This window comes from Syzygium oleosum, unplaced genomic scaffold, assembly GCF_021117445.2.
Source record: "Syzygium oleosum isolate NSW1041296 unplaced genomic scaffold, Sole_v2.1 Sole_v2.16, whole genome shotgun sequence".
Classification (NCBI taxonomy): domain Eukaryota; kingdom Viridiplantae; phylum Streptophyta; class Magnoliopsida; order Myrtales; family Myrtaceae; genus Syzygium; species Syzygium oleosum.
Window position 1 is genome coordinate 1976004 of NW_026607500.1, and position 70812 is coordinate 2046815.

Below are 70812 nucleotides of genomic sequence, written 5' to 3' on the forward strand. Positions count from 1 at the left end.
AATTGACCAATTGGGAGCTCAATGGTAATTGGTTCAATATGATGCTTTTCTTCCTCAAGTCTATTCACTTCATCAAGATCGATCAATAGTGGTGTAATCATGGACACCATGCCTTTGTCAGCTTTAATAGTATCCATTACACTCCAACTGTCAAGGACGATATTTTCTTCTTTGGATACCCATGAGAGTGGTGTATATTTGACACGGTAGTTATACCGGCCACTGTCTTGTCCCAGATAATCCACAATTTCGCCTTGTTTTCGTGCTTTGCGAACAAATTGCCTGTCTCCTTGGCGAGCCGTTTTCTTCATCTTTTCGTCTTGATCTTCTTTCTCCTCAAGACTTAATTTGTTAATTGGGATTTCATCCATGCCTCCCCATCCGTCGGGCACAATAGTTTCATTTTTGAAAGCCCAAGGTGGGAGTGTGTACTTAACACGGAAGTTGTATTTTCCACTGTCTTGACCAAGGAAGTCTACAGTGTCATCCTGCTCAAATGAAGTTTGGGTAAATCGCCTTTCACCCTGCCGAATCCTTTCTTTTTGCTCTTCAAATTGATCCTTTTCATCACAGGAAGGAATCTCTTCTTGTTTGATGAGCTCATTGTCCATACCGCCCCAACCATCGGGCACAATCACTTCACTTTTAAAAGCCCACGGTGGTGGAGTATACTTTACTTGGAAGTTGTATTTGCCGGAATCTTCTCCCAAGTTGTCTATGACTTCCCCTTTTAAGAATGCTTCGCGACGAAAGCGAACATCTCCTTGTTGGGCTGACTTTAATTTGGCCTCATATTCATCTTCTTCATCATGCCTTATTATTTCTCCCTCTGTGAGGACCATATTTACCACATTGTGCTTAGGAAGAGAGTTCTGATGCACATTTGGCTTTTGCTCTTGAAAACTTAATATCTTCTTGTCGAGGAGTTGCTGAACTTTGTATTTCAAGACTGTACAATTGTTCACATCGTGTCCTCTTTCTCCCATATGGTATGTGCAAGCCTTTGACTCATCGTACCAGGGGAACCTTGCAGGATTATCTCTTGGTATTTCTTTGGCCACCAAATGCCTTTCCAACAGCATCGGTAGTAATTTCGACAGAGGCCGTGACAACGGAGTAAATTGCTTTACGGGTCTTTTCTTTGGCTTAAACTATTTTGGATTTCTCCAAGGGACGTTTGACTGTTTTGGGAACGAAGCCTGATTAACATTGGGTCTAGACACCATAGCCACGTTACGCATAGGCTCTTTATCCTTCTTCTCAAGATAAGGTCTTTGCGTTGTCGTTTTTTGAGATTTCTCTTCTTTCAACGACCATTCAACTCTTTCACCGTCCTTCACCAACATGGTGAGCCTTTGAAGCTCATATCCTTGGCTTGCAAGGCACTCTTCAATTTTGACCAATCTTTTGGCCTCTTCTTCATCTTTAGATGTCTTTTTGACCCAAATGTCTTCTTTCAGATCCATTATTTCAAGTGCAGCTTTTGAATTTGAGACTGTAGGATAAGATCCCTTCGTAGCCCTAATGAAGGCCTTCATTTATGCTATGGTGGCAGCCATTTGCGTCATCTGGTTCTCGACTTTAGCTAATCGAGTGCGAGTTTCTTCCTCGGCCATTTTAATTTGCAAGCGAATTCGAGGTCTTCTACCTTCCGTTGCTAAACAACCTGTCTTACATAAAAACCAACAGGATATCAGAATTGGTGAAATGAATATGAAACCTACATTCTTTTAATTGTATGATTTCTTGTGATTTACAAGGATAAGAACTTTTACACAAGCCTTAGCCTTGCATAAATCTTCTCATCGATGCTTTTTTCTCAAGGAATCATACCATTCAAAGAATTATAATCCATGATAATTGTTTCTTTTATGCGAAATGTGCTTTAAAACATTCATCAAACAATCATGCATCAAGTAATTGTTTTAATTTTGAAGATTCATATTACAATGCTTTACATCAAAATGGGGGAACACTAGCTCAAACAAGTCTAGGCCTCTTGCTAGCTAAGGTAGCTTCAGCCTCTTTATATTCCTTGACTCGTGTCTCCCATTCTTCCACGTCAATTGTAACCTCCTCGGGAACGTATGGCTCGACACCTGGCGTGCTCGGCACAATGTATTCCGGGATGTATGGCTCATCAAGATGAGTAATAATACTCAAAGGTACATATGGTTCGACATCGATCGGTCTTTTAGCCTTCAACCATTCTATGTACTCTTTGGATGCCAAGAAGAGCTTCATTTCTCCTTGTAAATCTTCAGGCCATTGCACTATTTGCTTGGTTGATTTCTTCAAGGAATACATGATCTTCTGAACCTTTATTTGCAACTCCTTATTTTCTTTCTCCGATTGGGACTTTTGTGGTATATCAAATGTGAACTCCTCGGGATGCCAAGTAAGTGGAACTTGTTGAATCATTCCAAATTGTCGTACTACTCTTAGTGGGCAATAAGCGGCTCCACCATTCAATCCAAGCAATGGCACCAAGTTGCCTTCTTGACAAGTGATTTGAGCTGTCACTATCTTTGGCCATTGAATTCTCCATTGGAATTGGTCGAGAGTTAATGCTCTAATGAAGTTTGCCCACTCATGAAAAGAGTATTTTGGCAATTTGTCTTGGAGCTTCAAATACCTCTCAATAGGGTTGGTAGATGAGTCGATCTCTTTAATGCGCATATGACGTTCCCAAGGTCGGATATGGGAAATGAATCATACAGAAAGTAACCCGGCTGAGGCTTGAAGTACGCCTTTTTGGTGATGTTGGTACTTGTTCAAAGAAATGATGGTTTCCGCTAAAAGCATATTGGAGAAATCCCACTTTAGGCAAGCTTGCCTAGCAATCACTGCAACAAAAGGATTCAATCCGGTCCTTGATGTAGGGAATAAGACGAACCCGAAGAAAGCAAGGATGAAGACTCTTGCGGAAGTATTCCCAGTTTCCTTTGGCAATTTGGAGTAATTAGCCATCAAGTAGGATAAAGGAAACTTCCCGGTGTTTGACTTGATCAACCTTTCCACTTGAGGAGTCTTCAAGTTCAAAAATTCGGCTATGACACTCGTGGGTTTCAGTCCAATTGGGGGCTCAATGATTCTTGATTCGAAATCAATCCCAATGGTCGCCTTATACTCCTCTAATGTAGGTATCATCTCATGCTCGCCTAATTGGAATATGGCGGTGGTAACTTCCCAAAAATGGGATAACGCTTGAATCAAGCTCACTTGGTACTCTAGATTGATGAGTTTGAACAAATATCCCAATCTTTCCCTCAGTAGGCTTTGTTGTCTTTAGTCATGTTCATCCACCATGCCGAAAGCTCTTTCCTTGAAACCGGAATGACTTGTATGTCTAGTTTCCCCATTTCGATCTAATCATGCAAAAAAAAAAATTCATTATTAATCACCATGGATTAATTTTAAATGCCCCCATTTTAATTATATGTCCTTTTATGGATAAAATGGAGGTGAAGCACATTTGCATTCTTATGACGTAATACAAATGCCACTTCTAATCCATTTATGCCTTAAAAGAGCATTTACTTGAAAATGTGAATGAAACCAATGTTTAAAGCAAATGTCTTTTGACATGCTCCATTTTGACCATAAAGTCCTATCCTATGGTTTACAACTTCGAATACATCGAAAATAGACTTTCGGCAAATGGGATTGTATTTGTCACATCTTGAGCATTTAATCTATTTGAATTATATTGAAAATCATCATGGACCTATACATTCCATCTAGAAATGAAAAATGTGACCAAATGGAGCATGTCACCCTATTCATTCATTCTAGTACGAAAAGGCATTTTGTCCAAACATTGATTGTCATTTGGGCATTTTTAGCAAAATAGTGTCAATTAACTTGCATAATTGAAAAGATGAGAGAAGTGGAACGACACTTACTTACCGACACATTTTTGCTTGGTTTTAGGTATACCAACCACAAAGACAAGCATATGCAACGAGTGAGGTTTTGACACCTAAAAGGGTGGGGACATACTAAAGGCTCAAGGTCACCACCTTAATGACAAGGGATTCCATTCCAATAGGCGATCGGCCTAAAGTAATGGAATATTATTCCATCTCAGTGATCGGTATTGTATTTAAACGATCACATGAGCAATCGGCTCATAATTTCGCCTAAACACATACCTCCTAAGGGTGATCCTAAATGTAGCCGGGGTTGGGCCACGGGTAGTGTGTGCGAAAAGTGAAGTGCTAAAACAATTTAAAGGCAAGCATAACAATTTATAACCAAACAACACTTCTAAAAATTTGGTCAAAATCACATTCAATTCCAACACCACCCTGCAAAAAAAGATAAGCATAGACTACACCCCTTATACCTCCCACCTGCATCACCATTTAACACATGATTAGTGGAACGTACCTGGGATCCTTGCGATCACAAACACATGCATATCGTTCTATCTAGGCCTAAGTTCACTTAGAAATTTAAGATTCCCCAGTGGAGTCGCCAAGCCTGTCGCGCCATGCTCTCGCGTGCTTTCTGATGGAGGTATTTTTCTATACGGGCCTCTCCCAGACCATACCTCACGTGACAGCGGGGTTTATTTGATCTAAATTTAAACTTGGAGTCGCCACTAGTCATTTACGGTAAGTCGACTAGAAACCTAATTGAGGTACGGGAGAAGTACCGCAATCCTACGAACCAAAGATTCTGGGTAAGGGACTTGGTTACGTTAACGATCTCAAATTGAGACCATTAACGCCCTTTCGGTACCTAAGAACGATATGACATGTCTAGCGTATCCCACGGATCCCTAAGGTCACTTCACTAATCTAATCATAAACAGACAATTAAGCATCCAAGAATCAAATGCGCATCCAATGGCAAATAAATCATAGCAACCCTAATTTGGCCACTAGAAATGAAAATCTACCCAAACCCTAACAAAGCTCTAATAGCTTGTTCATTTCATTTTTTAGGGTTTAGGGTTTTTTAGGGGTTTTGGCCTTAAATTTGAAATTTTCCAAATTATGCCACTTTGGTATTTTGGAAAATCCAAATTTCACTTTTTATGACTGGCCACAATGATTTTTAATCATTCTGTGGATTTTCAAAATTTTTGATTTTTTTGGTTTATTTATTTATTTATTTATTTTTAAGTGCCATTTGGACACTTCAAAAATTCAAATTTCATTTTTTATGGCTGGCCACGATGATTTTGGACCTTTCTGTGAATTTTCAATTTTGTTGAATTTTTTGAATTTTTTTGATTTTTTTTTTCGGAAAATCTTCTTTAAACCGAGAAATGATCTTTTTATGATTTTCTGGAAATTTCTGTGAATTTTCCAATTTTTCAATTTTTTATTGATTTTTCAGAATTTTCAAATTTTTTATTTGTATTTTTCGAATTTTAGAAATTTTTATGGATTTTCTGAAAATTTTTGTATTTTTCTGGATTTTCTGTAATTTTTCTAATTTTTATGAATTTTCTGCAAAATTTTCTAATTTTCTAAGAAAATTTAATTTTTTATGATTTTTTTAATTTTTAATTTTTTTTAGAATTTTTTTCTAATTTTTGTTGATTTTTTTTTTGTTGATTTTGTTTTATTTTTTGATTTTTTGAATTTTCCCGCCGAGGAGAATGAACCGGACCGGACCGGTTCAGACCGGTTCGGCCGAGACCGAACCGGCCTTCGCCGGCGCTGGCGCCGATTAGCTTCTCCGGCGGGCACATGCCTAAAACGGCACCGTTTTGAGTGATTTTCATTTAGGCATTTTCACAAACAATTGGTGGGCATTATTCCATGTTTTGAGTTTTCAAGACTGCCGGTTTTAGCTCACCGTCGACGAGTCTCCGGCGACCTTCTGGTCATTTTGGTTGCACCACAACAGAGTCCATATATTCTACTTTCAATCTGACCTACTCGGCACGCCGGCGGATGTTCACCGGCCGGCAGAAACCGAGCCTAAAAATGCCAACTCAAAACTGCCATTTTCCACTTTTCTAACATTCACCCCTATTCCGATCGCCCTAGCCGTCTAGATCGAGTCTAACAACTAACCAAGCCAACAAACAAAGTTCAGAGATACTGACTTGAATGGCCTGAGGCCACGGTGATGCTCCGGCGAAGCTTCAAGTTTTCCGGCGAGGTGGGTTTAATGCATGGATCGACTCGGTTTATGCGATTTTAACCATTCAAAATGCAAACAAACCATAAAGATGGATTCATAACATGTTTTGAGCATCAAACATCGCAAAATACCGAAGAAATGCACAAGTTTGAACCAAAACACATTCTGGAAATTCTGGGAATCCGTGACCACGAAGGAGATTTATCTGCTTCGTTCGTCGTCTTAATGAAATTTCCGAAGTGATCTGAGCCCCGGAGATTGTTCCTTGACACTTTCTCTGCCTCCCGATGTGCTTGGATTCGCCGGAACAGGTTCGGACGCGCCGGCCGAGATTGATTTTCAGACCTTCGCGGTCAGCTTTCCGGCTTGGTACGGCGAGGGGAGGTCACGGCCAACTCGTGATTCGCCGGCGCTCCGCCGTCTAGGGCGGCGCCGATCACTCACGGGGGGACCTCTGACCCTCTCTCTCTCTAGTTTTCTCCCTTCGGTTTCCCCCCTTTCTCTCTCTTCTCTCTCTCGGGAAATTCGTTGAACCGCTCCCGTTTAATGTTCTTCAGTTTTTTTTCTATTTTTGATCCTTGATTTCCCGCTCAAAATTCGGTTGGAACCGAATTCTAATTAGTTTAGGTTATTGAATGATGCCAGTTGGATAATATCCAGTTGGAAAACTTGATTAAAACGTGCTAATTAACTGTAACATGATCAATAAAGTCGCAGGTTTGAGTCAATTTTTCTGGGTTTCTCGCAGGTTGGGTGACCGGGTGAGGAAGAAGAACTGTTCGGGTCGGGTCGGGTCGACCCACCCGACCCGGCAGTTCTGGTTTTGCCTAAATTCCCGAATTAAACCCAATTTCCACCAAATTTTCGAAATTCAACCTCAAAATTGAATTTCCCATCATATTCCGAACCCAAACATATAATTTTCCCCAATTTTTATTATAATTGTGCTCAAGATTTTCTCATTTTTATATTCGGGTTAATAGGGTTTTGTTCAATTCAAGGTCTTAATGACCTGATTAGGCAAAATTGATGCCAAAATTGTATTGCCCACCCCTGATAAACCCTAGAAATGATAGTCTCACATTTCGGCAATTTCATTTTGGGCACGATTCCCAATTTAGGTTCAAAATTCTTAATTTTCAATCAATTTTTGGGGATTTTTGATTTTTACACCAAATTGTGCAATTGGACTGACCATGATGCAATTAAAGATCCCAGAATCAATTGTTGTGAAGACACTATGACCTAAAAATGTCTAGAAAAAATTTAATTTCATTTTCGGTTCAATTCGGGTTTAATTTTGCCCAATTTTGGGAAAAACAAGTACCCGATTGAGATTTTCTAAAATTGACAGTGTATTCATGCAATTAGATTTAAAAGAAGATCAGTGACTATTTTGATGGAATTTTTTTGATTCCATTTACTATTTTACTTGATTTTCTTGCTTAATTTGTCTAAAAGAAATTCAGAAAAAATACAGAAAAATGCTAAAAAATTATTTTTTGTTTTAGAAATAGGTTTCTAGGCTTGGCCAAGATTCTTAGATCTAATTTTGAAATTTTTGAAAATATGACAAAATGAGCTAAAAATTAGGTGTCAACATTTAGATGCTTGTGTCACGGGTCGATAGTTTGGGAACGACCCGTGCGGCGACTTAGGCTTCCTTAGATCATTGGAATACCTAGGCCAAGCCTTTTCTCGATCGCTCACTCGCTCACTTGGATCGTAGAGAGAGAATCTAGAGAGAGAAGCTCTTGGAGAGAATGAAAATTGCTTCTATTGCTTGGATGATGAAAATGAAAAGGAGGGCACCCCTTTATATAGTAGAGGGCCTTATATTATATCCGTTGATTGACTATCGATCTAGTGGCAGATATTGCATCGTCCTATGCGCCAACTACCTGCATTTATGGGTACAACGCAATTACCGTATCGCCATTCCTAGGGGTGTTCTAGAAGCTCCATTAGGGTTTGAACTAGTCTTTGTCGATGTTGCACAGTCCTTAGTGCATGAAAACCTCTTGACCGTGACATTCTCCCCACCCATTTGTGCGACACCCTCGGCGCTCTTGGCTCGGGGTTGCTTGTTGGCTTCTTGGAGCGCTTCCTATTCTTCCGAGGTTTCTTGGCCTTTGGCTTCTCGGCTTGTCGGACACTCAGCTTCTTTGGTTTGGCCTCCTCCATGTTGGTCAGTAAGTTTGCCACGTTCGGGAATAGGACATCGATCGGCATGTGGTGTTGAAGGGGATGATCCTTCTTCGGCTTTGGCTCGATGCGGGGCTCGGACACGAACTTCTCAACTCTTGGTACATCGTCCACACGTCGAATCGTGGAGAGGATCTTTGTCTCGGTCAATCCATGGATCATTGGTACCATGGACAGGCACTCCGGGTCGGTGATGATGACCATATTAATCCTCAAATCTATCATGGCTCTCGCAGTGTCGAAGAATTCCATTCCTAGAATGAGATCATAATCATCGAGTCGAATTACCTCGAATGGGAGTTTGCCTTTTCATCCATCAACTTGGAGTTCCACATCTTTGGCTACGCCCACGGCCGGTACATCTTCGGAGTTGACGGCCTTGTATCGTTGACCAGTTGGCTCCACATAGAGTCCCAAGCTTTTGGCTGCTTCATTTGACATAAATAAGCTTGTAGAACCTGTATCGACCAAGGCAAGGAGGGGTTCGCCATGTACCTTGACCTCAACGAATGATAGATGCGAACTTTTCGGCTTCTTCTTTGGCGGAGCTTTGTCCTTTATGGAGTTGATTGAGTTGAGAACCTTCACGGTTCCGAGTCGCACTTCGCGTTTCTCATTGTCTTGTTTTGGCTCCTCATCTTCAGTTATGGCGAGGAGAGCATTGATCTTGCTCTTCTTCGGGCATTTTTGAGTCCAATGAGGATCGTTGCAAATGAAGCACGGGGATGGCGGTGGAGCCTCGAATTTGTTCTTGTAGTCCCCTTGGGGTCGATTCCACTTCGGATCGCTTTGCTTGGACGATCCTTCTCCCCATGACTTCTTACGCCCACCATGGTCTCTTCGGCCACGGTTGTGATCACTATCCGAGTCCTTTCGATCGCGGACAGCATGATCTTCTTCTTCGTTGTGGTGGCGATCCGACCTCTACCCGCTCCCTCTTGACTTTGGGGTCTCCTTGGTGAAGCCGGCGAGAGACTCGGCAATGACTAGCGCCCTCGAGAGGCTTTAGACGTCCCTTCGCTTGAGCTCAAGTAGTGCCCACGGCTTCAATCCATTCATGAACGCCCCGAGAGCCTCCTCCTCCCCAAGGTTAGGAATTTGGAGCTTGAGTTCAGTGAATTCCTTCACATACTCTCGGACCGTGCCTCGTTGCTCAAGGCGATGGAGCTTGCTACGGGCTTCTTGTTGAGCAAACTCAGGGAAGAAATAATCCCGAAACTCCTCTACGAACCCATCCCAAGTATTGATGGGATCGGCGCCTCGCTTCATCTCGTCATATCTATTACGCCATCATAGTATTGCATTATCACTAAGGAACAATGAAGCGGTTCATACCTTGGCCAATTCTTCTTGAATTTCAAAGGCATTGAAATACTGTTCCATGCTCCAAAAGAAGTTATCCACCTCTTTGGCGGACCAGTTGCCTTTGAATTCTTTTGGTTTTGGCACGTCCAACTTGTGTGTTGCTCGAATGGGCAAGACACCGTTCGCGATGCCTGCTTTGCATAGGACGAGCTCAGTTTTGAGCTCTTGCACGTCCATCTTCAAGGCTTCGACTTCAGCCTTGGAAGAGTTGCCTTCCTTGAGCTCCATGACTTCAAGCTTTAGGGCCTCGATTGATGCTTCGAGGGCTTCATCCTTCTTGTACAAAGGGGCCGTCGCATGATTGACGACGTTTGTGAATTCGTGGCAGAGAGTTCCTTCAACCTCATTGATCTGCCCTTTAACTTCGTCTAGTTCTTCTATGAACTCCAACATTGTTGTCCTCATTCTCATGAGCTTCTCATCGACTGCGGCCATGGCGTTCGACGAGGCATCCCTTCTCTTGGATTTTGCACGAGTCTTTCCTTGGGCAACCGGTTCATTGAGCCCATTCATCCAGAACAACCGAAGCGAGTTGATCTTGGCTCGACATTCTCTCGACCAGTTGGTGTGCTCTTCGATCTTCTTGGATGGACTCTCTACTTACTCTGATACCACTTGTCACGGGTTGATAGTTTGGGAACGACTCGTGCGGCGACTTAGGCTTCCTTGGATCGTTGGAATGCCTAGGCCAAGTCTTTTCTCGATCGCTCACTCACTCACTCGGATCATAGAGAGAGAATCAAGAAATATAAGCTCTGGGAGAGAATGGAAATTGCTTCTATTGCTTGGATGATGAAAATGAGAAGGAGGACACCCGTTTATATTATAGAGGGCCTCGGATTACATCCATTGATCGACTATCGATCTAGTGGCCAATATCGCATCATCCTATGCGCCAACTACCCGCATTTATGGATACGGTGCAATTACCGTATTGCCGGTCCCTGGGGGTGTTCTAGAAGCTCCATTAGGGTTTGGACTAGTCTTTGTCGATGTTGCACGATCCTTGGTGCATGAAAACCTCTTGACCGTGACACTTGCGCTTGTATTTTGTATTTGAAAACCTCAAAATGGGATTGCTTTTTTTTTTTATTTTCTTTTCTTTCAAGTCATTTATTCTTCTTTGCAATTCTATTTTCCTCTTTACCTTATCTGTCCTGCTTTGATCTATTTCATAGTCAAATAGTTTCTCCTCTTTCTGCTTGGCTTTTGTTGCTAGTGGTTCTTTTGGAGGTTTGATTGCCACTACACGACTAATTGCTGCTCTGACAAACTCTGCTAAAGATTTCCTTCTGTTATTGCCTCTGGTTTTAACTTGTTTTTTCGCATTATTGCCTATGACCTCAATACGTTGTTGAACTCGCACCATGCTTGTGCTATGCATGCCAAAATGCAACTTGAGGCAAGCTTTAATACGTCGGAGTAGTTTCATATCGTAGCTCTCCTACAATTTAGGCATATATTGGACATTGATTCCACTCCTTGCAATAGTTTCTAGCTTCATCTTTATTGTTTCCTTTCAGTATTGCAGGTGGTGGAGGAGTAACTTGCTTTGATGACCAGAAACAAAAACTTTTCTACTTTGGAGGAGCTTAGAGGGGAGCATGTTTTGTACTTTTTGTTGAGAAAAATGTAGCATCTTGTCTTGGAATTTAAAGTCATATGTGTTGCATCCCAACAATTACTATTTGTCATTATTTCTCCTTTCTATTAAGAAAAAATGTGGCTTTTTAATAACTAGTTTCTTGTATTCTCTTTGGTGAATAACAATCTTGTTCAGTATTATTGCCTACATTTTCTTTTTGTTTAACTAAAAGTGACAAAAAAAGAACCTATTAGACCTTAGAATCGATCCTAGAATCTATGACATGGTAGGTTCCATGTTCCATGTTTCACATTTCGAAGGATAGGTTCCAGATTTAAAAAAAATGAGGAACATGTACTTAAGGGTAGTTTTCGAATTTCAAGTGGAACCTGTGAGGAACCTGGAACCACTCATCCCTACACGACACTTGGACTTGGGTCCATCGAGACAAGGACTAAGACCTCGGTACTCGTGCTTGGGTCCTTGACACATGAGCTCAAGACCCTAGTGCCCGTGCTAGGTTTCCCTATGCCTGAGCCTAGGTCTATTAAGGCCGAGCTGGGGATTGGGTCCGTGGCGCTTGGGCCCGGGCCCAAGACCCCGATGCCCATGGCCATGTCCCGGGACCAAGTTGCTAGCGCCCGAACCCGAGTCACCGAGACCTAGGCCTGAGTCCATCAAGGCCGAACTTGACTAGTGCCTGCGCCTGGTTCCCCCGATACCCTTGTGCAAGTCACTAACACCCAAATATTGTATATTTATATAGGAAAATCAAATCAAATTTTCTTTTCAAACGATGGAAAATATTTTCTGATTTTTTCAGATTTCAAATAAACTTCGTAAATATTGTCATTTTCTTGAAAAATGACTTTCTAAATAAATTTTTTCCAGAAATGTAACATTTTTTTACAAAATAAACGGAACAATATGACTGGTCACATTCGTATAGGAATCACCAATTAGTAGTTGGTCTTGATTTGACATTTTCACAAGACTTGGGATGGAAGTGCCATAAAATTGATTTGGAATGTTAAGGGTGCGCATGAATACCATTCTGTGCCCGGAAATTATTTCTGAACAAAAATGATTTTTTTTATTCTGTGCCCGGAAATAATTTCTGAGTATTTGAAGGCGTTTGATAAACTGTCCAAAATTTCTATTCCTAGAGTAGAAAAGAACAGAAATGCGTTTGGTAACTACACAAAATTTCTGTTCCCAAATAATATTTTAATAATATTTTGAATTGTTAAAATTTTTTTTTTCTTTCTACCATTTTCTTCTTTGGCCATGGCTGGTCGCCGGCGACCGGCCACAGTCCAGGGCCGGCGAGGGCGTCACGGCTCTCGCCGGCGAGGGCGAGGGTCCAGCCCTCGCCCAGATCGGGTGAGGCCGAGCCTCGCCGTCGGTCGCGACGGCGAGGTTGGCCTCGCCGTCTCTCAGGCGAGGCCGCCTCGCCGTCTGCGGGCGAGGCCGCCTCGCCTCGCCTCCGCTGGCGGCCGGCGAGGGCCGTGACGCCCTCGCCGCCTCGGGTATGTGGCCGGTGCCGCCGGCGCTGCGGTGCCTTGCCAGGGAAGTTAACAACACAAAAATAAGAAAAGAAAAAAAAGAAAAAGAAGAAAAACAACTGATTCTCAAAATTGTGCCGAGAAACAAGAAGCAACTTTTTTTTACTTCTTGATTCTCTTCCTAAACTGTTTCTCGGCACAAATTTTTGCAAAAATGTGCCCGGGAACAAAAAGTTTACCAAACGCATTTCTGTTCTCAAACTATTTCTGGGAACAAAAGAACAGAAATTTTCACTGTTTGGCACGTTGCCAAACGGGCCCTAAGAGGCGGTGACAAGTTTGGAATGAAAATTTGACGGAAGGAGCTAAATTTGACATATAAAGATTCGAATTGTAAAAAAGATTTAAGGGTTTAAAATTGAACTCCTAGGAAACCTCATGGGCCAAAAAGTGTAATTTATCAAAAACGAGGGACTGCCACGCAAAAACGAAATATTTGGATATGAGCTTTCGCATTCGGGATTTTTGTTGAACACCCTGCTCTTCTCCACCGGTGAGCTCGTACGAGTTTCCATGGCGGAAGTAGAGTTCCGTCTCCCCTACTGAAGTGGACTTATCTTCTTCAGCGCCGCATAGTTTCGATCTCGACACCAACCTGGGATTCGGTTGGTGGGTCGGAACTGGAGATGGCGGCGGCCGTGAGAGCGCTGAAGTTGCTGACGCTGTCGTGTCCTTCCGCGCTCAAACCTCCCCAGCCTTCGTGGGTGTGTTGTGGGTTGATTCCGCTTCGCTCGCCGACCCTCGAATCGCGGTCCCGTTGCGCCGGAGCCCGTTTCTTGAGGAGCAGCAGCAGCAAGAGCGACGCGTCGGTTCAGGAGACGGCGGCGAAGAAGAAGAAGAAGAAGAAGAAGAAGAAGGGGAAGGGGAAGGGGGAGGTGGAGGGTGGGAACGGGAGAGGAGCTACGGCGATGGAGGCGTTGGTGAAGCGGAGGACGCGTTCGTCGAGGGAGCTCGACGACGAGACGGTCCAGCAGTTGCTCGGCGTCAGCAGCCACATACCGGTGCTGCTCGGCGAGGTGCTGGATATCTTCTCAGGCCGGAAGCTCCGGTCTTTCGTCGATTGCACTCTCGGCGCCGCCGGCCATTCTTCCGCTGTCAGTATGCATATGTTTATTACGCGTTGGTACTGTTAGTTCAATTTGTTCTTTTTTGAGCAAAACTCGCTTGTGGTTTACATAGAAGTTTGTGGGAAGATGGATACTTGGGGTCTGTGTGATGTTGAACTTATTGGCAGGTTATTTGACATGGAAAGTGACATCTGCTTATATTCAAGATTTCCATCCTGGATTTTGTTAGTGGGTTTTGGACCCCTCTTTAGAACAGTTTATCTATGCTTCACACCCTTTTTTGTAGTGAGTAGTTTAGCAGATAGGGAAGAGCTAGAGAACAAATTATGGGGAAGGAGAGATCCTTGGTGATCAGCTAAATGGAAATCTCTTTCAAAAAATGATGAATGACTGCAGTGTTGGCAAACTAGCGTAGAATTGCTGATGCTGAATTTAGCAGCTGAGTCAGCTGCTTTATTGCTTTTACCAACCATAAGATATTCCATCCACCTTCAGTCTTCGAGGCTCAGCAATAAGAAATGATTACCTTTCTTGAGAAGCTTAATAACACCTCTTTTGCTCAATAATCAGCATCATGAATGGATTTTGGACACTGCTTGTGATATGAGCAAGCAATCATCAGCATTGTAGTAGCAGCATACATAAAATCGGTGGGTTCCTTAATGTCCATGTTGCATTTGAAATTACTTTCTGTTAAGGTTCTTGAATATCTTATTCCATTATCTAATGAGGATGATTATCTGTCCTCATAAATAGTGAGAGCAAATGGATTCCTTTTATTTTGCTGCTAGAATAAATTTATTTTGTTTATTCTCTCAGATTATAATTCACTTCTTGTAGTGGGAAGTTGCAATTCCGTCCCCTCACATAGAAGCTTCATATAGGTTCTAAGGGAATAAACATCTTCTGGATGCATCTATTCTGCTCTCAAAATGGGCTCAGATTCAAATAATTTATTTTATGTGCAGTACTTGTATGCTTATGTTGTGAATGAATAAAATGTGTGCCGCTTTTCTCATGACCTTGTTCTGTTGGAGATGGCTTTCACTGATTCTAGGATTTTCTTCTGTACTATTGCTTTAAGGAGACGTCTAATTCTTTTCCTTTTCTTGTCTCTTGCTAATACCAGATCATCCAGTCACACCCAGAATTGAAGTGTTATCTTGGATTGGATGTTGATCCTATGGCGCATCAAATGGCAAAGACCAAGATCGATTCTCTTTTGTGTGGTGATTCCTCGTCCACGTCTTCAAACTTAAGAGGATATTTTCTTTTGAGGAACTTTAGATTTATAAAATCCGTGGTTGATGAGGTTGGTGACGAGCTAATGGACTCTGGATTTGATGGCATCTTAATGGACTTGGGAGTGTCATCGATGCAGGTTGGTCACTTTATAAAATTTGCATTGGTGCTTGTGTGTTCTTCTATTTCACCAATCATCTGCCTCAACTTACTTAAGGTAGGCTGGAAAGGATAAGAAGTATCACTTTAAATGCTGCTCTGTTATCCACTTAAATTTACCAATCTAGATGAGTTTTAAATCACTGCTTCATCCCTTCTTTTGAACCTAAATATTCACAACAAGGCAACAACCATACTCTGGGGCTCAGATTCACCATGCATGTAATAAATATCTTTCACAGTAACTAAAATTCCACCTCAACTTCTCTTCAGACCTGATCACATTCCTTAGCTGTAGACAGTTGAACAATATACTAAATGTGCACAAGCAAGACGTGACATCTTCTTTCGAAACTGGCTAAACATGTTACATTCCACCTCGTACAAATTTTATGGTTGTCTTTTAAATTTTTAGAAATTATGCGGGCGCTGAGAATGGGTCAAATCTTCTAGTGGATATGTAGTTAATGGTGATTTGGGATGGAAGAATGGTGAGAAAGAGAGGATATTCGAGTTGTTGAAGTCAAGCTCCCTGTAAGCCTAGTCATTCGAAGGCATAGACATGCGAAGCAAACCATCTTTTCCTCTGAAATTTGAATAATGCCATTGTTTTTTTCCATCATCCAAGTACAAAAAAGTTGCTGCTGAGACAAGAAAAGAAAAAAAAAATATCCAAGCCACCTTTTACCTTGTGTTTCTCTCATTCTCTCTTTAATGTAGGTTGACTTCAACATATCTATTAGATTATTTTCCATATCTTGGGAAGCCTTTTCTTATTGTTAATTCCATAAATACTTCCTTGGAAATTCCTCACTGAAGTTTTTACAGGTCAACAATGCTGAAAGAGGATTCAGTGTCCTAAATGATGGACCTCTTGATATGAGAATGGATCCTCAGGTGAGAGCTGTTTTTATTTTCAATTGGTTTTACTTGTTTTAGAATAAAATTTTAGATTTTGATAGTTTATGTTGCATTAAGCTCTCTGTGGATGGAGCTTCAAAGAAGTTTTTATGCTATTTGGAAATCTTAGGAATGTGGGGTGCACGTATTGTGATGAAATTGCGGAAAAGAGCTAGAAAAAGAAGGCTCACTCTATTAGCTATCTTTTCTTCATCATTCCCGTGATCTCAGTGGCAATCGAGGACATAGTAATAACCCAAGCCAAAATCATTTAACAGATCCCCCGTGTCCCGGATCATGTGGAAAATGGACCACGATTTGCCTCTAAAGTCTTGTCATCCTCTATTGTTGCAATCTGTTTTCCGTTAATCTGGCCAAAGAAAAAAGTGTGTTTCCTTAACCTACACCTCTTCTTCCTTTCATCTCAACTGAGAAGCTATAGCCTTGGAAAAGATACACTGCTAAAAATTGACCTATGGGCTAAAGTATTTGTTGTCAGTCTCTCCATCAAGGGGTAGTAGTAATGGGAGTGAAGTTCATGAAAAAATAGTTGCACCTTGCCTTTCCCTTTGTCCTTTCTTTACAAATCCATTAAGTATAATAGTTGGTGTCAACATGTTTACCAACTTGATGAGATGCATCAGATTCCTTGAAACTTCTCTTACGGCTCTTGATCATCTAACAGAACAGGAACTTATTTAGATATAATTGTGTCTGAATGATTTGTCTCCTTCACGGCAACTTCATTTGTTTCACCGTCTTCACAATGGCTTTTCAGCTGAGAGGAGTGTTCTACTCCCCCACAGTTTACAAAGGATGCAACCTTGAACCGGCTATAATTTGTCCTCTTTTGTAGCTTGGTGCAGTATGAACTCCATCAGACAAAAGTAAATGAGAAAATGCTATGTGACTTTTTGTGAATAAAGTTATTTATCCAGTAGATGTGCCCAGAGTTAATCTCTTTTGGCCTTCAGTTCGGTCTATGCTGAAAGACTATGTTACTCAAAGTTGCACCCTGCTGCTTGTTTTATTGTCCTTTACATGTTTTTCCTTTGCTTGATGCTCAATTACATGAGAATGTGTTTTACTGACTGAAACAGGAACTTGGCAGGCAAGTTTGAAAGCAGAAGACATCTTAAACTCTTGGCCTGAATCTGAAGTTGGACGAATCTTGCGGGAGTATGGTGAAGAAATCAATTGGTTCTCCTTGCAGAATAAGATTGTTAAATCTCGTGTTCATGGTGGGCTGCATTCCACTGGAGACCTCGTTAGTCTAATCCAAAAATCAACTCCCAGGACAAAAGGTTAGCATAGACAATGTCCTTATTACTTCTATTTTGAGTAACTATTTTAACAAAATCTATAATGACAACATATGTTTAGTCACTGATTTCTAAATCTCGATTGATGGCAAATTTAGTAAATGCCCCATGGAGATTTGGCAACCCTTGTACTACTCCGACCTTTAATTCAGTGCATATGCTCACTTAATCATAATATTGCAATGGCAGGAAGACAAGGTTGGATAAAAACAGCAACGCGGGTATTTCAGGCTTTACGGATAGCAGTCAACGATGAACTCAAGACATTGCAAGACTCTCTCTATTCTTGTTTTGAGTGTCTTGCACCTGGTGGTAGGCTCGCTGTCATTTCCTTCCACAGTTTGGAGGACAGGATCGTGAAACAGACATTTCTTGACATTGTAAGAGGCGAGAGAACTGATGAAGATGGAGAGATAAGTGACGAGATGAAGAGAGATCTTACAAGTACTATCACTAATGACAATGACAAGGAAGTGTGGATTAGACAGATGATACAAGGTGAAAGGGGTAGGATTTTAACCAAGAGACCAATAACTCCATCTGAGAAGGAAGAGAAATTGAATCGCCGGAGTAGGAGTGCTAAACTCAGGGTGATTGAGAAGATCTAATTTTTTGAAAGCCACCAGGCATACAGTAAAAATTTTATTCTGTCTTCATGATAATATGTGGCTGGATCTGCTTTGATGCAAATGACTGACGTGTCAGATGGAGTTAGATGCATCTCACCATGCTGAAATGCTGAATGCTAAGCATTTCTGTTCTCCGTTTTCTTCTTCTTCTGGGTTAGTGTTTAGAAAATTTTGTTGTAAGTTATGTTCCGATATATCCCTTATAATTTTTTCCTGAGTTTTAGTTTCCTGTTTTTTTTCTCATTTTATCCATAGAGGGGATAAGTCAGGGTTTGTTTTGAAATACCTTTGCATGCTTGCTGTAAAGCTTAATGGAGATTATTTTCCTCCCAATTTAGAACAAGAAGAGTATCTCTCATTTGGTGATGCTCTCTCTCTCTCTCTCTCTCTCTCTCTGCAACATAAGCTACAATTAATACATTAGAAGAAAAGGAGCCTAGTTTGAGTTCATGACATGTGTTTTTTGTCCTAGATGTGGCTGAAATGAACAGGAACGACAGGACTAGCTCATCCCTTAGTCAATCTGGGAAACAACCTGAGAAAGCGCTCAGAACATTCCATTCACTCAAGACAAAGCAATAATTGAATTAACATGACTTGTATGAAACGCCAGGAGGAGGCATGTCATCTTCACATGTTGTCTCCCCATCAACGATATGCTTTCGGATCGAATCTTCTTAATTCTTATCTTTAGCGATAGCACAGATACTCATGACAGGGACCCGAACAACTGTGCAACTGCGTGAGTTCAAAGGAAGGTCCATGTCGAGCACTTTGCCACTTGCTTTTCACTTTATAGGCGGCATCTTACACCTCCATAGTTCCTGTTTTTCTGACTTTTCTCCAGGGGCAAACTTGGTCTGCCTTGTAGGTTTCCAAATTTGGAAACCAGCGAACTGGTTTCTAGAAAGAAGAAGAAGAAGAAGAACAGTGACCAGGGACCATGGAAGTGTACAATGAAATTTGTACAATTTGTGAAAAATTCGAGATCACCTTGAGTGGATAAATTTGAAAGTAGGCCGGTAATCTCTGGCATGAATTGATGCGCGATTAAACATGTTAATTTACCAAATCCAACGACGGCAAGAATTGACACAATCTTACTATACATAGTTTTTTTAGCATGATTAACGAACATATGGTGTTTTTGGATCATACTACTTGACACGTTCAAGATACTCTAATAATGTACTTGAGCACGAATTGCCAATCATACTGTGCTTGTCAATATGAAACACATTTTAAGCATAAAAAATGGATTGTCCTCGTAAAAATAAAGTCTTTCGACACCCATGTTGTCACCCGAATTCGATAGTTAATTTTTACCTTTCGGGATCTATTGCTTGTTTCCTGCATTATCGTCCATTGTAGATCATGAAACCAGGGATCGCGAGCATACTAATGTAACAAAAATATAGTCAATTGGATGCCGGACGAGGAAGTTATCACCAGTTTCGGTCATAATTTTATGTACTCGTAAAACGTCCCGGAGCCCAAGACCGAACTTAGAGATTTCGGAATCATCTGAAACTTTTCAGATCTCAAGTTTATTGTAAACAATGATCTTTAAGTCGTTGAAGCAGTGTCTGGGTCACAATCCCGAGCCTATGGCCTTGATATGAGTCAAAACCTTGCGTATGTGATTTCGCGAGTTTACCTATCAATATTGGGCTCCTTGCTTTCGACACGAGCATTCCACTGTTGCAAAAATCGCATGAATCAAACGTTAAACGCGAAAGTTACAAGATTAGAAACCTTTTTATTGAGACAGCCTCTGTTGATATATACGTGTGAGTTGTGTTAGATTAAGTCTAATTGGAGAATTTCTGTGGTGTGAAACAATTAACGTATTATAGTTAACCAATAACTCATTAACCTAAGTTTTGAGATACGCATATGAGTTGTGTTAGAAAAAGTCTCACATTAGAGAATTAATGTTGTTTAGAATAATTATCATATTCTAGTTGGCTCATAACTTATTGACTTAAACTTTTAAGTGAAAATTGGTCCATCTGAATATGTTGATAGGCTCAAACTTAGGCTCCCACTTGGTAATATTCCCGGGTGCAAGTATCGCCTTGTGCTTTGTGCTTCTAACAAATGGTATCAGATTTGATGGTTGACCAATGCGATATCTGGGTAGGTGGGCAAAAAGAGACTAGGGATGAAGGTGGGGCATTGGAGATTTTAGTTGAGATATATTGATGCAGAAGGATATCTGAATTAAGAGGGAGCGAACCCAACACTTAGTTCACATGTGAATGGGAGATTGTTGAGATAGACATGCAAGTTGTATTAGAAAAGTCATACATCAAAGAATTTGTGTGATGGGAAGCAGTTAATATATCATAGTTGACTTAATTTTTTGAGTGAATGTAGGTTTAATTAGATATGTTGATAGACTCTGACTTGAGCTATCTCTTGGCAATCTCTCCAAACGAAAGTATTAGATTTCTGCTACGCGTTCCCAATAATTTGAGGCGTTCATCTTTGCTCATAATTTTCCTTTCTTTGTGGCACTCTCAAGGTCGGTTACCAACCCCCTCTCTTTCAATTTTAAAATTGAAGTGCCTGTTGGATTGTTGTGATGCCTGTTTTTTAAATCTTAGATTTAGGAATACATCATGCTGCCCTTTTTTTTTTGGTTGAAAGTTATGTTGCCCGTTTGAAAGTCAAAAAATGCATATTTTTTGGCCATCATCACGCCGAAATCAAATCTCGAGGTCCAAAATTCGTCATTAGATTGTCTATTTGAAAAGTAAAAAATGCATATTCTCAGGCTGTTGCGATGCCAAAATAAGTTCTCGAATCATGAAATACGTTTGTCATGCTGCCGAAATTTTGCTAAAAATTATGCATGTTTAAAGACCGTTGTAATGATTGTTTTAAATCTTAGATCTTAAATTAGGCAGTTACATGCTAGCTTTGCTGAGAATGCGCTAGAATGCATCTTGCTGTTAGTAAAATACGAATTTTGTGGTTTGGAGGGGATATAAAGTAGTGGATATATTGAAGTATTGCATTAGAATACACCCTTTTTGTTTGTAAGCCAACGCATAGGTCATATACCAAAGGGATTATATTCATGTCCAGGATAGACTATGCAATGCAATTGGAGATCAAAAGTAAATAGCTATCACGATTCCAACCAATAAATTGAGGTCCCGTGCATGTGGACATTCATTTCATGATTTTGAATTGAGTAATGAAATCTAAATTGAGTAATGTATTTGTTTTGACTGGGTCAAAAGGAAGAGGGACGTTTTTGCATAGACGTTACCATGTCCGAGTAAAGTTGCAAATCGAATAAAAACGACTCCTTAAGTATTGTAAATTGCATATGCCACACTATTTCTTCATGTTGTGAGCCATTGCCATTGCCATGTTGCATGCGAATATTATCATGTCATATCATTTCATCATCATAGTTTAAATTGGATTTCCAGTGTCATGCTGCATGTGAAAATTGCAATTGCACGTCATTTCTTTTGAATTTGATTTGTTGTGTCATACTGCATGTGAATATTGTTATGTTATGTCATTTGTTTATCATGTTTTAAATCTGATTTTGTCGTATCTTATGTGATTATTCTTATGTCTTGTCATGTCATTCCATCACTATGTTTTGAATAAGATTTGTCATTTTATGTTGTATGCGAATATTATCAAGTCCTTTCACCATTTAATTTGTATGGAAGGGAATATCATCCCACGATGCCCTTTCGGTGGCACAATCTACTTTTTATTAATCCTTAATCATTTATCATCTAATTTCTTAAGTGTGGACACCTAAAAAATTGCCTCCATTAATCCTTAAGATTGACCGAGGTTGATCGAGAGTTTACCAAAGGTTAACCAACAAGATACAAAGCCCAAAATATGGTTTTATACCTAAAAGATTGGTTGTACTCGTCAAAACGAATCTCTTAACACTCATTTTGCCCCTTGAATCCGAACAGTCCATTTTTAACCCTTCAGAATGGATCGTTCACTTTTCTCGATGTTGGGAAGCATGCGATTTCCCGATTACGATTACACATCCTAGAAGCGGGGATCACAAGCATTTCGAAACAACAAAAATCGAGTTGTAACTTATGTCGAATGAAAAAGTAATCGCTGGTCAAAAATTGATCGAACCTTTCAATACCTGAAAAAGATTCCAGAACTGAAATCGTAACTAAAGGTCTTGGAATCGAACGAAACTTTCCGGACCTCTAAATTTAGGTAAGTGATGATCTTTGAAAATGACGAGTCACCGAAACAAGGCATAGTCCAAAGACCCGAACCTTAGACACTAGTTTGGGTTCTAAGGTTCGGGTCTGTGATTTGGCAATTTCACGTAGCAACATTAGGCTCATTAGAAAGCTCGCGACATGAGCATTCAAACGGCGCAAATATCACGTGAATCGAATGTCCGGCAGCCCTAGTACGGGCCTCGAAAGAGTGAACCCAAATCCCTTCAATTCAACTAATCTAATCTAGGAATTTAAAACATGTTTAAACTCTTGAACAGGTTTGGATAAACAGTTCTGGGTATTTTTAGGGCCTGTTTGGCAATTTGCCAAATAGTAAAAATTTCTGTTCTTTTGTTCCCAGAATCAGTTTTAGAGCAGAAATCCGTTTGTTAAATTTTTTTGTGCCCGGGCACAATTTTGCAAAAAATTATTCCCAGAATCAGTTTTGGAACAGAATCAAGAAGCAAAAAAAAAATAGCTTCTTGATTCTGGAACAATTTTTTCCATTTCTGATTCTTTTTCATTTTCTTCTTTTTTTTGGTTTGTTGTTATTCTTCGGCCTGCTGCCCGCCACCCGGCGGCCACCGACCGCCGGCGACCATTCGCGGGCCAGGGCTGGCGAGGGCCACGACGGCGAGGCCTCGCCCAACCGCTGGCGGCGAGGGCCACGACGCCCTCATCGGCCCTGGCCTATGGCCGGTCGCCGGCGCCAGCGACCGGCCTTGGCCAATGAAGAGAAGAGAAAGAAAGAAAAAAAAAAGAAAAATTCAAAAATTCAAAAATATTATTAAAATATTATTAATAAAATGAAATTTTGTGTAGTTACCAAACGCATTTCTGTTCTTTTTCTATTCTAATAATAGAAATTTTGGACAGTTACCAAACGCCTTCAAATTTTTAGAAATTATTTCTGGGTACAGAATAAAAAAGAATTATTTCTGAGCAGAATTTGTTTCTAATCACATAATGATTGTCATGCGCAACCTTAGTAAGTTAGTTGAATTTGAAACTAGGACATAAACCATCGATGAGACCGGAGCAAGAATTCTAAGTAATCATTTCGTTTTGGGCCAACTCGAAATCAAGCTTTGGGTTCTCGCCAGTTGTCCTACTATCTTAGCATGACCATCAACGTATGTCATTGTCATGCTCCACGTGTATCGTCTCACCAAACGACATTTCTAAATCTTTTATAAAGGAAAAATTACTGAATTTGTGAATCTTTTAGAAGAGTCTTCCAGACGAATGTCTTCAAAATATTAATTAAATATACTACATAAAAAGAGTTTTTAATATTTAATACACAGATCACATAGTTCACTGGAATTGTTGAAATATCGAACACTATTAAGATCTTCTTAAGTAATAGGGAGCGTTCGTTTTGCAGAAAATTAGTGATTTGTAAAATATTTTTCAAAAAATGATTGCTTATATCATTTAGAAAAATTAGTCAATGAAAAATATTTTCATTATCGATAACAATATATGCTTCACTATTTTTGTGGGCGATGAAAAATTTTTCCATTTATTTATTTTTCTAAACAATTCAACCGATGATTTTTTGAAAGATATTTTTCAAATCACTTATTTTTCGAGAAACGAACGCATCCTTAATAACAAAGGCTCCCCGAACACAACCATTCCTAATATCATTTTCTAAAAGTCACAGTTTCATTTTCTTGATTTTTGTTTTCCATTTGAAATTAGATCAAATTTCTAGCGCTAGAAGCAAAAACATGAGTGTTCTTATTGCTTGATTCGTCTATTTTTTTAGAAATTTTTTTATTTGCGCTAATATTTTTCGTGTTTAACTTGTTTTTGGTTAATTAGTTTTCTTCAATATGCTTTTTCTTTTTCATATTTAAAGGATCTACTGCTAAGAGAAAAAGCCCCAATTAGGTTGGGTGCGGGTCAGCTCGAGTATGAATCGTTTAAATTATATTACATAAAAATAGGTCAACATGAATCAAACATTTTTTTTGACCCACTCAATCCCGATCCAACCCACTCGTTAGAAAAGCCTAGACATATTTTTGAAATTTGACTCACATGTAAGCAGCAATCTAATGTAAAATGTAGGCTTCATTTGTTTCATAAAAATTGAACGATTTAGAAAACATTTTCCTAACAACGATCGCTTGTATTGCTAGAAATAATTAAATGATTTATATATTAATAATAATATATATCTAAATATTTTCGTAGACGATAAAAATATTTTTTGTTTATTCATTTTTGTAAGCAATACGAGCGATTATTTTTAGAAAAATATTTTATAAATTATTTATTTTTCGTGAAATAAACAAAGCCGTAAGTGAATAGTATCTAATATCACTCGTGCCTGATGGTCTAAACTTCTAGACTAATGGACAGTGATGGCACAAAATTTCATAATATCAAATAATTGGATGAAACACCTTTTCAAAGATCGGGTACACCAGTAAATGAAGTCAAACAGTTAGTAGGACCACACTAGCTCTGCCCTTTTCTCCCTAAATTAATTACTCGATTTCTAGAGTAGCAAGGACAGAACAAATAGTGAGTACACGTGAGGCAAAATACTATTTGAACTTCAGAAGCAATTATAATTACTAATTTCAAAACATAACAATACTTAAATCTATGGCGATTCACACAAAAATTCCAAATGAATGGTCAAATTATACTAAAAAAAACCATTAACATTACTTTAAATTCTCTGAGCAAGGCACAACACTCTCTCTCCATTATGGAATAAGAATAAATGCAATCGAGTTCCAAAATTTTCATTTCGTACGTTTGAATCCTTAAACTTGCAGCGCTTGTCCATTTTAATCCTTTTTTTAGTTTTCTCGGATGTTAATAGGTGGGACATTTACGTGGCATTTTTTTCTATTACAGTCAAGTAAGACTGAAAAATACGATAAAGAGAAAAATGGCGCGGCTTGTGTTTCTACTTAAAATTGACAGAGTTGATGGAAGGATTCAAGTATATCGAAGTCGCAATAATTTAAGGCTGCAATGTTTGAATTTAAAAATCGAACGCAATTTCGCGACGAGTGTCGCCTTCTTTGATAACGATGAGTGGAAGCAACTTCTCAATCAAGTAGAAAGTGACGACTAAACAAATATATCCTTTTGGAGCTTATCAGAAGCATCTCTTCCCCCTGTTTTTATCTCTGTGTCTCTCTCACTCTTCCTTGTCGAGTTCGGCCGTTGAATTGCGAGGACATCTTCCTCGTCTTTCTGTGAACTTTCGAGCTGTTCCGCTCTTGTGAGTGTTCCATTTGCTTTTTTTTCTTTCCCTGTTCTTGGTGATCTTTCTGTCGCTTTGCTTTCTTGGAGCGCCCTCTTTTGCTCTGTTTGTGGTATGTGCTTTAGCTGATACTTTACACATGCTCTGTCCACTTTCATCTTCTTTAATTGTAGCTTATCGTCTTCTCTTTTGCTCGCAACTCTCTTTCTCTGATGATGATTCTTTATTGCGCCTTGTAAGGAACTATCCATAGTCGGTCTGTCTCAAGCTCAGGATCATCTCTCTCTCTCTCTTTCCCTTGTACTTGAAAATAAAGAAGATCAGCTCAGGTTTCTGGGTCATTGACAGTTGGCTTCTTTCTCGAATTCAGTGACGAGTTCGGTGTAAATTGTAGGAGGACCCGAGTAAATTGAGTAGTTGAGTGGATCGAGCTGGAATTGTGTGCATATGGGGTTCTTTAAATTTATAGCTTTTAGTAGGCTGTGTGTTGCCCTGTTATTCTTGGATGAGCTGGTGAGCTCGGTGGGTGGGATTGGAGTGAATTGGGGAATACAGGCGACCCATCCTCTGCCGCCTGCGACGGTGGTGAGGATGCTGCAGGACAATGGGATTCAGAAGGTGAAGTTTTTCGATGCCAATTCGAGCTTCTTGGGTGCTCTGAGTAAGTCTGGGCTTCAGGTGATGGTGGGGATTCCGAATGACATGCTCTCTTCTCTGGCGAGCAACGTTGAGGCGGCGGAGAATTGGGTTGCGCAGAATCTCTCTTCGCACATCTCCTCCAATGGAGTGGACATCCGGTAACCCTCTCCACACTTTTTTTTTCTGTTTAACTTAGATGAAGTCACTAACGATACGTTCATTCAAATGTTTATAAAACTGCTTTTGTGGTATTGATGAAATCAGAACTTCAATTATACTGGAAGTACACAAATTCGATGCCTATCCGATTATCCTCTCCGCACATGTTTTGAGGCTCTTGGAAACTTGGGTTGTAGATTGATCAGTTGAGTGCACAGTGTAATCTAGGTTAATAACATGCTCCTGATTGGAATGACACAAAGAGCTCAAGTTGGCCTAGTCCATTAGGGAATTGTAGACACTATCACTGTTTGTCAATGGTGAAATATGGTCGGTAAATGTGCATGGCACCACAATTTGAGCTTAGAGTTGATCTCTTAACCTTGCCTGCCTCCTTAATGCCAAAAGCTTATACCAAGTTATTTGCGTGAGCAGAAGCGTCTAGCTGTGTAGTCTGTCTATAGTATTGCTTGTTGAAATCTGCATACCTTCCATTGCTTTTTAAGGGAGGTGGGGACCTTCCAAAATTGTGCGTATGTGGTGCATGATTTTCAAAGCTGGGTGGTAAAATCTGTGTTAGCTGTCTATTACAAGCTAGCGATGAAGTTGAGATGTTCTTGCTTCAAAGTCGAAACTTGCAAGCCAGGAGGTCTGAGTATTTTAGCCCTTTGCAAAATTCGCTTGCAAAATTTAAAATCTATGTTTTAGAATGATTATGAGACCATCTGGTTCAGAGTCTTCTTAGGTTTCTTGTTTCTGTGTGTCTTCATCTGCTTCAGATTGCAGCGTGGTGTTTACATACTAATTTAGTTGTCTAGGATGTGATTTTAAATGAAAATATGAGTGCAGCTTCAAAAGGCCTACTTTATAAAGGCACTTCCCCTTTTCCTTGAACAGTTTAGAGCGTCTATTTCTTGATCATATGCGGCTTATCTAATATCCTAGTTCATTTGCCTTTTGTTTAGCTAGTTGGAGTCGCAGATCGTGAGTGTTGAGTCTAGTTCTTTGAGGCTCCTACTCCTGTCTTCTTTATATTTCATCTCCTACCTTTGGTGGTAAATCGAAGGCCAACAAAATCTCCCTATTTAAGATATCGTTCTTTCGAATAAAAGGTATCTTGAAGTGGCTATACTGGCCTCATTTCTTGAAACTCTGAATGGAACTCCGAAACCACTTGGAAGATCAGGAAGACACAGGCCATATGGAAAGGCCTTTGAACTGTTTCTTGCAAGGTTGTTCTTCAGGGAGAATGGATGATTGCCACAGGGAAGCGCCCCAAGAAATCTCCAGCTTTCAAAGAAATAACAGGATGAGGAGTTGGTGCTTTAGACAGAATCGTAACTACAAGATCCTGCTAACTGATTGCTCGAAAATGGAGGATAGTTTGCACAGTGATGATAACAGCTGCCATTTTAGGTAGAAAGCAGAATCTTATCTAACCACCAAGCTTATGCGTTCCTCATTGCACAGATTCAAATAATTTTGTCAGATAAGATTGACTTCAGCAAAATTATGTTCTAATTCTACATTAAGAGTTTAATCATTTGATTGATAAAAGAACTAGGTTTGCAACAATCAATTCAGCAAAGATGTGGAATCTCAGCAAGTAGAACTTTTCTTTTCTTTGAAGCAGGAAGTTATTTGACATTCCATTCCAAATATGGCTTATTAAGGAATTGTCTCTCCTTTGGCTAGACGGAACCCATCAAATGCCTATTTGTTTCTGAGTTTGTTCCTTTGCCTTATGCGTCAATCTGTATGATATATTTATTCAACTTATCTTCTCATCCAGGCCATGTGTATGGACAAATAACTGTGATAGATGCGTGCATCGATGTTAAAACTAAGGAGAACACCAAACTAGGAAATGTTAGAAGCAATGTCTGAAGAGTAGGGTCTTGGACCCATCCTTGGTGTGGCTTGGGATGCATTACAGAGGGAATGCAAATCATATTCCCTAGCTTTGGAAGTAACTTCCTCGGACTGCTGTCCTTTTAATAGTGGTTAAAATAGATATAACAATCGGTTTCTGTTTTAGTCTCCGCCGGCCCGGTATTTTACCTAGTGTCCTCTCAATTTTGATCAAAGTATCCGAACTCATCTTAGCTACTTTAAACGAGCATTACTTGTAATGACAAAGAATGATGCTTCTTCTAGGTATGTTGCAGTAGGGAATGAGCCATTTCTATCGGCGTACAACGGAACCTACCTTAATACAACCCTTCCTGCCCTCCAGAATGTCCAGGCAGCTGTTGTGAAAGCCGGATTGAGCGCACAGGTCAAAGTCACCATCCCTCTCAATGCTGATGTGTTAGCGAGCTCGACATATCTTCCTTCTGATGGAGACTTCCGGTCAGATATCCACGATCTCATGTTGGAGATTGTCAAGTTCCTCAGCGACAATGGAGCTCCTTTCACCATCAACTTCTACCCTTTCATCAGCCTCTACAATGACCCCAACTTCCCAGTGGATTTTGCCTTCTTCGACAACTCGTCATCGACACTGAACGATAAAGGCACAATATACACCAATGTGTTCGATGCGAGTTATGACATGCTTGTGTGGGCCCTGCAGAAGAATGGTTATGGAAACATGTCCATCATTGTTGGAGAGGTCGGATGGCCTACAGATGGAGACAAGAATGCGAATGCGAAGAACGCTCAACGGTTCAACCAAGGGTTCATGACTCGGTACTCGGCTGGAAAGGGGACCCCCATGAGGCCTGGCCAAATGGACGCCTACTTGTTCAGCCTGATTGATGAAGATGCAAAGAGCATTCAACCTGGCAACTTCGAGCGCCATTGGGGTTTGTTCTATTTCGATGGGCAGCCAAAGTACGTGCTCAATCTCGGTTCCACAAGCTCAAATGGCTTGGTAGCTGCAAGGGATGTCAAATATCTGGCTAAGAAATGGTGCGTGATGTCACAGTCAGCAAGCCTCCAAGACTCGCAAGTGGCACCTAGTGTGAGCTACGCTTGTTCCCTTGCGGATTGCTCGAGTCTCGGGTATGGGACTTCGTGCGGCAACTTGAGTGCTCAAGGGAACATCTCATACGCGTTCAATAGCTACTACCAGCAGAATAATCAACTCGACAGCGCCTGTCAGTTTCCCAACCTATCAGTCATTACGGGCAGCGATCTGTCTGTCGGAGATTGTAAATTCATCATCATGATCCAAACGCAGTCCTCGAGCTTGGTTGCGAATGCCGGATCTCCGAGAAGAGGTATTGTTCCAGCTGTATTGGTGTCCTCATTGCTGTACATGATTCTGTGAATGTCGCAGTTATTTCATATACTAGAACACGATTGTAAGAAGGCAATGTGGCTTCATTATAGGTGCTGTTAACAGTTTCGTACACAGTTATACCTGTCTTCATTTTCCTGTAAATAGACATTATCAAGAATTGGAAAAAGAGTTGAATTCTGTCAATTGATATTGGAACCGGTGTTAAGTACTTGCCAAAAGAAGATTGCCCGAATCAGGAAATTCAGGTTGGGTCTCTCAAAGGTAAAGGGAATCATTGGTTGATCAAATTTTCCAATTCTTTTATTTGGTTGATCGATTACTCTTTAAGAGATTACCACCGGCAAATTACACAAATCTTAACTAAATCGAATTTGAGAAAGTGACACAAATAGTCTATGAACTTAGCCCAATGTGCAGTATTATCTTTGAAATTCTAATTTGTTTAATATGGTTTTTGAATTATTGATAAATATTCAATATAATCCTTTCGTTTGCTCATATGACATATTAGATGTTATTTTATGACGGATTATTGCACATTGAGTTATACTTTTGTAAAGAATGAGTCAACACGTCCATCTTTTCATCTATCTATTTTAGAAAAGGAAAAAATAATTACGGCTTTAACATGTCGATCATTATTTGATAATGTTGATTATTATATATTGATTTGAGATGAATATCTTACTTGGATAATTCAAGTCTAACTTGTTTTTTTGTTGCTCACCGTTCAAACTTAGCATATTGAGAGCCACATCGGCAGTTTCACATTAAATTAAATTAACGGAAGGACGACATAAAAATTTCATATAGTCTAGGGACTACATTGAATATTCACTAATAATTCAAATACCACATTGAACAAATTAAAAATTCTGGGATGACATTGCACATTGAACCAAAATTTAGGAATTATTTGTGTCATTTTCCCATTGAATTTCTACTATTGTCATATTACAAAAGGATCTGAACTACACCAAGTCAAAAATAGAGATAAAAATTTCATGAAGATAGAATGTTATGGAAATAAGTCCGTGGGGTCCTGCAGTTGAATTGGGCAGATTTCGTGTTTGATTTCCGGTTAAACATGAATTGGGATCGGTGGCATCAATATTGCCAAACTGATCGAGGAGAGAGTCCAAGGACCAAGTTTGTGTTCTAAAGCTGACAACTTGGTCCTAGCGAGCGGTTTAGTGAAGATGTCTTTTGAGTTGTAGAGAGACAACACAAGGGAGTGATGATAGATCCCCCGGCAACATTGTCTCGGACGAAGTGATTATCGATCTTGATTTGTCCTGCTCCAGCATGAAAGACGGACATCTGCAGCCAAGTGCGACCGATCGGTATTCGGCCTAGGCCGAGCCGCGGCAGGCTGTTTCTTTGCCTCCGTGAGATTTTAATCGGACCCCAGAATCACACGGAAGCTTGAAATCGAACATTGCGTCTGGGGACAACCGACCAGCCAGCATAAATCACAAAAACATGTATCTAGAAATGAATGAAAGACTGGTAAATTGGCGTTTCATCTGGCATACAACTTCTGTACTGTGATTCGTTCCTAGTATGTGTTTTTTTTTGGTCTACTCGTTCCTAGTATGTTGAGAAAGCAAGTTGTATTACCTAACCTTACCTTCACAAGGATCTTAACATTCGGAATTGGGCATTGGAGCAGATGGAACGACGGTCGGCTAGTCAAGCTAATCCACATTTCGCAGTAGCGTTCTCCCATTCCATCTAATCTTGCTCTGAGATAATAGAACAGCAAAGGGACGATCCAGTAAACACCCATGAACGTCATTTGTGAATTTGAAGACTTCTTTGTGGTTTCTTTTTCTGCTAAGTAAGCCAGTGTTTTACTTAGAACTTTGTAAGTTCAGAGAATAGTTGCGTGAGTCAGCAACAGCACCAAGTTCCAGTTCCTACACGCCTCCACATGCTGAGGTAATCCTCTACAATCACCATGCTTTACATCATTCAGCCTATACAAAATGCCGGATGAATCTAGAAAAAAAGGCACCGCTATCAACATAAACACCAGCATCGTGTATTTTCAAATTCCTGGAAGACCATAGATGACAAATTGGAGCACACCCAGCAACTTTGAAGGCCCTAACATGTGGAGACATCCACTGCAACTTCACATTCGAGGATTCGGCATCCCTTTCTAGACCGCGTCTGCTATAATTTCGATGCCAAATATCTTTGGCTATCTCCAGTTTTGGAAGAAATGATCTCCACAAGCATTAGAGAGCACAAAATCATGCCAATTGAGTTGAACCACTTTAGCAGTTCTATCTGTCAGGAATAGGAAGTAGTATCATAGTAAATGTGTATGTTGATGGAGTAATATTCCGCAATCTTCAGTTTCCTATTTTGTAATAGTTGAACTTAGTTTACGTGCATTGTCAATGACAGTTTCTCTCCAATTCTCTCTCATTATTGCATGGTATTAGAGTCAGATTCTGCCTCATATTTATTTTGTGTCAGGCTTCCCATTCATCAATTTCATGTGACATTCTCAATTCAGTTTGCATGTGCAAAGGGTAACCAAATATCTCACATCACTGGTCTATGGAGTTTTAACGAACCTTATATTTCCTTCCACCTATTAGTTTAAACTTTTGGGTTGGACTATCATACTATCTTCGGCAAAAAGAGTGTTCACTATGGCCACCCAACTTATAACCGTGTTTAGAATGTTAGGAGTAAAACCAAAAGAGTTCGTGGCTAGAAACTTTTCTACCTTATATTCTTAAAACACTCCAGTCACTTCCAAGTGAGGACTTATGTGTAGGAGCAGCTAACCAGATCACTTTATCCTTCAACGCTGGGTTTGGATCAATAACACAACATGATGAAGCTTGAACAGAAATTAGGGGCTTTGATCTTGCTGCGGGGCACATCCAAGCACCTTTTTCTATCACAGTAGCCACTCTAGCCTAGAAAGACAGCTTAGCATAACAGACCCCTCTCAGTGGATGATTCTCCAGATGCCTCCAGGATGATCGCCATAGAAAAGTGTCCTTCCTGTCCCCTATTACATACTTAGTATGAGCTTTACAATCGCTCATCTTAAGTAGTTTTCTTTAAATGTAGAACATATTTTCAGGGGCTTTAATCTGCCAAAAAGTCCTGTCCTTTAGGAGATATTTTTTCACCCAAGCAATCCATAAAGATCCAGAATCAACAAGCAAGGTTCAGATCAGTTTCCTTGCAGCTCCTTCATTCCTTTCATAAGTTCTCTTTAACCCTAATCCAACTTCCTCCTTAGCAAACAGACATCTCCAATTTCACCTTTACAGCCCCTTGTTTTTTCATCAGAACCAGACCACTTAAAATTATTACAGCACTTATCAAGGTTCTTGATAACTTCTTGGGTAGGATGAACACCCCGCACCAATAGGAGACTGTTGTAAATTGCACAACTGATGAGTTGCAATATACCGGCAAAAGAGTCGTTTCGCACTATACCTCGGTATCCTGCTCAATATTCTATCAGTGAGGACTTTACGGTCCCTATCTGACAGCTTGCCTGAAATCAAACAAAGCCCCAAGTATCTAGCAGGTGAGTTCCCAATCTCATAACCACCCATTTCAACCATTTGTTGAAGCTGCGAGCTCCAAACCCCTGAAGTATAGATTTCAGTCTTCAGAGGGATTAATTTCAACCAAGACCTTTTGTCGAATGCCTGAAATATATTCATCACTTCCTGCAAAGCCTCCATTGTCCCATCTATTAGAATCTAGTACAAATGTGTTAGCTTAATATTGGAACACATGGAATGGTATCTCAATCTGCCCCTTCAGCAGCCTTTAAAATAATCTTGTAAAGCATGTCTATTAACATCACAAATAGATAAAGTGATGAAGTATTTCCTTACTAGAGACCTTTGCCACCTAGAAGTAGTTCTTAGAACCTCCATTGGAAAAAACAGAAAAATAAACAGTTGTAACACAGCTTCTCTAGTCCACTAAATAAATTCTGCAGGGAAGCCAAGAGCAGACGTAATGGTTATGGAGATTTGATGAGGAAGACTTTTGTTCACCATTTTGTCAGGGAAATTGGGGTATGAACAACATAAGATCTTTCAATCAAATTTGCTGATAAAAATGGCTATGGAGGTTTAGTAAGGAAGATAATCCTCTTTGAAAAAGGGTAGTTGTGCAAAGGGTGCAGTACATTTCCCGAGTCCACAAGGGTGGTAGAGTTGTAACACCCAAATTTTCACTTACCAAGGAATCCATGCTATTCACATCCCTCTCAATGTAGCGAATTCCGTTTCTTACGTCTATCCTCTGATCTCTCCAGACAGAAAGATCACAACTGATTTGTGCAATTATCCACAAGCACCAAACACTACTTCTATGGTTAAATCTACTTCTAGCGTTTCTTGCAGCAACAGTGCCGCATCATGCCCAAGACTGGACCTGGGTAGGCAAAAGACGACAAGCGCGCAGCTAGGGCATGGCCTAGTTTAGTGTCGGCTAGGGTTTCCAGTCAGGAAGTGATGAGATCGATCACTCAAGTGAAGTACAAAAACATTGATTTGATTAAAACCAATTTTCATTTTGAAAGATGGGAAAAAACCACCAAAAACCTCAAATTTTGTCATTTGTGACACATTTACCCCAAACTTTTTTTTATGACACCAAAAACCCCGAACTTTACTTTTTGTGACACATTTACCCCAATGTATTTAGTCCATGGGCATTTTCGTCTTTTTTGCTTTTTCTTTTTTTTTTCTTTTTTTCTTCCTTTCCGGCGAGGGGGGCCTCGCCGGCGTCGGGCGAGGGCTGCCCATCGCCGGATCCGGTGAGGGGGCCCTCGCCGGAGTCGAGCGAGGGCGGCCCTTGCCAGATCCGGCGAGGCGGCCCTCGCGGCTGTCGGCGAGGTTCGCCCTCGCCGGGCGAGCGAGGCGCCCTCGCCCGACTCGAGCGAGGTCGACCCTCGCCGCGTCGGCGAGGGTCGACCTCGCTCGAGTCGGCGAGGGCCGCCCTCGCTCGTCTAGGCGAGGGCGACCTTCGCGGCGTCGGGCGAGGTCCGCCTCGCCGGGTGAGCGAGGGTGGCCCTCGCCCGTCTCGGGCGAGGTCGACCCTCGCCGGTGTCGAGCGAGGTCGACCCTCGCCGGCGTCGAGCGAGGGCGGCCCTCGCCGCAGATCGGGCGGCCCTCACGGATCGGGCGAGGGTGACCCTCGCTCGACGCCGGCGAGGGTCGCCCTCGCCCGATCCGGGCGAGGGCCGCCCGACGCCCGAGGGTCGACCTCGCCGGATCGGGCGAGGGCCGACCTCGCCCGACTCGGCAAGGTTGAGCCGGATCAAGCTAGGGGGCCCTCGCCGGCGCCGAGCGAGGGCGGCCCTCGCCATCCGGCGAGGGCGGCCCTCGCCCGACTCGAGCGAGGTCGACCCTCGCCCGAGCGGCCCTCGCTCGACGCCGGCGAGGGTTGACCTCGCCAGACGGGCGAGGGCCGCCCTCGCTCGCCCGGCGAGGCGTACCTCGCCCGGACGTCGACGAGGGTCGCCCTTGCCCGGGCGAGCGAGGGCGGCCCTTGCTCGACTCGGGCGAGGTCGACCCTCGCCCAACGCGGCGAGGGTCGACCTCGCCGAGTCGGCGAGGGCCGCCCGACGCCGGCGCGAGGGTCGACCTCACCCGAGTCGGGCGAGGCCGCCCTCGCTCGCCCGGGCGAGGGCGAACCTCGCCGACGCCGGCGAGGGCCGCCCTCGCTCGACGCCGGCGAGGGCCCCCCTCGCCGGAAAGGAAAAAAAAAAGAAAAAGCAAAAAAGACGAAAATGCCCATGGACTAAATACATTTGGGTAAATGTGTCACAAAAAGCAAAGTTTGGGATTTTTGGTGTCACAAAAAAAAGTTCGGGATAAATGTGTCACATATGACAAAATTTGGGGTTTTTGGTGATTTTTTCCCTTGAAAGAAAGCAGGATATTAAAATAAAGGACGATAAACAATTAGTTTGCTTCAAATATGTTTCTTTTCTTGAGAAATATTTAAAAACTCCTTTTCCTAAGAAGATATAATGGAACCTTAGTTTTAGTAAGTTTTTGCTTCCAAGGAAAGGCGTGACTAATTTAAACTCTTTGCAAATTTCTTAGCTAAAGCAAGGGGTGCTAATGAAATTTATACGAGGTATAAAACTCTGTTTTGATTAAACAGAAAAGGAGCGTTGTGTCAAAAGCAAATGAAACATGCTAATGTTATAGGATTTGACTCATCGAGATACCACTAAGTCCATCTTAGAACAATCCTAGCACTTCGAATTATAATTAGGTCTTGATTAGATCATGCAGCAAGAGTAAACATAAATAAAGCAACCAAAATCAGAAATATCATGGAATAACCAGAAGTCCTACATCAAGGACGCGGAAGAGAGAAAAGGAAACGATACTATACATGATCCAAGTAAAAAGGGTTCCTTAGATTGTAGGAAGAGACCTACAAAAAGGTTCACTAAGCCATCCCAAAGAAACATCACTCCTTCATCTCGATCAACTCTGATGATGAAATGATAATAACAGCTGCGGTTGGGGAGCAGAGACAGACTCCGCTGAAGGGACATAAGCTGGTTCCAGTGGGGGAGCGAAGCGGTCGGAAGGGGAAGTACTAGTCGGCTCCTAGAATAAGGGGCCAAACGAAGTTTCCCCATAGAAGGTCCTCCAACTGAAAAAATCCCAAGCCACCCAATCTGTTCCTCCAAAGTCTATCCAAAGACAGGTGCAAATTCCCATGGATCACGGTATGCTATAGCAGTCTCATATCAAACCAGCCATCCATAAAACCGTTGCAACATCTTCGAACCTGATAAATGTTATGGATGAGTGAGGAAGCTCAGAAAGTGACTCCTCGAGGTTCGAGAATGGGAGATCCATCCACAAGTCCAAGCCATTTAAGAGTATGTTTGAAGTCTTTTATGCATAATATGAAAAATGCATGATCTGATGTCTAATATATATTTTTAGTAATGTCACCAACTCACATTAGAATGACATGACGTGTAACATTACATAAGCGTCAAAATAAAAGCACGAGAATTCAGGCACAAGAAAGCAAAATGAAAGATACTTTCTTGCAAATGAACCAGCCACATGCAATCATAATCATAAAAAACTTCATATTATGATAAAATCAAGTATGAAGTTTCATTAAAATGCCGTATCTGATAGCATGATCCATAAAACATAGTAGCTTTAAAAAACGATAGGCCATCAAGAACTAAACTAAAACATGTATGGATCAGTTCCTTTTAAGTTCTAAAAATGACCGGATAAGTCCCTCACTTTCACAAATCACATTAAAGTACCTGGCACTCTCTCTTCTTTGAAATTTGACTCCCATTCCTTATTCAGTTGGCTAACCTTTTTATCAGTTACAGAAACTGTTAAGGTACTTAAAAACAAAAGCTTTAAGTTCTAGAAGTCATATTCACAACCCACATCTACCAAAACTCCAAATCAGACCCGGCTTCATCATTTTAGATTGTTTGGGAAATAGCCATTACAAGTGCCATATTTTTCATACGGCGATCAGTGCTAATAACTTTTCAAGCGATTACTTGAGTGCTAGTATGGAAAAAGATTGATCACTTAGATGCTATCGACGATTTGAATGGCTGGGAAATCTGTCATGGCATTATTTTATTATAAGACGATTTACGTGACTCGCAGGAACAATCCAATCAGCAAAAACCACAAGAAACAATGCCCTTTTGGTACTATTAGTAAAAGAAAAAAGGAACAAAGACTAAACCCAACAAATCGCTGATACATTACATCAAACAAAATTGCTAAACCCAAAAAATCCAATAGAAGATAAAAGAAACCAAACTTAAAGAAAGGCTGAATCAAACAAAACAAATTAAAATACCCAAGAAATCAATTGAAACTAATGGAGGCAAAGAGTTGAAAATGTTCGAAGAGCGCATCAGAGTCAAGACCATGTCCACATGGATAATTTCTATCTCCAATCAGTTCAAAGTGAAGAAAAATGGTAACACATCATCTGCACTCAATCTCATTCTCCATAATATTCAAAATTAAAATGAATCAAAATGAAGAATAGTCAAGGCTAATGTAGACGAGCAACAATCATACTGCCAATCCAGACAAAAATGACAAATGAAACGATTTCTTGGCCACTTTTGGTTAGATTTGCCCTTGTTGTTCTTCGCAATGGAAGCACTTTTTATCTCAGATTCTCATTTCATGGACACGATCAGAGAGCTTAGAGATGGATGAATGAAAACTCGACCAACTGATTCAAAAGTACAACTAAAGCAACAACAGGAGAAACAAAACTCATCAGCACTTCCAGTGAATGCAGACACAGCGGATGAATTGGAATGTGGGCTTCGTCCACGTTAGACTTAAATTTCTATTAAAAAGCCATGTCAAAATCAAATTTCTTTAAAAAGATGCATAGGATAAATCGCTGGAATTTGTTGCCGGAGGCACTTAAGTAGTCGTTTTTCCACGGATATGGCACTCAAGTGATCGCTTGAAAAGTTTTTACACTAAAGTAAGTGCTATACGAAAGTTGTGGCACTTCTAATGTCCTTTTCCCTAAATAATTTCTCTTTAACTCCCTTTTCTTTTAGCAAAAGGACTTTTTTTAGGACTAAAAGACAACAAATTTACCGATCTAAAAGGTTCGGACAAGGGATGAACAGATCGAATGATTCTGGTTAGCAAAAATAGACCTGATTTTACCATGTAGTACCTCTAGCACTCCACACAACTTATTAATCTGTTTTCACCCTTTATTAGCTTCAAATAACATTTGAACAACCTAAAGATATAGCATGCCATGAACATAGCACATGTTTTTCCTTCAAGCGAACTCAACAGTGAGTTTTTGGGCAATACCATCATCGTTTGGTCTCATAGCCGTGCATGAGGTATACCACTTAAAATCAAACTACTTTTAATGAGTTGAAAAGGGTGAAGAAATGGCCAACGTCATCACCAAAAACTTGGAAAACTCTTCCTTTTTCAGTCATGTGGATTTTATGGCTAGAGAGGAACAAGAGCTAAATTAAGCTGGTTTGAAGTTATAATATTCTTTTTAGGTTTGTTTATTTTCTCTCATATCTCTTCTATGTTTTCTTTTGTTGTTACCTTATGATATACAGTGTACTCAGCATGTTTCTTCATTCTACTTTATTAAAGTACTTCTCTATGCAAACAGATACAAAAGGAGCCATCCTAATTCAACTAGCCAAGTAAACACCTTAACACCTGAATAATGTAACTTGCTTCGGCTGCCACTTTTATTTTTCGATTATACTAATGACATAAGGATATTGATTTGACAGCTTAATTCTACGAGCCTACTGATATTCTTCAACATTCAAATCTAAACAACTTGCTTTTTTGCTGTCAAAATGAGAGAAGAAAAGAACAGAAAAATGGCTGTTAAAGCATTCTTGGTGCTGTCACAGTAATTAGGAAAATCAGAAAGTAGGACTTACGACAATGGATAAAACCATGCTTTGCGTTAGAATTCTGAAGTTAACATAGCCTGCAATAAGACATATGAAGAACGATAATACAGCAGTTAAAAGAGTTGTCTCCTTTGATGGCACCAACTGTTGCTTACTCTATGAGACTTGTGCATATTACTCGTGCATATGTACTGCCAAATTCATTGCTAAAACAAACACGACCATATAGCAATGTCAAAATGCAAGTATCAGGCTGATGGCTCGGAACAGACATAACCATTCTCAGAATAATGATCTTATGACGGTCTGCAATTTATCATATTGGAAGAATGAGCATTACGAATATTTCATCTACCTATATGGTATGCAGAGATTGGCAACGAAACCAGAACATGTAGCAATGCCAAAATGGAAGTACCTGATTAGCTCCCTAACAGATATAACCATTCTTGCGAAGGAAGTCTCTTGACCTGATATCAGCCTGCAATTCGACATGTTACAAAAATGACTTCGATGAAATTTATCACCTACCTAAATGGTATGCAGATATTTGTCATCCTAGTGAAATAGCATACCATCCTTGTTGAAAATGAGTGGTTAAAGCACCATCAGGGGCCAAGACCACAGAAGTAACATGTGATAAGCTGATTCAGCACGATGCGTACTTAACAACAAATTTCTAGTGAAGTAGAGTCCTGGTACAAGAAGCAAACAAAACACAAACTGGTTTGAGTTTTAACATCAATTAGATTACCTGTCGCACTGGCTCTGGGACCCGATATTTGCAAGTCATCCCAACAACTTTGGCAGCAGTTTGAAGGGATATACGGTGTCCAATCGACACAAATATAGGCTTTGACGTATTCCATGTTGATCGCATCGCCTGTAAAGAATAAATTTACTTGAAGTGAAACTTCTAAAAGCCAATAAACAAGATAAAAATATCCTGAGAAGCTATCCATTGACACCACCTTTTTGGTTTCCCTATCAAGCATAACATGCTATCTGCCTCTTGCTTCAGAACATCACAACTATGTCTTGGATATATCACAAAGATATATCAGCGTGGCTCATGAAAAACTGTATATGGTTTCAAGGGGAATTCCATCCAACAAGATGAGTTAATGGGCTCAAACTTTGGATTCCCATCTCCTCATATCCTGGTATAAGGCACTAAACTTCTACTGGGTATCCAACATCAATTTGTATATACGCAATGATTGAAGTTATCATCCACCTTGCAAACTATGGTTTGGGAGAAACCAATCAGTTTTTTTCAAAATTCTTAGCATGATCTTCCTTCCATCTTATTTCTCCCAATATCATAGATCTTCATAATCATAAGCAATTACAATCCAATATTACAATGAGCCAACTTCCTATGATGTCTCAAGTATGACTGCTTGGAAATACAGGTTCCATTTGAACAACCTCATAACTACTCAAGTAAAAAAGAATGAATACTTCCTCTTCAAAAAGCCAGTACCGCATTTATGGTGAAAATTGAGATGAGACATCATAAAAGACACGAAGAGCAATTGGATTTCATCATGGGAACCAACATGAGGTGTTTGACATACGTCTTGGGGAGCACAGTCAACTGGATCATCATTCTAGTCATGACAACTGCTGAGAACTTCTAGTGGCAAGAACTTCTGATGGCATCACTCAGTACACGTGTTGGATTATACGAGTATATGATGAACAAGGAAATCAAGGAGAAATTTCATTAACCATGGGAAGCTATAGTATTTTTCACCATTACTGTCTGCATATGTCTTTTTCTTTTTTCAGTTTGTATGTAAAGTACTCGTATTTCCAGTGGCAGCTTCAAAGCACATTAGGGATTGCACTTACAAAATTAGAAACTGCCTCAAGCAAATCCAAAAACTCAAGCCGAAATCCTTACCACACCCCATATGCGCCCAGAGGATCCAGTCAAAGTGAGAAGATCTTTAGATAAGTTATCCTTGGCTGCTAGAAGCTGCTTCACTCCAGATAGAGTCAGACCATCCACATGATGCAACTGATATAAACCATACATAGATTTATTCTTAAATATTTGCTTAGGAAGATGATAACGAATTGAGCCAAAACTTGAGTCTAGAAAGATCATGTGAGATCCTAGTTCTTTTCTAAACACGTAATATTAGGAGATAAGAAGTAGACAGAGTGTTCATAGAAGTCAAAACTGAGAGTTCTCATCCTTGGAGATGTGATGTTCAAGTAGACTAGTATAGTTAGCATCGACTTAGTACCAACAACACAAGATTCCATGCTGGATGTGGTTATACTCACATTTTTTCCAATACCGATAGTAGGGAGATCAGCTAGAACACCAAGATGGCAGGCTAGTCCAAAACCTACCAAAACAAAGCTTTTGGTTTAAGTCATCATAGTTACAAAGGATATATTATGATAACATAGCTTGACAAACCGGTTAACAAAGCTTAAAAAGAAAAACCAAGTATCTTGCTTGATCAAACACAATGAAACATGTCAAACAAAATGCAAATCATAATCTTTCATCATAGCAATGTCATTCTATTTTTTGAACTTATGTCATTCTATTGACAAGGAAAGGTTTACACAAACGGATTAATGTAGGATGGTGAGTCCCACAACAAAGGATAAATCTTTGGTCTTTGTACGCAAAGCTTCCTGAGCATCACACCTAGGGTTTCTTAAGCATCAAACCTTGAGAAAATTTGCATGACACAATCCCAAAGCACAAAAATTGCCAAATACAATTGATCCTCAATTCTATTGAAAAGAAAGAACTACAACTAGTCAAAGTAGGAATTCTAATATCGTAATAAAACTAGGAAACACGTATATCCACTATCAACTAGGAAAAGGAATTAAATCCAATTCCAACTAGGGAAAGAAAACTTATTAGAATCCTAATAGACTCCAAACATTTAACGGAAGATTCCTAATTAATCAAAGTAAAAAACAACTAATCTTCATTTGGCACACCTTTTGTAAGTTTTCAAAGGTCGTGGCCATAGCTCTCCATCACCAATTCGGTTCCTTTATTCATGGTTAGTGTATATATGTACCTAGAATACTTCTTGTTCAAGGAAAATATACATCCCTTGCCAGTCTACCTAGAATCAGTGAACTCGAGCAATTGGGTAATGCGATAGCATGCTTTGAAAATTAATTAGACACTATTTCAACATATTATGTGCAAAAGGCTGTAAAAACCAAAGTCTTTATACACGAATTGACATAAAATTTACATATGCAGATAATGCACATTTATACATTGAGTTTCGGGTGTTTCGGGTTAAAACAAATTTAAAGTGCTTCTGTTGCAAAATTTAGATGAAGCAAAAGGCAAAATTTAAAAGTCTATCTAGACACTCCTATACACAAACTGGCAGCATGCAACTACTCCAAAAAAGTTAAGACACCTGAAAAGAAAATGAGACATTAATAGATAAGGGGTTCTCCTGGAAATCAAGAAAAATCATAGGACCCTTTCTAAAAGAAGAAACCATCAGACTCAATAAATAATTGAAAAAAAAAAAACAGAGAACTCGTGGCTCGTTGCTAGTAAAATTGATCATAAAGGACAATGCAGAAACTCCACAGTTCCGGGTGGTCAGTAGCAATTTTCCTTAATACCAGTCCCTAATACTTGTTATGATTAACTAATTACAGAAGCAAAGAAAGGTTGTGTGAGCCTTAACACTTGCCTCGAGGATGAAGTAGCCCATTTCCATCCACCATTATCAACTGTTGAAGTTAACATGTCAAAGAAAATTCAGAGATGTTAAAATGAGAAGGAAAGAACAGTGATCATCACGACCTACTACTATTCAATAACTAGCATGAGGTTTGAATGGAAAGGTAATGATCTCAAACCAGCCAGTCACAACGCAGCAGAAAATCATGGGTACAGCATTCACCTGTGGACAGATATCCGTCGCACTGCTTTTGACCTTCTCCAGAAGTCCCAGAAGAACAGGGGCCTAACAAGGAACAGACAATGACGAATGATCAAAGATCGAATTGTACATATACACAGGTTTCATTCGAAAATGACCCAACATCCAGAACCCCAGAAGCAGCTCGAAATCCGAATCACCTCTCTGAAAGCGAGGAAGCCAGGGACGTAAGGGACCTCGAGCCGGACGACATCGAAGTCCTCGTACACGACCCGCAGCGTCGAGAGGTCCAGGACGACGAGCGTGGCGCAGGCCAGCGATCCGTCGTCCCCGGCGAAGCTCAGGTCGACGCCGCCGACGTACTTCAGCGCCTCCCCCGATCCCGCCGCCGCCCCGCCTCCTCCCGGCAGCTCCCAGGGGAAGTCGTCGCGCTCGATCAGCCTCCGGCGGAGCAGGTCCTGGGCCCTGAGAGAGAGAGAGAGAGAGAGAGAGAGAGAGAGACGGGCTCGCGATGAGAATCGGCCGGAAATCTTGCCGGGACGACGGGGGAAGGACGCCGATCGCCGACGTCCTTGGGAACCTACTCGATCCACCGGCTCAGCTGTGCAGGAGAGGAAGAAGGAGGAGGAGGCGGTGGGTTAGAGGAGGAGGATGCTGCTGCTGCTGCTTCGTCTTCTTCGCTTGCGATCGCCTCCATCGGAGCACGACGGGAGCTGGAAGGAAGCGGCGATCGGCGGACGAGGGAAGGCGCGAGCGTTGCTGGTCGGAGCATGTACGCACCATCTCTCTCTCTCGAGGACGAGCTCGTTCCAACGAATATATTGATCGGTCACTTTTTTCTTTTCAGGAGAAGATAAGGCAAATAGTCCTGCACTTTGATCATACCTTTGGACAATTTCATTTTAAATTAATTTTTTTACCACGAAAAATCCAAATCCGTATATACGTGACAATTTTACTTTCTTAATTTCTGTTAAATTTTACCGTCAAACTTCTGAATTAGATGACACGCGGCAGTTGACGGGTGTACCAGTTTGGGGTTTTACCTTCGTCTGTCATAGGTTTACCATTTTGTGATTTTTCGTGATACTAATCGAATTTAACGAAGGGTAAATTTATCATAAACGTACAAATTTAGGGCTGTAAAATCTGTCATATGTCTACCAGTTTTGGATTTTTGGCAGTCAAAAAATTAGTTTAAGATAAATTTATCACAACTGTATCAATTTGAAGTTTTCGTGGTATTAACTGTTTGTTTAATATGATCCATGAACTGTAACGCAATATGGAATGTAATTCATGAAATTTCAATTAACTTTTAATGCATGTTCATTTTTATAAAAATATTTTTTAAATTATTTAGTTTTTTTGTTAAATATGAGCTTAATTTGAAAAATAATCTCCATAGCATCTCTCTCAGCCAAGAAAAGATGAACAAATCCTCACATTGATCCGGCAAAACACACGCCCCATTTGTCCCCCCGAGTCCCCCATCTCCATCGTCTCTATTCTGTAGGCTCCCTTCTCTTCTTGTCCTTTCATTTTCTGCTTCAGTCTGTTTTTCACCGTGACCGTCGCTCGCCACCGTGCCCATCGGGCATCACCGCTGCCATCCATTGTTCCGCGGCCACCATGAAGCCATCACTAGTCAAATAAGCCACCACCACGGCGCCTCTCTCTCTCTCTCTGGATCTCGAAGGAGTTTAGTGACAATGAGCCATATCTGGCTCAATCGAAGAGTCCGGACCCAAACACACTACTCCGATGCAGGACTTGATGCCGCACCCGAAGGGGTTCATTCTCTTCCTTAGTTCTGCCTTTGGTAATTTTCACCTCCCCATAAATTTTAGGCTTTTGACTTGTTTAAATAATAATGCCATTATAGGTAGGGTGTCAACGGTATGGTTCGATTCGGATTTTTAGGAGAATTGAACCGAATTGTTTTGGATGTACACTTGCTCCGAACCGAAAAAAGTGACACGAACCAGATATGATTACGAATTGAAAATACGGTTCGGTTTGGTTTGGTCTCGCACTACAACAGGAAGCCGACCATCACCTCCTGGGAGATCTTGATGGATGTCCAGCTTGTACTCCCTGGCGAGCTCACCAAGCACGCCGTGGAGGGCATCAAGGGGTGACCGAGTTCATCGGCTCGGTGAAATTTGTGTTTTCACTTTTTGGGAGTAAGGAAATATTGTGAGGGAAGAAAGAGAGAATAAAGCAGAAAAGGGAAAGAGAGAGAGAGAGGGGGATAGAGGTAGACAGAGAATAAAGTAGAAAGTGAGAAAGAGAGAGAGAGGGAAAGGTAAGGGTATGTTTGGTAAATTGCTAAATAATAACCGATTCTATTCTTTTGTTCTCGAAAACAAAAAAAAAAACAGAAATCTGTTTGGTAAATATTTTGTTCCCAGGCACAAATTTGTTCCCAGAATCAGTTTTTGAAAAGAATAAAGAATAAAAAAAATTTGATTATTGATTCTGGGAACAAGAAGCAGAAATAAAAGAATTTTTTTTTTCTTCTTTCCTTCCTTCCTGTGGTAGGTTCTTCTTCTTTCCTGGCCTGTGGCCGGCAGCCAGCGAGGGGGTCGCAGCCCTCGTTGGGGAGGGCCGCCCTCAAGGCTCGTGGCCTGGGCGAAGGCCGCCGTCGCCGAATCTGGCGAGGGCGGCGAAGAGGGTCCAGCCCTCGCCTAGGCTGCGAGCCTCGACGACGGCCCTCGCCCGAGCAAGGCTGGTGAGAGCTGCCATTGCTGTTCGCGGCCTGGGGAAGGTTTGATGTTATTTTCACTACCTCCCTCTTACAAGAATTTTAGAGAGATCATGATTGTTAGTTAATAGGGGAAGGTTTGTTGAGATAAGCGATGGTGGTAGAAGCAGGTCAAAATCAAAGCATAAGGATCCAACTTGCAACTACTGTAATCTAAGGGGCATATCAAGTTTGAAATTGAAGGCAAAACAGCAAAGAGAAAATAATTTGAATAAGCAAAATCAATGGAATACTAATCGGCAAAACAATCAGAACGACCGGAATAGATAAAATCAATGAAATGGAAATTCCGCTCAAGTTGGTGTTGCTGAAGAAGAGAATGAAGATTGGTTATTGGTTGTAGACGATAAAGATAAATTTAGTGATTGTTGGATTCTTGATTCAGGTTGTTCATATCATATGTGTTCTAATCATGATTGGTTCTCCACGTATAAGGGATATAATGGTGAAGTTATTCTAATGGGAAATAACGCTAAAAGCAAAGCAGTTGGGATTGGGATTATCAACATTAAGATGCATGACGGCGTGATCAAAACCTCGGAAAATGTTAGACACTTTCCTAATTTGATGAAGAACCTCATCTCTTTAGATACACTTAATGCTAACGGTTGTAGGTTTACGGTTGAAGGTGAAGTTATGAAAATTATGAGAAGTTCACTTTTGTTAATGAAATGATTGAAAACTGGCACTTTGTATCAGTTGCAAGGTACTACGGTTACTAGTTCGCTACAGTCTCATTCGCCATGACAGAATCAGACAACACTAAATTATGACATATGAGATTAGGTCATATGAATATTAGAGGGATGGATGTGTTGAGTAAGAGAGGTATTCTGTGTGGTCAGAAAATTGAAAAACTGGATTTTTATGAGCATTGTGTTTTCGGGAAACAGAAAAGGGTCAATTTCAAAACATGAATTCACACAACAAAGGGCACTTTGGATTGTATTCATTGTGATCTTTGGGGTCCTGCAAAAGTTCCTTCAAAAGTCCTTGGTTCAAGTTATCTACTAACTTTCATTAATGATTTTTTAAGGAAAGTTTGGGTCTATTTTTTAAAATAAAAGAGTGATGTTTTTGTTACATTTAAGTAATGGAAAACATTGATCGAGAAGTAGACCAGTAAAAAAATCAAGAGGCTAAGAACAGATAATGGGTTGGAATTTTATTGAGGCGAGTTTAATGAATTCAGCAAAAATGAAGGCATTGCGAGGCATTATACTACAATGAATATACCACAACCGAATGGTATTGCATAATGCATGAACAAAACCTTTTTAGAAATGACAAGGTGCATGTTGTCTAATGCTGGTTTGGGCAAAGAGTTGTGAGCTGGGGCAGTCAATACAGTTTGCTGGTTGGTAAGTCGTTCTCCTTGCACATCTATTGAGTGCAAGACATCTGAGGAGTTATGATCAGGTAAACCTATTGATTATTCTTATTTTCAAGTATTTATATGTCTAACATATGGGGGAAACTAGAACCTAGAGCAAAGAAATACAATTTTCTTGATTATACTTATGGTGTAAAGGGTTAGAGACTTTGGTCTATTGATTCATCTAAGATTATCATTAGCAAAGGTATTACTTTCGATGAGTCTGCTATGCTCTATCCTATTAAGGAATCGTCTTTTCATGACAATGAAAATCTAGAAAGTGCTGTGGAGAAGGTGGAGCTTGAAGTAATTTCTTTGCAACCAGTTCAATAGTCTACTAATAATATTGAGATTGAAGAACCTGAAGAGGAGCAATATTCTATTGAAGGATAGTGAAGCCTCCACAGAAATTTGGGTACTCAGATTTTGTTACTTATAGTCTTTTAGTCGCAAAGTTAGTAGAGTGAGTCTTAAACCTATAAGAAAACTGTCTCTTCAAAAGATTCAGCAAAGTAGTCAATTACTATGAATGAAGAGATGAAATCTCTTGAAAAGAATAAGACTTGGGAGCTTATCAAGCTACCAAAAGGAAAAAAAATTGTATGTTGCAAATGGATTTTAAAACGAAAAGAAGGTATCCTAGAGTTGAAAGTATTAGGTTCAAAGCTCGTCTACTTGTTAAAGGCTATAGTTAGATTGAGGGAGTTGATTTTAATAATGTGTTTTCACCTGTCATTAAACATAACTCAATTCAGATTTTCTTGCATTAGTTGTTATGTATGATTTAAAGTTGGAATAACTCGATGTTAAACAACTTTCTTGTATGGTAGGCTTGAAGAGAAAATCTATATGGGTCAACTAGAGGGTTTTCAGTTTAAAGGTAAGGAAGATCATGTTGGTCAATTGAAGAAGTCTATATACGGCTTGAAGTAATCACCGAGAGAGTGGTACAAAATGTTAGATTCATTTATGGTGCAACTTGGCTATTGTAGAAGCAAATATGATAGTTGTGTATATTTGTGCAAACTTCCAAATGGTTCTTTCATTTATCTTTTATTATATGTTGATGACATGTTGATTGCAACAAAAGATAAATCTGATATACAGAATTTATGTCCACATACAAATGAAGAGATAAATATATGTCACATATTTCATACTCTAATGCAGTTGGTAGCCTAATGTATACCATGGTTTACACTTGACTTGACATTCACATGCCGTTAGCGTGGTAAGTAGGTATTTATTATGCCCATGCAAAGTTCACTAGCAAGCTATGAAGTGGATTTTGAAATATTTAAAAGGGTACTTCTGATTTTTGTTTAGAGTTTGGGGAAACTAGTGATACTTTTACATGATATATTGATTCTGATTATGCCGGTGACCTTGATAAGAGGAGGTCTTTAACCGGGTATATTTTTATTATTAGAGGTTGTGCAGTCAATTGGAAAGATACTTTACAACATACGGTTGCTTTGTTTACTACAGAGACAAAATATATGGCCATTACAGAGACAGTTAAAGATGCTATATGTTTAAGAGGCTTATTTGGAGAGCTCAGTGTGGATCATGGTGTGAATTTTGTCCACTGTGATAGTCAGAGTGCTATACATTTTACTAAAGATTAGATATATCATGAGAGGACAAAGTATATTGATGTGTGGTATTATTTTATTCGAGACATTCTAGCTTATAGCTATAGCAAAGTCTTGAAAATTGGTAGAGGAACAATCCATCTGATATGTTGACCAAACCCTTGCCTATTGCCGAATTCAAGTGTTGCTTGGATTTGGTTAATGTTTACTGCAACTAAGTTTTACTTTAGTAGGAGGAGAAGATTGTTTGATGCTTATATCTATTTGAGGAATTCAAGCCAAGGTGGGGATATGTGGAGCATGTTATGACCAAATTGAGTTTTGATACCCGTATTGAAATTTGTGGCAACCTAATTTGAGAAAAATAAATGTAGATTTAGGCTCCATTTGTTTCGAGGAAAACATTTTTCGAGAAATCATTTTCCTCATTTTCCGGCGTTTGGTTTGCTTATGAAAATGAGCCAATGGAAAATGTTTTCCTAGTCAACGAAAAATGTTTTATACCAAATCTTAAATTCAAGAAAATGATTTCCTCTTTAAAAAATCAGAAATCATTTTTCAAAATATGATTAAGCATCAGTGGTTGGGTACATGAACACCAACGCCCTTGGCAATGGAGTAAGGTCCCCAGCGCCCAAGCCCGGATCCATCGAGGCTTGGCCCAAGTCCATCTAGGCTGCACTCGGGTGTATCGAGGCTAGGCCTAGGACACCAGTGCCTATGCCTAGGATGCCAGGCCCGGTGATATCGAGGCTGAGCCTAGGTCCTCAACTCTCGTGCATGGGTCCTCGACGTCCATGCTTGAGTCCATCGAGACCAAAATTTTTTTTTTTTCCTTCTTCTACTGTCGGTTGCCAGGCCTTGCCCGAGGCTGATGGGTCCTCAATGTTTGTGCTCGTGCATGGGTCCTCAATGTTTGTGCTCAAGTCCATCGAAACCAAAATTTTTTAATTTTTTTCTTTTTCCTTCTTCCTTTGTCGGTCGCCAAGCCTCGGCGATGGCCGGCCTCGGGTGAGGCTTGACCTCGCTCGCCTTGGGGCTAGCAAGTGGCCCTCACCTGTGATCTATTGCTGGCTGTCACCTAGGCTCTGCGACCGATGAAGGAAGAAGGAAAAAGAAAAAGAAAAAAGAAGAAAATTAAAAAATTAGTTAAAAAATTTACAAAAAAATGTCCACTTCAGCGGCCGTGCCATGTAGGATAGCTGGTATCTACGTTGGAAATTTCCGACCAAATGAAATTTTCCTTATCAAATGACGAAAAATATTGTCATGACTTTTTGGAAAACATTTTAAGAAATGTCACATTATTCGCAAAAAAAAAAATGGAGCCTTAGAGTTGGTAGCATAGGGCTTAGAAGAGTCGTAAGGTTATTAGTCCTACTGTATATATATTGTTTTTCTCAAGTTATTAGGTTTGAAGTAGAGACTAGAAGAGTCTTAAGGTTTTTGAGACACCTTTTGTGATCTTTGAATTTCCATAATAGATTTTGCTTCTCCTCTCCCCGTTATTTTTCTACAACAGTTTTCCACATAAATCTGTGTGTTCTTTTACTCTTATTAGTTTTAATTTCGTTATAGTTTCCGCATTGGTCATAATAATCGCATATATCGTACTATCTTTGTTAAACAGAAAATATTGTTTTCTTGAGCGTGTCGTTCAAGCAAGCTCAATGCAATCAAACAAGCTCTGCTGGAAAATGATATCTAGGTGAAATCACCTTCGAATATTCACTCAACTTCAATGAAGTATCCAGTAGGACAAGTTTTCATGTTGTACTTGTGAGAAAGAGCATTGCAAAGGACGGGATAATGGCAATAAAAGCAATTGGTCTCGCAATAATAGGAAGTATCTGCTGCTTACATCCGAGTTTGTAGCACGTTTTTTGTGGGATGAGACCTGTCTTGGGACAACATGGACCCCATTGTAAGAGAAGAACATCAAACAACTAACGCTATTATCGAGCAACGGTTGGGGTCGATCCCAACTTCTATCTGAGTATGCGGAACGAGATTTTGAAAAGAAGTTTGCCCATCAAACTTTTATTGAAATACAGGGTCACCCTGTCAAAGCGTCATCAAAATCCCCAGAAAAGCATAGCCGTACTATCAAATCACTGATCATGTTCTTACCTCTTATTTTTGTGGAGCATCGAATGTTCGATTGCAATTAGATTACAAGGTTCAAGATGGCTATGTAATTATTTGACGAGAGAATGCGACAATGGGGCTTCTTACTTGATGTTCCCCATCAGCCCATGTTAGAGAAGCAGAAAGGATGTCTCTGTCCAGCTTCCCTTCAACCATTACCCCGAAAGCCAGTTTCTGTCCATTACTTGAGAAAGACTAGTTACTGGGTATAACTTTGATTTTGATCCCATGTGGAGCTTCAACAACAGAGGTGTACGTTGATGTAGGTGACCCGACATTTGTCACGAGCCTCGTAAAGGCGCGGTTAAAGGCCCTCGTTGCAGTACAAAGTGCAAATGATGGATAATTCAGGTCCCAAGCTGCTGTTCCATTGTTTGATCCTGAGCAAGTGTTATTATCACCTCTGACCCGTCACAATTTTTCCGTGCTGTAATTCTGTCCGCATAAGAAGTTGACATAATCAGTTTCATTGGCATCGTACGACAAGCCAGGATCTGGCGATTGAACGGGATGAAGGTGGCCTGCCCCATATGCGAATTCGGCTTCAAAGTTGATGTCCGCACTCATGGGAAGAGCTAGAAATTATCAAGAAATGAAAGTGAATCGGGCCCGATATATGTCCATATTGTGAAATATGAAAAATTGTGAGCTTCCTGGAATTCTTGGTGTTCTTTGCACAATGCCGTTAGAAACATTACTTACTAGACCTGCATTCTAACAAATGTCTGTTATTGATCCTAATTTTCATCAATGACAAAATGATGGTATCGTCCTCAAACCAGATTAGTCGATGCACTCACATCAGATCATTCATTGAGTACTCAACACATTAGATGATGCTACTTTTCAAATGGTGTGGCATTCGACCAGAGAGATAAATAGCTTTTCATGCATCTTTTTATAACACATTTTCCTCCGTTCTACTTCAAAATTGTCAATCTGGCCATAAGAAAATCGAATACAGTCAACAATATAATGAACATTACCAGTGGTCATAAGAGCAGATTTAATAGCAGTAGGAGACCATGAGGGGTGGAATGACTTAATGTAAGCCGCAATTGCAGTTGCATGTGGACATGCCATTGATGTCCCTGATATAATGTTGTAGGGTACATATCTGACATCTCCTTGAACCTGCGAAGCCGGATTGACCAAAGACCATGCAGCCAAAATATGAACTCCAGGGCTGCCAAATCTAGCTGTAATTAACAAGATATCACATATTATTGTTATAGGAATACCATATAGGTTCAATGTTGGTTCATACAACTCTCCATTCACAATCTTGTAGACGAATATGACATGTAAAATTACCCTAAGAATATCAGGTGTAACTGGGTTTGGACCTCTTGATGAAAAGGACACCACGTAGGGTGCAAGCTCAACGGGTCCCTCATAGCTCCTGCATATGGTCGCCGTTGGGCTGCTAAGAGAGTTTTCAAACAATTTAGTGCCCACGCCATTGCCATAATTGGATCACCTGAAGCTTTTTTGTGCGAAAGGCGAAAAAGAGAAAAGAAAAGAAAAGGAATTAGAAAAAAAGAAGACCTGGTGTTGCTCATGTACAAGTAGAAATCGTTGCCGGCCTTTGGGTCTAGGTAAGATGTGGATATGGGGAAAGAGTTGGCACTTTCTTTGGGTCCATAGTCTTGCAGCAAAGCACCAATAGCACCAGCAAAGAATGGTCCTCTATTCTCGAGCATCACAGAACACAATTTTGCCCTTCACCAAGTTGGGGTCCAATTTTCCCAGAGAGCATTTTCTTCAGATAAAAACTCAAGCCTTTAGTTTGTTTAGCATCCCTAAAAAAATTTAGTGACTTGATTGCAAGATGCACGAAAATTAGTGACCGCTGGCGGAATTTACTATAGTCTTCGGTGGTCAGTAAATTACCTGGATATGGACGCATCGAATCCAGTAGACACATTGGGAGCATAGCCCCCATAAATCAATGGATAAACCATACTTTTGAGATCAAAGGTGTTTATGGAGATTCCCTGCCAATTCGATTTACTGTACCACATGTTAGGTACATAGAAAACAAATCTTTTACATCTACTACTTAGGAGAAATCTTGTACATCCTAATTTATGGACGATATGGTAATCAGAACTAATCATGGTGGAATAATTGCATGGGAACCGGTGCTTTCCAAAGGGGACCATTGTGAGTGTTGTAAAAATAAATGGCTTCGAATCAAAAGAGCAATCAAGTCGGATTTTGAGACGTGATATCACTTTCCTTAAAGATTTATTTGCCCCACAATGTTGCTAATGGTCACCGGCAAAAATCCTCCGGGATACAACAAAGTCTCAAAATGAGAATACTAGATAGCAATTCTAGTATTTCTCCAGGGTCTCTCTAGGAAAAAATTGAAAATGATGGCTGTAGTTTTCGAAAGAAGACTTGAAAAATTGATTTTTTTTTCCTTCTTGCCAAAAATTGACATATATAGAAATCGGTCTTAAAGAACATAGGCAACTCTTCACAAAAGGTTGCAAAGCTAACAAGGATATTCCTTCGGAAGAAGTTGCAAACTGAACAAATACAACCCTTCGGGAAAGATTGAATACTGAACAAGTATAATCTCCAAAAGTTGTCTTGAAAAGATACATGTAAAATTCGGAATAAAATAAAATAAAAATATATATAAAGGGATTAGTGCCACAATCGCGCACCCGCATGCGGGTATTGTGTGGACTAGCACACACCCCATTGTCTTCACTCTAAGGAGCAAGAAGATATTCACAGTTATAAAGTGGCCCACTTTCTCAAAACTTTTCTATGTGGGACAAAGGAAAGAGCATTATTTTGTTTGTTTTATAAACAAACATCCAACAGTGAGTCCCACATATTTTACGGCACAACCCGCGTTGAAGTACACGCCTCGGGAGAGAGAGAGAGAGAGAGAGAGAGAGAGAGAGAGAGAGAGAGAGAGAGAGAGAGAGAGAGAGAGAGAGAGAGAGAGAGAGAGAGAGAGGTAATAATATTTTATTTGAAATCAGTCGAGAGAGGTAACAATCTTTTATTCGAAATAAGGCATACATGTGGTATGTAGTCTAGTTATGTGTGTCTAGAGCAACCACTTATGGAAATAAGATTAATTTTACAAGTCTCATAATTCAATTATTTTGTGTAACTTATGACAGATTCATTTAGTTGTTGTCGTACCAAAACTGCGCTTGGAGGTAGTCAACAACCTTCTTGTCCACTTGGAAGGCCTTGGTGAGAACTTCAACGGAAATGGGTGGCTTCGCTCCAAAAACATTATTAGCAATGACAATGAGTCCTGGGTTCTGGCTGCTAAGACCGGAAAAGGCCAGTGCATACGTGTTTCCGATATTCAACTGGAAGTGAATGAGACCAATAGGGAACACAAACACGTCCCCCTTGTACAGGACTTTGGTGAAGAGTTTGTTGTTTAATTGGTTGGACGTGACAAAGCCAACAAGTAGCGTACCCTCCACCACGACCAGAACCTCGGTGCCACGAGGGTGAGTGTGGGGAGGATTTAGGCCGCCAGGAGCGAAGTCAATGCGAGCCATGGATATTCCAAGAGTGTTGAGTCCTGGAAATTGGTCGACAAAAGCCTGTGTGACTTTTGATCCGAGCGGATTCGATGTGTTTCCAGGCGTTCTGAACCCCATAAAGAGGAAATCATCAGCCGTGGTTTCTTTTGGGTCCTTGCAGAACTTTCCATTCACAAATACTGCATAAGAAAAAAAATTGGTGTTTCAGTTTCGACATCATAAGCCAGAAATGAAATACATGACTAATGCAAGAATTGAGGAACCAACCTCCAGATTCCATATCATTGGTTCCCACGCATATGTCCTGAAGAGGACTCGGGTCGTAAGCTAAAGCAGCGACAGTTGCTAAAGCCAAGATGAGAAAGCTAATGGGAAGAAACTTCATTGTGGTTGTGAACAGGAGTTGGGGCCTTGATCGCGAGTTCTAATCCTTGCACAGACTAGTATTGCTTGAGGGAGGAGTGAGGACTTGCATGGCAACATGCTCTCTCTTTATAGATGAAAATGTTTGACCCAGTATTTGGTTCATCAGAAGGTTTTCATGCAGATTCCTACCAAATCTTCAGAGGTTTTATCTATTTTCCCCTTCTCACCCTATAACAACTACGACGACTTGGCCATTTGTTTCTTATCACCTGATTTTTTTTTTGGTAAGGTAAATTATCACCTGATTTTGAAATGGTCTTTGATGAATTTTTGAATCCTCGTACCGTTTCTTCTTTGTTTCTTTTACAACTCTTTTACCACTCAAAGAAGACCGAAAATATCTAGAAATGCGCTCTCTTGTCGCACAAAAGTTGATGAGCTTCATATTTCAGATATGATAAGCTCATCGATGATGATTTGATCATTTAATACAAATTTTCTTACTTTTCATAAAATACTTTTGGTAGATTTTCTTTTTCCCGAGCTAGGTTCGTGGGTGGTAGGAAATTAATAAAATCCTGTTCTTCTCCCAAACTGCCACTTGTCAGCTGCCGAATGAAAAGAAGGTTTTAGCTCCACTTTCTTTATAAGACATGACTTACTTAATGATTCAAGGTGCGATTATATGGAGATATAGTTTATTGGGGAAGCTACCCTGCATATTACCAAGTCTTCAAAGTAGAATCTATTTCCCGCTTCTCAAGTCCATGGATGAACCGTTCGACAGCAACTGCGACGACTTGGTGATTCGTTTGATTTCCTCTCCCTCCAGCTTGAAGAAGGCACGTCGTCTGATACGGAAGTGGTCTTCGATAACTTTTACATCCTTGTGCCGTTTTCTCTTCACTTTTCTTGTGAAAAATGGTAAACTCTCTAGCATAATCAATACAGCCTGATCAAGTAAAGACCATTTGTTCTGCGACAATGAGATATCTCGAAAAGAACGAATTGGTTATCTAGATTGCAAAAGGAAAACAATATCCATATCCATCTTTATCCCGAAAATACTTTTGCCATCGATGTCCCCCATCTTTGTTACCTGATGGGTTTTCTTTGTGAATGATGGGCCGCTCATGATGGGCTACCTCAGCCCATGAAAGGAAATAACTGCACTTGGCAGTTATTGTCTAGACACAAAAAGTGAGAACACACGTAAGAGTGTGTGTGGGTGTTGCATATTTTCATGATTAGAAACTTATTCTCACAGAAGGACAAAGAAGAAGGGATTTTGTTCAACGATCTAAGGATTGTTCTCTCTCTCTCTCGACGTTGCAAAAGGAACATTTAATCCGTGGAAAACAAGGTACGTCCCTCTTGGTGATGTACTTTAACGATCGGTGATTCAAGTTTATACTGGGTACGTTTTTCGTATACGATTTTTGGGCGATACTCGTTAGTTCGAGTTTTATGTCGTTTAGGAATTTGTTTCTGTCTTTCCGCATTTCTAGGAATCTGTTTCCTTCATTACCCAATACCAAAGTTCTTAACATTTACTTGGTTGCATTGCACTCTTTTGTTGCACCAAAATGGATAAAATAAGCATTCTTGCACAAAACGATAAGCTCATTTCCGCGGTTTGACCATTTAATGTCATTGGCACCTTTTTTTTTTTTTTTTTCTGTTTTCCCGTGCATGGTTCGTGGATTGTAGGTAATAAGAGATTGTTCTTGTCCCAAGCTACCACTTCTCTGCATCCTAATGAAAAGAAAGTCATAGATCGATGGCTAGGAGAGGGAAAAAGGAAAAAAGAAAAAAGAAAAAGAAAAAGAAGAGAAGAGGAGGAGGTCGTCTCGAAAATATATTATATTATTGCATGTTAGTTGGATGTTGGGCGTATTATACAACTTAATATATTCTCCACTTACCATTATTTTGTTATCATGTTCCACCTGTTTGGAAGTTACCTGGGGCTTTCCTTCATCAGTTAAAAAATACCATTCAGACTAGCACCAAATACAGGGCTAAGTTTGAGGAAATATTTGGTGAAAGTCTTCGAAGGTGAGGAGGTCGTCTCGGAAATATATTATATGATTGCGTGCTCTATAGATGTTGGACGTGTTGGACAACTTAATATATGTTCCACTGCCATTACTCTGTTATTGTGTTCCACTTGCCTGGAAGTCACCCACGGCCTTCCTTCATAACATTTCTTTTTTTTTTTTTCTTTTCATTTTTTTTCTCTTCTTCCTCCTTCAAGTCTTCCATGGCTGTTGGCTCGCATTCAGGCGTCTTCTTGGCAAGCTCTTCAGACCGGGCTATCCATGGCCATCGGCTACGAAACGAGCCATCGTTGCATGTGGCCATGGCTTGAGCTGATCTTCGTTCATCACGAACTCCTCCATGAGCCGGTAGTCATTATTCTGCTATCACTTCAATAGCCAAAGGTTGCACTTGGTCAACAGCGTAACGGTTGGGCCTCACAGCAGCCTCCGGCCCTTTCAGCTTCTGCTGCTTTCGGCCTGACGTTTGAGGGCAGTGCCACCAGCTCAAACTTCTTCTTCTTGTCGGAACCGTGCTACCTGCGGTTGCCGGACTAGCAATTCATGGTTTTCTTGTCAGAGCTATCCCATGGCTTTTTGGGGGGCTAAATCAAGTTATTGAGAAAGAGATCAAAGAGTTTTGGGATTAAGTTAAATATATGCTTTTGAGTGTAAAGAGAGAGACAACGGCTCGTTTAGTGCCGGTGGCCATGGACGGCTATCTGAAAAGTGGGCCAAGGCGACGCTTGAATGCCCGTGGTCATGTAAGATGGCCAGATTTGGAGGTGAGCTTGAGACCTGCAACTTCCCTCCAAGAATCAAGAAGATGAACAATGAAAAGATGGGAAAAAAAAAGAAAAAAAAATGACTATGGACAAAAATGCCCCTACTCGTGCTACCGGAATAAGCATATGTACTTGCCAACCGGGGAGCTTAATCTCTTGTTTGAGACCAAATGGCCACTTCGGACCCATATTTGAAATTAAACGGTTAGACCAAATTGAATTGCACGACGATTTTGTTCAGACTCATGTCCATCTTCATGATATGTCTAAGTTTGTTTTCGGTTCAATTGTTATATAGAGTCTTAGATCATTCCAAGCTAAGGTTGAGAAGCAACTTAGCTTTCTCGTTCTTTTGGAAATTGTCAAAATAAGTGCATAGGAAGTAACGCATTTGTGTCTCTATATTTCCCCTTTATGTCCATCGATGGTCTATTTGAGATTGTAATAGTGATTGCTTCAATAAAGAGATCAATGCCGTCCATATCGTATTCAAGGTTTTGACTTTGTCCGTGCATACACATTTATAAATGATATTGTAGGCCACGACAATTCTGGAAATAATTATCCAGCCGAAATTATGAGGTTTCAACCCGACATTTTGATTGTAGATGGAAAATGAGTGCAGGAAAGATTTTTCTTCTGGCCATACTAAAGAAAAAGTAAAGTTATCTGCAGAATTTAGTATGTCGGTAAAAAAATGAGAAATGTCGTCAGCAGTAATTTATCAAACTTGAATTTGATACTCTAAGGAAATTGACACATTGTGGTGAACTTCTCCTTTCAAGATAATGATGGAAACAAAGCGGTTCTTTTTTTATTTTTGGCCACCTAAGGGCCGGATGTATTAACAATCGCCCTGATGATTTCTTTAAATAGTCTCTGTACTCAATCACAAGACTGTTTTAAATCAGACTATTTAATAGGGTTGGACATTCTTTGCATGATACCCTTTTTGGAGTACAAATTCCGTTGATGTGGGAAGCAATATTTACTATTAGATAACATCCTTCCCAGTTCCGAATTGTACATAGTTTAATGTTATTGCACTCTGATTTTCCATTTATAGACATTTTAATTGAGGAATGAGTCCAATTATCCTGATCGTGTCATGAGAGAGAGAGAGAGAGGTAACAATCTTTTATTGGATACCAGTCGAGAGAGAGGCAACAATGATTTACTCGAAATCAATAATACATGTGGTATGTAGTTTAGTTATGTGTCTAACACAACCACTTATGGAAATAAGATTAATCTTGTAACTCTTATAATTCAATTATTTTGTGTAACTTATGATAGATTCATTTAGTTGTTGTCGTACCAAAATTGCGCCTGGAGATAGTCAACAACCTTCTTGTCCACTTGGAAGGCCTTGGTAAGAACATCAGCAGAAATGGGTGGCTTCGCTCCGAAGACAGCATTAGCAATGGTAATGACTCCTGGGTTCTGGCTGCTAAGACCGGAAAAGGCTAGCGCATACGTGTTTCCGATATTCAACTGGAAGTGAATGAGACCAATGGGGAACACAAACACGTCCCCCTTGTACAGGACTTTGGTGAAGAGTGTGTTGTTTAATTGATTGGACGTGACAAAGCCAACAAGTAGCGTACCCTCCACCACTACCAAAACCTCGGTGCCACGAGGGTGAGTGTGGGGAGGATTTAGGCCGCCAGGAGCGAAGTCAATGCGAGCCATGGATATTCCAAGAGTGTTGAGTCCTGGAAATTGGTCGACAAAAGCCTGTGTGACTTTTGATCCAAGCGGATTCGATGTGTTTCCAGGAGTTCTGAACCCCATAAAGACGAAATCATCAGCTGTGGTTTCTTTGGGGTCCTTGCAGAACTTTCCATTCACAAATACTGCATAAGAAAAAAAATTGGCGTCTCAGTTTCGGCATCATAAGGCAGATATGAAATACATGACTAATGCAAGAATTGAGGAACCAACCTCCAGATTCCATATCACTGGTTGCCACGCATATGTCCTGAAGAGGACTCGGGTCGTAAGCTAAAGCGGCGGCAGTTGCTAAAGCCAATATGAGAAAGCTAATGGGAAGAAACTTCATTGTGGTTGTGAACAGGAGTTGGGGCCTTGATCGCAGGTTCTAATCCTTGCACAGACTAGTATTGCTTGAGGGAGGAGTGAGGACTTGCATGGCAACATGCTCTCTCTTTATAGATGAAAATGTTTGACCCAGTGTTTAGTTTGCCAGCAGGTTTTCATGCAGATTACTACCAAGTCTTCTGAGGTTTTATCTATTTTCCCCTTCTCACCCTATAACAACTCCGACGACTTGGCGATTTGTTTCATTTCCTCTCCTCCAGCTTAAAGAATGCATATCACCTGATATTGAAATGGTCTTTGATGAATTTTTGAATCCTCGTACCATTTCTTCTTTGTTTCTTTTACAACTCTTTTACCACTCAAAGAAGATTACCAAGTAAAGAGCATATCTTGTGCAGGGTTTAATATCTGACAAAGACTGAAAATATCTAGAAATGCACTCTATTGTCGCACAAAAGTTGATGAGCTCAGTATTTTAGATATGATAAGCTCAACGCGGATGATTTGATCATTTCATACAAATTTTCTTATTTTGCATCATAATAATTTTAGTAGATTTTCTTTTTCCCGAGCTAGGTTTGTGGGTGGTAGGAAATAAGATCCTGTTCTTCTCCCAAGCTGCCACTTGTCAGCAGCCAAATGAAAAGAAGATTTTACTTCCATTTTCTTTATAAGACATGACTTACTTAATGATTAAAGGTGCGATTATATGGAGATATAGTTTATTGGGGAAGTTACCCTGCATATTACCATGTTTTCAAAGTAGAATCTATTTCCCGCTTCTGAAGTCCAAGGATGAACCGTTCCATAACAACTGCGAGAACTTGGTGATTCGTTTGATTTCCTCTCCCTCCAGCTTGAAGAAGGCACGTCGTCCGATATGGAAGTGGTCTTCGATAACTTTTACATCCTTGTACCGTTTTTTCTTCACTTTTCTTGTGAAAAAAGGTAAACTGTCTAGCATCATCAATGCAGCCTGATCAAGTAAAGACCATTTCTTCTGCGACAATGGGATATCTCCAAAAGATTGAACTGGTTATCTAGATTGCAAAAGGAGAACAATATCCATATCCATCTTCATCCCGAAAATACTCTTGTCATCGATGTCCCCATCTTTGTTACCCAATACCAAAGTTCTTCACATTTACTTGGTTGCATTGCACTCTTTCATTGCCCCAAAATGGATAAAATAATCATTCCTGCATAAACAATAAGCTCATTACCGCGGTTTGACCATTTAATGTCATTGGCGCCTTTTTTTTCTGTTTTCCCGAGCATGGTTCGCGGATTGTAGGTAATAAGAGACTGTTCTTGTCCCAAGCTGCCACTTCTCTGCATCCTAATGAAAAGAGAGTCATAGGTCGACTTTGTTTATGAGCATTTAATGATATTCCAGTGGCTTCCAGAGCTTATAAGTCATGACTTAGTTGAGGATTAAGGGGGCCATTATTTCTTTTTGAAACTAAGATCGAGCAGTACCTGACTCCATGGTTTGAGAAATACCACGTGATCGTCATTCTTGAGGAGAACAAATTCAGCTGACTCTGAGAGCAGGTTTAGATTGGCCTTCAGCCAGGCATTTCAATTCTCAACTGTCAATGAGAGGCAACCGTAGCAAATACATTTCGTCTCTTTCGTACTCCTAATGAAGTACTTGAATCATAAGAGCTCCCACCGAATTGCTCCGGAAACGGTATTCACAGAAAGGCAGAAGTCGAACTATGAAACAAGTCAGCAACAAGCATTGATTTTGATGACAATCCTGATGTGGATTGGGACTGTCACGCCCCCAACCCCATCGAGCACGCGACATCCCTCTTCGGTCGAAATAGTGCGACGTCCCAGGAAACGTCGCCGACCCAAAAGAAACCCATCAGAGTTTAATCGCGGCGGAAACAACGAACACCCAGACAATGATTTACCAGGGGTACTAAAGAGAATAAATTGCCAAACCACCAAATCTTATACTATACCTCAATTTAAGTACAATATCCATTTACAGTAAAAACTTATGCCACAATCGCCATTTACAAACCACAAAGCAAATATGCACATTGAACTACTAAACTGCAACCCACCGATATCACAAAAGATTAGTAGCCTGGGTAACGCTACACCAAAATAGGACACTTCCAGACTCTTCCTCAGCTCCAAAACTAATCCCTACGCCCTCTGCTGGCGTCCACTCTGACTCACTCTCCTCAAAATCCTCATCCGAATCCTCATCAGGCACAGGCTCATCCGACGACTCCGAATCGGCCTCAATCTTGATCGGGAACTCTACCACATCATGATTAGTATGCATAACAATCCCAAAATGCTGTAGCGGCGGCGACGGAAGGTTCATAGCTTGGGCGGGTGCTCTGAAATGGTTTGGTTGATACAACCATGAGACACTTCTCAATAAGTACACAACCTAAACCTTACCTAGGCTATCACGTATTCCAGACAAGTCCAGACACCAAATCAAGCCATACACAAACGACGTCCACACAATCGTACTTACCTGATTCTCAATATACGCAACCTGCACATTAGTCTTATAATAGCACTATTCCACTCATATGCATGTTCTAATGACATTTCATGCATTTGTTCCCGTTTCATCGCATCTTTTCCACCTCACTCGCCAGTGACCCGCGTAATGGTACCGCCTCAGGTTTACTGCGACCATCTCATATACACAACACTCCTGGGCTCGCGTAATGGTACCGCCTCAGGCTCAACATCCGTTCTCCTAGTGCACAACCCACGTAATGGTACCGCCTCAGGTTGGCCATATTCCCAGCACTCCTCGGCCCACGTTACAGTACACGCCTCAGGCCATGTCTCGCGCCCGCGTTACAATACATGCCTCAGGCTCAACATCTACCACCTATGGCACAACCCGCGTTGAAGTACACGCTTCGCGTCATCGAATGCGGCAAGGATGTCAGCGTCATCGCAACCAACGGACCAACACACTTTGTACACCGCTATGCGGGCTGATGGAACTCTGCCGCGAGCCGTGCCTTGAGCCAGGCCAAATAGATTGGCCATACTTACTTCACCTCCGGCTATCGTCAACGCCGTGTGCGATCTATGGCCACTGGAGTCTCTTGGGGATACAAAATCCCTTGGATATTTGTGGTCTGCTTGGTAGTATTTTGCCCCGATAACCTTGGTATAAAAATAATTGGACATATGAGTGTATTCATTATCATATTGACGTGATACTTCATATTCCTTCTTGATTCTGTCGTCTCATCTCTCTAGCTTCATAACATATATAGTTTTAATTTTTTAATATAGTCAATACAAATTTTAGATAATTCTAATCATACGTTTCTTGATTTTCCGATTCAGTTCTTTGCTTTTCTATTTTTTTTTTGGAGATTGTACAGAAACGAAGTAAAAATATTAAACCCATTGAGGAGACGGTTCTAGTTGACCATGAAATTATGCATGCGAATTAAAAAACGACCATCTCATTGCAAGAGAAATCTATCAATCATTGGATGAAACGAGTCAAGTCAACCAAAATTTATAGTCAAATAGAAGTTTGTTCAATTTTTTTATCTACTTTTTTTAAGAAAATGTCAATGTGACAACAATCTCTCAACCGGCTCGCGAACATAAATATCGTTGTTGTAGCACATTAAAGCATAAAATATATATATACATAAGATATATTCATGTAATTTTGTTAAGAAGAATGTTAAATAATGACGTACTTGTTGCAAGTGAAATTGTTTGAAGTTTGACAAGTGCCGGTCCATTTGCTCGGCGGCAGGCCCAGCCCTTCGTCACTGAAACTCTCCGATTCCGGCCATATGCAGTGTCGACCACTCCGACGATGACATTGCCTTCTGTTTCCGATCTATTCACTTGTCGTGAGAAGCCCATGAAGTCCCGTGATTTCGTGGTGTGGAGCTGCTGCTTCTGGCTGGGGAACACGGACACCACGCCCTCCAATCCTAAGTTTTGTGCCACAGAAACGATTTTGTATTTGTTACAAGCAATACATGTATCCATATATATGTAAATTTATGATAGACTAAACTATGATGTTAATTACCAGCCATCTTCTTCGCTTCCTCTTCCGTTAACATTGCAGCAAATCCATCGAAGCTCCTTTTGTAGCTACAGAACAGATGCTTCGAGGGATCTTCGCTGTACATATTCTGAAACTTCTTATGAAATGGTTCGGTCTGGTCTAGATCAAAGCCAAATGAATACTACGGCCATGGTTGGTGACCAGGGTGAAAGTCTGGACAAGGTAAATTTTATTTTATCCAATGTTTGATTGTTGTCCAAGATAGGATAAGGCCGGATAAAACACGGATACAATCCGGATGAAAAAATTTCACATGAAAGGTGGGATAAATGTGGATATGATTTCTTTTCGGATGGTACCGAGCTATATAAGGAAATGTAGCAAAAACGGGTTTTCCACCAAAATTTTGGTTATTTATAAGCTATATATACCTAAAATACCTAAAATGTTCGAATATGTCTCGAGTTTGAGCCCGAAGCGAAAATCTGAATTTTAGAAATATTAATTTAATGTAAGACCAAGTTTCGGAAATAAGGTTTCCTGATATGTGCTGCAATCTTCGGCCACCGAAGTTGGAAAGTCCAACGTGTATTTTGAATTGGACCAAATTGTGAATATCTCCTGGCAGTGGGATTTCCTTTTGTTGGACTTCACGTTGGAAAAGGAAAGTAGAAAGAATAAATTCTTTCCTATTTCTTGTGGAAGTCACGGCTAAAGTTTATCTGAAGGGGGGATGCTCATCAAGTTTGACTTGTTGACCGAATGCTTTTTGGATGCTGAACGTGGATTACTTTTTTTTTACTTTACGTGGTTGACTTCGTTGACCATATATTATATACAGGTTAGGGCTAGGGGTGTCAATGGGTCGAGTTGGGTCGGATTTTCACGCGACCCGACCCGACCCGACCCATAGGATATGTGTGTTCTCGCTGACCCAAACATTACCCAAATCTCAAATAACCTGAGCTGAAACCTCGGGTCGGGTTTCGGGTTTGTTTTGTTTTGTTTTGTTTTTTATTGCATCTACATTTCTAGCCTCTAGGGCACAATCAAGCTCGATTTCCTATTTTAGAAAAAGAAGAAGATCGTGAGAGGTGTCTAGTGAAAGAGATTGTCCTCCCTTTTTTGGTCTTTCTTCACCAAGTTTGTCCGCCATTACTCTTGTGACATTCTGAAATCTGACCCACTTGGAATTTATGAAATTGATGATTTTATGGATGTACTTGTAGTTAGATCTCGCCTGGAACTGATTATTCCTGGGATACTAACCGTTAGGGAAAGGCTAATTGGGGATTTAAATTCGCGAGACCAAAGAAACTCGATCGTGAATTGACTTTCGACCATAGAATTGTCGAGGTGACATTTTGAGCCAATGTAGGCCGATCCAAGGATAGTTAGGGATCAATTCGCCGCTGTCATATTAGTGGATCGCGGGTGATTCCGCTTGACCACGAGATGAACTGACGAATGACCCTAAACCTATACCAAACGATCGCGCCCGTCGGAACTAGCTATCGATCCTCGCGATTAAGTGACAACCGAGGTCGTCACGACCCGAGTGAACTTGAACGTGGCTTGATTCAGTATCGGTCACGGGTCAACAGTGTGAATTTCCCCACAAGCCACCTGTTAGTCTGAGATACGCTCAAGTTATGTTATTTAAATTTAGTCATTAATTAGAGACCAAATTGGGCATTGAAAATTTAGAAAGTCACGACAGATCATTTGGACGACGTTGTTATGGGCATGATCAGCCTTAGAATTGTCCGAATCCTTCAGAAAAATCGAATTTCGGCAAGAAATGAAAAATGACCGTTTTACCCCTGGAAGTTTGTTAAGGCCAAGTATAAATGGGGAAGGGCATTTTGGTCATTTCACCCTCACTTTAGAAATGACAATTTTTGGACAATTTTGCCCTTGGACTTTTTGGGAAATTCCCATTTTACCCTTGGATATTTTGGAAAAGATTCGATCTCGACTATTGATCTCAAGATAAGAACGAATCGTGACCGTCGATTGGATTTTAGAGAGAGGGGCAAGATGGTCATTTTGCCAAAAGTGGGTCAATTATTCGTTTATATATACCAATTTCTCTCTCTCCCCCTCTCATTTCTCCCTCTCTCTCTCTCGGCACACCCCCCCCCTCCACCGACCGACCGCCTCCTCTCCCCCTTGGCCGTACCGCCGCCGTGCCGGCCACCGTCCACCCGTCGCCGCCCGTTCGGTCACCAAGCCGTCCCCTCACCACCCTCTCGGCGATCTCCCTCTCTCTCTCTCTATCGTGGCCGTGAGTAGCCGGCCGAGCAAGCCATCGCCGCCGTCGCCGATCGCCGCCAATCAGCCGGACCGCCGCTGCCACCGCGTGACCGCCGGCTCATCACCCTCTCTCTCTTACTTGGACGCGCTTAGGATTCTAAGTAAGTTGCAATCTAAACCCTATTTAGGATATCGGGTATTAACGGACTAGTTTAGACACGGTTTAGTCAGTTTTAGGGGCTGATTTGGATGAGGGGCCGTAGGGATGAAATTGTGGTATTTTGGTGGTAAATTAGAGGCCAAATAAGGGCTGTGATTGGCTGGATTGGATGCTGTGATTTTCTGTTTGGCACGTAGATTGGATGTTTTGATTCGGCAATTAATTGCGTGAAATTGCCGTGTAATGCCGTGATCATTGTGCCATGATTTTTGTGATGAAAAATGGCATGTTATATGATGGTTGTGGCATGGTAGTTTGAACCTTGCGGAATAAATTTTGATGGCTGAAGTTCGGTGGTTATCAACAAGGACTCGGATCCTTGAAGTTTGGGTTGAATCTCGGAATTGTGTTTTCTGTACCCTCCCGGTTTACTATTTTTGTGGAGATTTTTGGAGGACGAATCAGGGGTGGTGTCCTTCACAAAAGTTTTTCCTCACATCCTGAGGTATAACATATTTTAAATTTGGAATTTTTGGAGGCCATTTGGGTAGCACGAAAACCCATTTTCAGACCGTCTTAAAACTGCCCGGAACACTGTTCATCCCGATCTTCTTGTCTTGCCGAATTTTTATAAAATTTTCCAAATCTATTTTCAATAAACTTCCTTCACAAAAGTTGTTGGAGACTTTCTTTTCTATGACATATAAAAATTTCAAAGCTTTTCAAGGTGATTTTAGTGTTGAAAGAAATGTATTTTGTGGACAAAACAGTCTGTTAGAGCGAACTGATTCTGGTCTGGTTTCGAGGGACGAAAAAACATGGTTGCTGATTAAACCGGATTTCGTTTCTTCATAAGAAATGTTTATCAAGATGTTTTTTATGATATATCCAAAATTTAGAATTTTTGGAGTTTGTTTACTATTTATTTTGATGGGATTTCGGTCACTTTGTAAACTGCCCAGATTTACTCTGATTCTATGGATGTTCATTTTTATGAGCGGAATGGTGGGGGTGTCGAGGTTGAATAGTTGCTGCCCTTGTGACTGGAATTAATGCTTGAATGTGTGTTTGTATGTTCTAGGGGCTGAATTGATATGGTTGAATTGGGTGCATTTGGGTGAATTTAATTAATGTTCGAGTATGTGAACGTGTGAGATTTGAGGCGTGTGATGTGCGTGTGATCACTAAAAAGCCCTGAGGCGTGTTTACGCGGGGTACAGATAAAATACGGCGTGTTGGCATGTTCGTGTGATCACTAAATCCCTTAGGCGTGTTTACGCGGGGAATTGAACCGGCCTGAGGCATGTTTACGCGGGGAATTGAACCGGCCTGAGGCGTGTTTACGCGGGTCGTGATACGAATGTGGGGCCTGAGGCGTGTTTACGCGGGCCGTGGAAAGAGATTGAAAGTGAAATGTGTGATGTGGCAAGTGAGAATGTAATCGGGCCTGAGGCGTGTTTACGCGGGTCGCGATAGGAATGTGTGATGTGGCAAGTGAGAATGTGATCGGGCCTGAGGCGTGTTTACGCGGGTCGCGATAGGATTGTGTGATGTGGCAAGTGGAAAGTGAGATCGGGCCTGAGGCGTGTTTACGCGGGTCGCGATAGGAATGTGGGGCCTGAGGCGTGTTTACGCGGGCCGAGGAACGAGATGGAAAATGAAAATGGTGTGTTAGTGCATGAATGAGTGTGAAATGTGGGGTTCGGAATTGTTGCGTGTACGACATGTGCTTTTGGGCATGAGAATGGCTTGGAATGTGCATGTGGTTTGAAACTCGTGTATTTGAGACTAATGTGGAGGTTGAGCCCAGATAAGTACATTTGTGTGTGTATTATGTATGTATTGAATGATTGGGTGTTTGGACCTGTCTAGAGATACGTAGTAGCTTAAGTGGAGTTTAGGCTGTCAACTTATTGAGAGTTGTCTCATGGTTGTTTAACCAAATTATTTCAGAGCCCCGCCCTGAACCATGAATCCACCACCGCCACCACCGCTCCAGCGTTTTGGTATACCAATGCACACCGAGCATTCAGTTGTAGAGTATCCGGTAGACGACAATTTTGGCTTGGATCAAACATACGACCGTAGTCTAGGTGGACTTAGGGGTAGAGCCAGAGGAAGAACCAGGGGAGGAGCATAAGGAAAATTTGCAGGAAGAGTTTGAATCCGAGGAACGGATTGAGGTGCCATTAGGGTCGGGGGATGAGGATACCCCGATCGAGATCGAGGCAGACTCCGAGTCTTCAGAGGAGCACGTGCCTGAGGAGGATTCAGATTCGAATTTTGGGGAGACCGAATCGGAATGGACGCCGTCTACAGGGCGTAGGGGCTAGACTAGGGGTAGCCAAGCCTTTTGAAGTGTCCCATTTTTGAAAATAGAATATACCTAGACTACTAACCTTTTTGGAGTTGATGACGTGACCCGGAGAAGCTAGTTTGTATGTGTATTATAGGTTGATGTAAATTTTGGTGAGTGCTCGAAGTGACTAATGGTTGTGTAATGGATGAGAATGAATATTGTATATATCTCGAGGTGTAATGTTATGTTTGGTGGCTTGGTGAATTATCTCTCTGTATTACCCCATGATTTTATTGTCAGGGTTTATGTTCTTGTTTTCACCGTGTGCAAACTCTGATGTGATCGTTTGAGGTCGGCGACGTTTCCTGGGTCGTCGCATTAATTCGACCAAAGAGGGATGTCGCGAGCTCGATAGGGTTCGGGGCGTGACAACTCTCTCCTCACACGCCTCAATTGACTCCTCCTTCTCCGTCGGGGGACTCGGCTCGACCTGGGCTTCAGCCTCGGCCCGATGATGGAGAGGAGAGAGTGGGGGGAGGGTAGCAGATCGGGAAGAACCCAAGATTGACCAAGGTTGGTGACCGCTAAAGTTTTGATTTTTTTCCCTTTTCCCTGTTTAAAGATGGTGATGAGGCCGAAGACGATGATGGCGTGGATGGTGACGAAGGCGACACTGGTCTGCATGTTGCCGAACTCAACCACCCAGTGGCATCCCGGGATCTAGAACAGTAGCCCCGGGCTGAGTAGCATCGACAGCACCATCGGTCCCCAATCCCCCGTCACTAAAACTGAAAATGTTAATGTCCTTGTGCCTGACTTCTTTGTGCTCTTGGAGAGCGAAGAGAAAGAGACAGAGAAGTGGAGGGTCATCTATTTTGAATTTCGAAGTGCATGGAGGGATGTGGAGGCTTATCAGCGCAGGACCGGCTGCTTGGTACTAGGTACTAAAGAGAGTATGCTTTAGGGAGTGTGAGAGTTTGGGGGGAGACTAGACAGAGTGTAGGTTGCTAGAGTCTTCACAAAGTCCCAAGAAGATGAGAGAGACACGTGAAAAGACGTGAAGTGAAGACAAAGTCTACTGTCATGGGCAACTCTCTGGACTCCAGAACTCTCTTCGATTCAACTTGCGGAGTGGCGAAGACAAAGTATGTTTTTGGTAAAGTAACGTGTTTCAGTACGTGTTAGGACCCAAACCGAACATAAACATGTTACAATACCCATTTTATAACTGTTACCCGAACATAATGAGACCCGAACCGAAAATAACATAAAATTTCGGGCTTGTTCGGGTCAGTTCGTGTTTCTATTTGGGTATACGGTTCAGTTTTGACACCCCTATTCAGGGGATGCTTTGAACAGAGAAGTCATCTTTAAGTGCCATTACCTCTCTGAGTACCGTGGGTCATCCATAGGTGCTAGGTGCTTGGCAGCGGGTTCATGATTTTGTTCATGGAATTACACCAAGAGTTCAAGTGTTTATAACGATTAAATCTTGTGGTAAGATTCGTGTATAATTCATTCGCGAGATTGAAAGATTATTTCGTGAGGAATTGTGGGGCTAAACACTGCATGAGTTATTGAGTGTAATTGGAGCTTGGGAAACACATAAAATGTTTGAGTGACTCGAGTGTGGTTATAATCTCCATTGTATCACTTGATCTATAGTGAAATTCGTTGCTGCTCTCTCCGTAGACGTAGGTCACTATGACCGAACCACGTAAATCTGGTGTCCGATTTATTTTCTTGTTTTATGAAATTTATTGTTCGATCGCTTGGCTTCCATAACATAAAATATGAATTGGTTGTTGATTGTCAGACCTGCCAATGATTTTCTGGAGCATGTTAATGTGGTGAGGCAACGATGTGAAAACGCATTTTTGAGCCGGGCACCCATGTACACAATGAAGGCCTGGTTGCATATTAGGGAGACATTTGAAACATGTAAGAGAAATGTGTAAATGACTGAGAAGGTGCTCTTAGCCAAATGAATATAATTGCTCAGGTGTAAGATAAAGGGCCTAGTGGTGGGGACGTATAGTTTCAAATGTGGATTTCGACTCCCATGCCCTGCAAGAGGCAGGGCAAAAGTCTGAGAGTGAGTTGAGAGTTAGAGTAGGATAAACAAAAAAAAAAAGAGTCAGATCGGAAAAATTACCAAAAAAGTCATAAATCTATTGTACACGGCCAATTTAGTCTTAAACTTTTCAATATGACTAATTTAGTCATAAACTTTTTGACGATATACCAATATAGATCTTCCAGCCAATTTTGGTAGGAAATCGCTGACGTGATTGTTAGCCATCCTATGCGGCATGGCCGATGCTGATGTAGATAATGTTTGCATTTTTTTAAAAATTTCTGATTTTTTCTTTTATTCTTTTCTTTTTCA

The 70812-nt window shown here is 40.8% G+C and overlaps 5 protein-coding genes and 1 non-coding gene across 11 annotated transcripts; 2 read left to right on the forward strand and 4 right to left on the reverse strand.

Moving 5' to 3' along the window:
• The first annotated feature begins 13294 nt into the window (after positions 1 to 13294).
• LOC115665838 (uncharacterized) lies at positions 13295 to 18477 on the forward strand. The gene is made up of 5 exons (XM_056318913.1): positions 13295 to 13919; positions 15022 to 15273; positions 16122 to 16190; positions 17305 to 17497; positions 17705 to 18477. The coding sequence occupies exons 1-5, from the start codon at positions 13452 to 13454 to the stop codon at positions 18121 to 18123; spliced, it is 1401 nt and encodes a 466-aa protein (XP_056174888.1). The 5' UTR covers positions 13295 to 13451; the 3' UTR covers positions 18124 to 18477.
• Positions 18478 to 25469: 6992 nt separating this feature from the next.
• Positions 25470 to 29842, forward strand: LOC115664868 (glucan endo-1,3-beta-glucosidase 5-like). 3 transcript variants are annotated; one of them, XM_030586750.2, is made up of 3 exons: positions 25470 to 25726; positions 25855 to 26411; positions 28570 to 29842. In XM_030586750.2, exons 2-3 carry the CDS (start codon positions 26062 to 26064, stop codon positions 29684 to 29686), a joined length of 1467 nt encoding a protein of 488 aa, XP_030442610.1. In that variant the 5' UTR covers positions 25470 to 25726; positions 25855 to 26061; the 3' UTR covers positions 29687 to 29842. The 3 variants fall into 3 exon arrangements, with proteins under 3 accessions (XP_030442610.1, XP_030442611.1, XP_030442609.1); XM_030586751.2 differs by having other exon boundaries at positions 25470 to 25632; XM_030586749.2 differs by having other exon boundaries at positions 25470 to 26411.
• Positions 29843 to 35977: 6135 nt separating this feature from the next.
• On the reverse strand, positions 35978 to 43847 carry LOC115689462 (uncharacterized). 4 transcript variants are annotated; one of them, XR_004006703.2, is made up of 10 exons: positions 43591 to 43836; positions 43207 to 43471; positions 43028 to 43090; positions 42815 to 42854; positions 41409 to 41473; positions 41020 to 41136; positions 39865 to 39993; positions 39529 to 39591; positions 39138 to 39187; positions 35978 to 36469 (listed from the first exon to the last, which is right to left on the reverse strand). XR_004006703.2 is itself a non-coding variant. In XM_056318642.1 (9 exons), the coding sequence occupies exons 1-9, from the start codon at positions 43776 to 43778 to the stop codon at positions 36424 to 36426; spliced, it is 1026 nt and encodes a 341-aa protein (XP_056174617.1). In that variant the 5' UTR covers positions 43779 to 43842; the 3' UTR covers positions 35978 to 36423. The 4 variants fall into 4 exon arrangements, 3 of the variants coding, with proteins under 3 accessions (XP_056174617.1, XP_030471364.1, XP_056174618.1); XM_056318642.1 differs by lacking the exon at positions 39138 to 39187 and having other exon boundaries at positions 39529 to 39641; positions 43591 to 43842; XM_030615504.2 differs by lacking the exon at positions 39138 to 39187 and having other exon boundaries at positions 43591 to 43837.
• On the reverse strand, positions 37739 to 37877 carry LOC115689487 (small nucleolar RNA snoR111). Its single transcript, XR_004006710.1, has one exon. It is a non-coding gene; the product is annotated as a small nucleolar RNA snoR111 (small nucleolar RNA).
• Positions 43848 to 53977: 10130 nt separating the features above from the next.
• Positions 53978 to 54866, reverse strand: LOC115689464 (germin-like protein subfamily 1 member 7). The gene is made up of 2 exons (XM_030615506.2): positions 54689 to 54866; positions 53978 to 54600 (listed from the first exon to the last, which is right to left on the reverse strand). The coding sequence occupies exons 1-2, from the start codon at positions 54804 to 54806 to the stop codon at positions 54047 to 54049; spliced, it is 672 nt and encodes a 223-aa protein (XP_030471366.1). The 5' UTR covers positions 54807 to 54866; the 3' UTR covers positions 53978 to 54046.
• A 4047-nt stretch (positions 54867 to 58913) lies between these two features.
• Positions 58914 to 59673, reverse strand: LOC115689463 (germin-like protein subfamily 1 member 7). The gene is made up of 2 exons (XM_030615505.2): positions 59556 to 59673; positions 58914 to 59467 (listed from the first exon to the last, which is right to left on the reverse strand). Exons 1-2 carry the CDS (start codon positions 59671 to 59673, stop codon positions 58914 to 58916), a joined length of 672 nt encoding a protein of 223 aa, XP_030471365.1.
• Between the last annotated feature and the right edge of the window lie 11139 nt (positions 59674 to 70812).

Coding starts and splice junctions, on each gene's coding strand:
- LOC115665838 (XM_056318913.1), top strand. CDS start 13,452: ATGGCGGCGGCCGTGAGAGCGCTGAAGTTGCTGACGCTGTCGTGTCCT. Junction 15,274..16,121: donor TGGGAGTGTCATCGATGCAG/GTTGGTCACTTT, acceptor AAGTTTTTACAG/GTCAACAATGCTGAAAGAGG. Junction 17,498..17,704: donor ATCAACTCCCAGGACAAAAG/GTTAGCATAGAC, acceptor TTGCAATGGCAG/GAAGACAAGGTTGGATAAAA.
- LOC115664868 (XM_030586749.2), top strand. CDS start 26,062: ATGGGGTTCTTTAAATTTATAGCTTTTAGTAGGCTGTGTGTTGCCCTG. Junction 26,412..28,569: donor TCCAATGGAGTGGACATCCG/GTAACCCTCTCC, acceptor TGCTTCTTCTAG/GTATGTTGCAGTAGGGAATG.
- LOC115689462 (XM_056318642.1), bottom strand. CDS start 43,778: ATGCTCCGACCAGCAACGCTCGCGCCTTCCCTCGTCCGCCGATCGCCG. Junction 43,091..43,206: donor GCTTCCTCGCTTTCAGAGAG/GTGATTCGGATT, acceptor GTTCCTTGTTAG/GCCCCTGTTCTTCTGGGACT. Junction 36,470..39,528: donor TCTGTTAGGGAGCTAATCAG/GTACTTCCATTT, acceptor AACATTTATCAG/GTTCGAAGATGTTGCAACGG.
- LOC115689464 (XM_030615506.2), bottom strand. CDS start 54,806: ATGAAGTTTCTTCCCATTAGCTTTCTCATCTTGGCTTTAGCAACTGTC. Junction 54,601..54,688: donor CAATGATATGGAATCTGGAG/GTTGGTTCCTCA, acceptor TTTCTTATGCAG/TATTTGTGAATGGAAAGTTC.
- LOC115689463 (XM_030615505.2), bottom strand. CDS start 59,673: ATGAAGTTTCTTCCCATTAGCTTTCTCATATTGGCTTTAGCAACTGCC. Junction 59,468..59,555: donor CAGTGATATGGAATCTGGAG/GTTGGTTCCTCA, acceptor TTTCTTATGCAG/TATTTGTGAATGGAAAGTTC.